This window comes from Crotalus tigris, unplaced genomic scaffold, assembly GCF_016545835.1.
Source record: "Crotalus tigris isolate CLP2741 ecotype Arizona unplaced genomic scaffold, ASM1654583v1 scf7180000017792.2578787, whole genome shotgun sequence".
Classification (NCBI taxonomy): domain Eukaryota; kingdom Metazoa; phylum Chordata; class Lepidosauria; order Squamata; family Viperidae; genus Crotalus; species Crotalus tigris.
This window is the reverse complement of record NW_024096639.1, coordinates 4,416-76,504: the sequence shown is the minus strand read 5'-3', so window position 1 is coordinate 76,504 and position 72,089 is coordinate 4,416. Positions and strand designations below refer to the sequence as shown.

At 36.6% G+C, this 72,089-nt stretch overlaps 1 protein-coding gene across 1 annotated transcript; it reads right to left on the bottom strand.

Moving 5' to 3' along the window:
• Positions 1-23,483: 23,483 nt before the first annotated feature.
• Positions 23,484-67,793, bottom strand: LOC120307591 (calsyntenin-2-like). The gene is made up of 10 exons (XM_039342477.1): positions 67,704-67,793; positions 66,524-66,686; positions 55,139-55,305; positions 48,342-48,490; positions 47,534-47,760; positions 42,280-42,450; positions 41,165-41,310; positions 38,842-38,965; positions 34,009-34,193; positions 23,484-27,724 (listed from the first exon to the last, which is right to left on the bottom strand). Exons 1-10 carry the CDS (start codon positions 67,791-67,793, stop codon positions 27,533-27,535), a joined length of 1,614 nt encoding a protein of 537 aa, XP_039198411.1. The 3' UTR covers positions 23,484-27,532.
• Between the last annotated feature and the right edge of the window lie 4,296 nt (positions 67,794-72,089).

Below are 72,089 nucleotides of genomic sequence, written 5' to 3'. Positions count from 1 at the left end.
CTGCATTCCCCTATTTCTTCTTCTCCCATTCCTAACGCTGTCACACTCTATGTTGATGGCAGCAAGACTTATGGTTCATGTGTATGGAAGGAGGGTGAACAATGGCACACAAAAATTACTCCTCCTCAAACTTCTGCTCAGCATGCTGAACTTGCCGCTACAATCTTAGCTTTACAAACTTTTTCTTCTGAACCTTTTAATCTTATTTTAGATAGTCTTTATGTATATAAAGTTCTCACCTCTCTATCTGACTCATATGTGTCACCCTCATTGGATGACTCTCTCCTTAGTTTATTTCTCACACTCCAATCCCTTCTCCATTCTTGCTCTATTTCTTTTTTTCCTCCTCATATTAGAAGTCACCAACCTTTCCCCGGTATTATCTCCGAAGGCAATGCCAAGGCGGATGCTGCCGCTTCGGCTGCCTCGACTCACCAGGGCGTCTCTGTCCTTGTTTTATCTCCCATAACCCCATGGGACAGTCACTTGTACTTTCATCAAAATAAGAAGGCTTTAATGAAACAATTTTCTTTAACGGCTACGGAGGCTGCGGCTATCATACACCAATGTCCCACCTGCAGCCTCCAAGCACACTCTGTTCCTCAAGGGGTCAACCCAAGAGGGACGCAGAGCTGTCAACTTTGGCAAATGGATGTTACACAATATTTGCCATTTGCCCCCTGGAAATATTTGCATGTTTCTATTGACACCTATTCAGGTTTTATTATGGCCACCCCTCAAAGGGGTGAGTCTGCTAAACATGTTATTAATCATTGTATTCGTACTTTTTCTATCCTGGGCAACCCAAAAGAAATAAAAACAGACAATGGTCCTGCTTATACCAGAACCTCCTTTGCGCAGTTTTGCTCTCGCTGGTCTATTGTTCATAAATTTGGCATTCCATATAACTCCACTGGTCAAGCGATTGTGGAGCGAGCCAATCAGACCGTAAAAAGGGCTCTAGACATGCATGCAAAAAAGAAAGGGGAAAATATCCCCGGCTTGCCTGGGATACAAAACACTCTTAATCTTGTACTTTTTACCTTAAACTTTTTGAATGTTTCTGGCACCCCTGGATCAACCGCTGCCAGCAGGCATTTTTCTGCTTCTCCCACAGATTCTTCATGCCCCCAGGTATACTATCGATGTTTGCCTGATCCCACCTGGAAAGGGCCTGCCTCCCTCATTACCTGGGGTCGAGGATACGCTGCAATAGACGACCATGGCAAGATCATTTGGACTCCAGCTCGTTGTGTTCATCCTTATATGGCTCAACGAACACCACCTCAGCCAGGCATATGAGGATCAGGGACTGTGGGCTTTTAATGCTTTTGTACAGGATGCCAGGCGCACTGCTCTTACACTTAACGTCACGAACTGTTGGATTTGCATGCAAATTCCTGGTGACAGTCATGGTGGCCTTATTTTCCATGCCATCCCGTTCAATGAAACAGGATGGAAGCAGCTGTGGAACATAACGACAGAGACTTTGAATATGACATATGCTGTGGGCGCTCGTATAATGGAACCTGCCAGATTTTGTTTTTATAGCACAGGACTATTCAGTACTGCCACTTATTTGGGAAATTATAGTAATTGTCAACAAGTTATTATATGGAATTCAGCAAAGAAATGCAAATCCATCAAAAGCAACCTTACTAAGATAAACAACACTTATCGAATGGACAAACGTCAGTACCTACATGGCTTGCCTTGACATGGAATCCATAATAACATTTGCTAATGAGTCTTGCCAGGGTTATTATGAGTTATCCGATATGTGGCTATTATGTGGCTGTAGAGCCTATCGCCAGGTGCCTAAGGATTGGAAAGGCACCTGTACACTGGGCCTTTTGACCCCTGCTGTATATGCCTTGCCTCATCTCCCTGATGGATGTCTGTGGAACAAACGTGGTACTGATTCCTCGGATCCACCCCTAACATTGGGTGGTAGTTTAGAGACTCAAATCAGCAGAGGAATATGGCCCAATCTAGGAGTTGACATGAACTATAGGGACCTTCATTTGCTTAACAATTGGGCTGTTCATATGTTTAATGAAACAATTAACAGCATTAAAATGATTAATCAAGAAATGGGGGAAATAAGGGAAGTAGTTTTGCAAAATTGGTATGCTTTAGATATTATTTTAGCAGCAAAAGGTGGTGTATGTGCTTTAATTCATTCTCATTGTTGTATGTATATACATGATTTTCAACCTAATATTTCTGCTACATTAAGAAAAATGGAATCTATGATCCAAAACAATCCCTTACGCAGCGATGGATCAGGCACCGTGGACATATGGGGTGCCCTTTGGTCCAGGCTACCGGATGGATCCTGGTTATGATCTTTGATTTCTATTATAGTAACCATTTTGATATTAATTGTATTGCTATGTTGTTGCATTCAATGTATTCCCTCCCTCCTGCAAATGTGCAAAAATGTTACGCCCTCCACTAGGAAGGACGCCTTAACCAGTGAATCAAGATCCCTTCTGGAACTGGAGGAGAGCAACATTGAAAAAACACAAAAGGGGGAGATGTGGGAGTAATTGCATAGATGTGCTTATAGACTTGCTCCCATAAAGTCCTTCACATACCAATGCAGACCGTTCTAGACATGGAACACATCCATCAGCCATTTGGACAGGCTCTGATAAGAACATGGGGAACAGGATGGATGAATCATCATCCACCTGCACAGCCTTGCATCTGGAAAGTGTGTTATGTGATATATTGTAACCGCCCTAGTAAACGCCTTTTTATTACGCCGTGTGATGTAAAAAACGATAGTAACAATAAAAGGGGGTCTGGGAGTCAGCTCTAGGCTCTCATCCCGAGATACCTACGTGCGTGTCTTATTCTTCATGGGAGACCACCACATTTGCCTTTAGCTCACTTTGCTTTATTATCTTATTATCACTTTGCCTTATTATTAATAACTGGTTCCAATATTATATGTGCTGTTTGTGTGGTTTTCCTTCTGGTCCATCCTAATGCAATATTTCTTTAAATTTAGATGCATTTTTATGTATTTATCTTAGTATTCATCATTTTATATTAACAACCCTAACTATACATACTCAGAGGATTCAAAGTATGTGAACATGAGATACCCCTGTTATAAAATCTTGAAATTGTGAGCTTTAAATCCCTACCGCTTTATTTCTGAGATTGGGTATGTTCTAACCATACAGAATTTTTATAATGTCTGCAGCTTCCATAAATATTAAACTGTAGACAGGATTAATTCTCTAAAAATGAAAACCAGTTTCATTACACATTGTTTTAAATCTATAGTATATCTGTGAAATAGCTTTCAAAGTTGGGCACTGTTTCTTGCAAAGTGGGCAATCTTTATTCTCTGAGTAGTAGTTTTTGTATCTACACATTTTACACCATTTTATTACAAAATGTTTTGTTTTTTTAATTGCAGATATGAATTCTATTAAGGTTTCAGATCTTAAGTTAAATACTGTAGCTTTTGATCAAGACAAAATCAAATTGGCTATTTTTAGAACTGCTTTCCAAATCAAGCTTGATTTTATCTTTTCATCTTCTTTTTCTCTCTTCTTTCTCTCTGACAAAACTTTATTTTAGCCCCAGCACAGATATTTTTGTGCTCATGCCAAGTATGTGCCACACAGTATATCAGCTGCCTCTTTCTGGAATAATTGAAGCTTTTGCATGGTCTGTATTTTATAGGAATTAAGACTTCTTCTCTTGAATTTTTGAATGATCAAAAACTTGGTTTAGTATGTGGTGGTGTTGAAGCCAAACAATTGTTGCTTGTTTACATACCATCTCTAGTCAGATAACTGATGATTCCTACCTCTCCACTTTCATTCCTTACATTTGTAAGTCACAAAACTTGCAATATGGGTAATAGAAATTAAGAATGGTATATGTTAGAATGAAAAAAATGTGAATGAAAAAAAACCAGAGGCAATTTGTTAAAGCATAGTTCACTATGTTGTGGCTGTAGGGAACAAAGGACATTGCAGAGCCCACAATATGTTTGGAAAACTGTCTCAGGACCTTTCCAATCTTTCCCAAAATTTCAAAAGCCTTACAGTGTTTGTATATTTTTTCTTAAAAATCTTACTTGCTGAGTAAATACAAATTCCTTTATAAAATGTGTTTAGAGGGTTTTTGAAGTTTTTCAAGATTTAAAAAATGATAATTATTTTTCTTTTCTTACAATGTAACATGCAGTTCACAACATTTCAATACTATTTCTGATTAAAGTAAAACTAATATTTATGAAGCAGAAGTCTCTAATTTAAGTAGTATGAATCAAAACTATGATAGATAGAATAGGAAATTTTGCAGTTCGATAGCAGTAGAGAAATAATACATTTATATAACATTATGGATAAGTCATGGGATTAAATGAATAAGCATTATTATGAAAAATATGCTAGTAAATTTGTCCGAAAAATAAGGATTTATTGTGCTAGAACAGTGGTTCTCAACCTGTGGGTCGGGACCCCATTTGGGGTCGAATGACCATTTCAAGGGGGTCGCCAAACAACGCAGTCTGCCATTTTCCCCCCCTTTTCCTTAGCTGTGCTACTCCCTTTTATTCTATTGGATTTTGAAAGCCAATAGAATAGACGCTCTTGAATAGAGTCTAATTCTATTGGCTTTCAAAAGCCAATAGGAATTGTCCAGGCTGTCTCTGTCCTGCTGAGCCCGCCAAAAGTCCCATTCTGCAAATGGTGCTGCACCAGTTGAGTAGTCCTCGACTTACGACCAGTTGAGTAGTCCTCAACTTACAACCGGTTGGGGGTCGCGGCATTAAAAAGGTTGAGAACCACTGTGCTAGAATAATAGCAACCTTAAGTCTTTAGGAAATGAGAAACGGCCTTTAATGAATGGTATCAAAGGTATTAATGTAATGAGATGGAGAACTATAACATCTGAAGTAATATACATGGTGTTTTAGCCATTAAGGATCCAATTAATTGCTGAGGTTTACATTAAAACAGATCATAAATCTGTAATGTAGGAACATGTTGAAAATGGATAAAAAATGTCAAAAGGTCCCCAGATAAATAGGTTTTGTTATGGTATGATATGTAGTTAGAATGTAAATAGCACAATATCAAAGGGAAATAAAGAAAATGCAGTTTTTAAAAACTATTGAAAGAAAAAAATATTCATGAAACTCATTTTAAAAATAATATAAACTTTTTATATTTTTTCAAGTTATTTTTGCCTAATATATCTTTTTATAAAGACTAAAGAATGTTGATCTGGGAAACTTCCATTAAAAAGGGATAAAAATAATTAAAATAAATACATTTAATATATGTGGCATAATGATAATGTGGGGGGGACTTGGTTAGATGTTGTTTAATTGATATGTTCAGTTATTAAACATGTCATTAAACTTCTTTGCTATTTGTTATTCTGTTTGTGATAAGTAGTTTTTCTTATTTTCCTAAAATTGCAAGCAGGCTTTTAATTGATTGATTACCTTAACTGGAATAAAATCCATGGAGTAAGAAAATAGGATAGCTCATATGGATGAAAATACGTAAGTTGATTTCCAGTGTAAATTCAGAGAAATATATTCATGTCAAGCATTGTGTATATAGGAGTGAATGCATTGGGAGTGATGACCAAAGCGTTACTCTCGAAGTGATTAATCAAAGTATATTTACTTCAAGTTAATCTAAGGTATAGAGTGTTCACATTTAACCAAATATGCCTTCCACAAAGCCCATTCATTTCAGGGTATGTTTCTTATACAGCCCTATGAGCCCCCAAAACAATTTACCACATTGATATATGGGCTGTTTCCTGACACAATTGATTAACATGCCTCTGACAAGCATACCATTTGGGCTTAAGGTAAAGTTTTTCATCTTACCATCCTGTTTTTATTTGATTTTAGAATTTGTCTGCTCTAATCTAATCCTCAAGATTTGTTTTTAAAAATCACAATAAATCATTCTGCTTTCCAATACATCAATGGGATGTGAATGGAATTATTCTCTAATCCTTTTTAAACCCAAAGGTTTCTGATAAATCTTTTAGGAAATTTGTTTTATAGATTAGCTTCAATGCTAGAAAATGTAAATAGAAAAACTCAGCAGTAGATTTTATTTATACATTCTAAGTTCTTTATCAAATGATCTCATGATAATATTGAAATATATGGATAGTATGCTGAATACATTTCTTCTACTGAAAAACTACAAAAGTGCCATTATAAATTCATATATATTTTGATTCATCAAAATGTAGAAGTCTAGCTTCAGTAGTTCAAAGGATCAGATATTAGAACTCAGTTTAATAGATCAAGTTTATAATAGAAAGATTTATCTATAGAAATCTGGATCCATCCCAATGTAATCTCTTTCTGATAATAGGTGTGGTAGATAATAGCTACTGATTTATTCTTTTTTCATCAATACGTGATATTAATGTAAAATCAGAATTATCCTCTCTTTTAATAGCAAGTGGAAGGGCTGAATTATCAAAATCATATAGCCAAAGTGAGAGACATTGTTATGTTTGGAAGGGGGACATCAAGATCAAGAAGTATGGTGGAAAATGTTTTAATAAAAATAAAAATCTTAAGGATCAAAATACAAACTTCAAAATAAAAAAGTGGGCTGAGGTAATATGGTAGAAAGCTGTGGGGGAGAAGGAATGCAATGGTGCAATTTGAAAAAAAAGGCATGATGGCTGCAATGCTGAATACAAGCAGTTATTGACCACTTTTTCAAAAACTATTCAAAGGTGCAATGGTTCTGAATAAATAGTACTTGTGACTAGTCCTTGAATTTTACTTGTAAAAAAATTAAAACTATTTCTTGTTGAACCTGATTCTTGGTGATTTCAGACATATCCAAATAGCCTTCTGGCTAGAATATGAGAATGGTTTTTATCCCCCCCCCATGTTTTTTCAGTTTTGAAGTTTAGGGCACAGCCCTCATATTCTAACATTACATTACATTTGTCAGGTCCCTTAATTCATTTATAACTTTCTTAAATCATACTTTTATTTACCTTTTTGCTAACATGGATAATTTCCCATCTTCTCTTTAGCTGGAGAGGTTCTGTGGGATTGGTCTACTTGCTGGCCCTTACCTGTGGTTGCTATCTCTGTTTGTTTGAAGGTATTGAAGCTTACCATTCATCCAGGAGTTCTCAGAGCCCTCATATTCTGTGGCAGTATCCCATTCCAATATTAACCATGGATGATTCTGCTTCACTTCCAGATAGGACCAACTACACGCTGCTAAAACTACTGTACATGTATCACTGGATAACAAAGACTTTGCTTCCTGAACACTTTGGGTATATATATTATATATTTTTGGGTGCCAACCAGAAAAATAACTTATAATTTAACCTATCGTGTATTGTTTAAAGAAATCTCTCTCTGGTGTGTATGCATGTATGTATGTAGTGCTTTTTTTGTTAAAAAAAAAAAGGTGCCAGAATTCTCACACGTCATACAGCCTGCCTTGCCTACACTACAAGGTTTATCTTTGTAGTTGAAAAAACAAACCTTCAATTTTTAGTGTATATAAAAGACTAGGATTTTGTTCAAGGTAAGTTAATACTATTAATGTTACCATGGACTGTGTGGCTTTAAATTACAAGAAGGAATTTTATTAATCTTTTGGGACATTTACCATTGGCATACCCATTTAGTTTAATGAGTGGAAATGTCAGCTTTCTATGTGGAATGAAATTGGCTCAATAAAACAAAATTTGGTTGCTTGTAAAAGATTGAATTATTTTTAAGAAGTTGTCAAACAAGGTGGAAAAAATTACATTTGGAGTTTAATATGGATATTGACTTGAAACAAATTAAAGTTGAAACTTTGTCAGTGAACAGATTACTTTTAATTTACCTTTAAATTAAACCCAATTTAATAAATAGATTAAACCTCATACTGTAGGTCTATCTTTACATCTGGCCAATACACAATAAATATATCATATTATTATTATCGATCATCGCACAGTCAGCCAGATGTTCAGACTGGATTTGGCATTTTGTCTACCTATCGAGTCCTTACCCAGGACCTGGGATAGGCAGATGTGGATGTTTGATGGTATTACAGATATCGTCGCAGGATGGAAGCAGTTCCTAATAAGGCTGCCTTTTGCAATTGACTAATAGCGAATTTGTCAATGCCAATGGTGTTCAAGTGGTGCTCCAGTTGTTTTGGGATTGCACCCAAGGAGCCTATGACTATTGGTACTACCCTTGCTTGCTTTTGCCACAGTCTTTCTATTTCTATTTGTAGGTCTTTGTATTTTGTTATCTTCTCCAGTTCTTTCTCTTCTATTCTGCTATCTCCAGGCACTGCCACGTCCACTATCCAGACTTTTTTGTCTTTCTTATCGACAATTGTTAAGTCTGGGGTGTTATGTTGCAGGTGCTTGTCTGTTTGAATTCTGAAGTCCCAGAGCAGTTTAATTTTATCATTTTCTATGACTTTCTCTATTTTATGATCCCACCAGTTTTTGCTTACAGGCAAATGATATTTTTTGCAGATCTTCCAATGCACCATTGTTGCTACTTTGTCATGCCGCTGCTTGTAATCAGTCTGTGCAATCTTCTTGCAACAGCTTACCAAGTGGTCCACTGTTTCTTCAGCTTCTTTGCATAGGCGGCACTTACTGTCTGTTGCTGTCTTCTCAATTTTGACTTTGTATGCATTTGTCCTTAAGGCTTGGTCTTGTGCAGCCAGAATTAGTCCCTCGGTCTCTTTCTTCAATTTTCCTGCTCTTAGCCATTGCCAGGTTTTATTATTATCTGCTTTCCCAGCTATTTTTTTCATGTATCGGCCATGTAGTGCTTTGTCTTCCCATGCCTCTATTCTGTTCTTCATTTGGTCTTTCTTGTAGGCCAGTTTGGTCTCTCCAGTAGTTAGTAAGCCTTCCTGATATACTAATTTCAGTGCATCTTCATCATTGTTCTTCAGATATTCTTCCAAAGCCATTTTTTCTTCTTCAACCATCTGATGTACTTGTAGCATTCCACGCCCACCTATTTGCCTTGGTAGATAAAGTCTATCAATGTCACTGCGTGGATGAAGGGCATGATTCATTGTCATTATTTTTCTGGTCTGCCTATCCATTGCTTTTAGTTCTGCTTGAGTCCAGTCCACTATTCCAGCTGTGTACCTAATGACTGGGATTGCCCAGGTGTTGATTGCCTTTATGGTATTTCCTCCATTGAGTTTGGATTTTAAGATCTTCTTCACTCTCTTGATGTATTCACCTCTAATCTTTTTCTTGACTTCAGTGTGCTTGATGTTGTCAGCTTGAAGGATACCCAAGTATTTGTAGTACTCTTCCTCATCCAGACTCTTAATGTTATTTTCGTGGGGCATCTTGATTCCTTCAGTTTTCATTATTTTTCCTTGTTTGATAGTAAGTGTGGCACATTTGTCCAAGCCAAACTCCATTACAATATCTTGGCTATATATACGGACAGTGTTGAGCAGCGATTCTATTTCAGATGATGTTTTTCCATACAGCTTCAGATCATCCATGTAAAGGAGGTGGGATAGTCTGGCAGATGTTTTTGATGTTTGATAGCCATGTCCTGAGTTATTCAGTATTGTTGACAGAGGAAACAGTGCAATAACAAATAGTAATGGTGATAATGAATCTCCTTGAAATATTCCTCTCTTGATATTAACCTCTCCCAGCCTCTCACCATTGATCTGCAACTGTGTCTTCCATTGTGCCATCGATCTTTGCACAAATTTTCTGATGTTTCTACTGACTCCTGTTATTTCTAGGCACTTTATTATCCAATCATGTGGCAGAGAGTCAAATGCCTTTTTGTAGTCAATCCATGCCACATTCAGGTTGGTCTTCCTTCTCTTGCAGTTTTCCAAGATCATTTTGTCTATTAGGAGTTGATCTTTTGTTCCTCTGCTATTGGGGCGGTTTCCTTTCTGCTCAGGTGGAAAGAGATTGTTTTCAACTAGATGCTGCTGTTGCTGCATCAGCTACTACACCAGTTAGTAATTTGAAAGTTGTTGGTAAGCAGGTAATTGGCCTGTAGTTACCTGGTGTTGCCCCTTTTGCTGGATTTTTCATTATTAGGTAGGTTTTCCCAGTTGTTAGCCACTTTTCAATTTCTCCTCCTTGTAGTATATTGTTGAACTGCTTGGCAATGAGTGGGTGTATAACAGTTAGATGTTTCAACCAAAACCCATGCAGTTCATCTTCACCTGGTGCTGACCAATTTTTGATTTTCTTTGCTCTTTTTTCTACCATTTTTGTTGTTATTACTAGTTCTTTCATTTCAACTTCTGTTTTATTTGCATCCACCTCTTTTAACCAAGCCGCATCCTTGTTGTATTTCTTTGGGTTATCCCATATCTGCTTCCAGAACTGCACTGTTTCTTCCTTGTCAGGTACTGACTGATTCCTTGCAGTTTCTCCATTGATGGATTGGTAGAAACGTTTCTGATTGGATTGAAATTGGAGGTTCTGCCTATAGTTTGCAATTCGAGCTTCATATCTACTGATTTTCCTGGCTATAGCTGTTATTTGTTGCTTTATTATTTCCAGTGCTTCCTTGATCTTCCTTGTTTCTAAGTGGTATTTCTTGATTAGGTATTCTTTGGTCTTCTTGTTCTTCAGCTTCTTTTCTTTCATCTGTTCTAGCTTGCTTGCATGTGATCTTAACTTGCTGATCTTATTTTCTAGTCTAACCTTCCATTTTTCTGGTGCACTGTTTGTTTGTTTTTCTTCTTTGTTGATTTTGCATCCCAGGTATTCTGTTATAACTGCAGCTGTGCTGTACATTAGTTGGTTTGTTTCTTGCAGTGAATTGGTGCTTATACTTGATATTGCATATTTGCATCTTTTAATGCTTGTGCTAGCTGTTTCTTTGGAACAAGCTTCAATGCAGGTAGCCTTATTCTGTTGTTTTTGTGCTGTTCTAGATGCTCAGTTATTCTTTGTTTCAATTCTTTTATTTCTTTAGTTAGAGGGTTTTGTTCTTCCTGAGGTAGAGGTGCCTGGTTTCCAAATGAGAACAGTTGTATATCTCTGCTAGATTCCTTCACTGCCAACTCCCCCTGGTTTGCCTCTACATTCTGAATTACTTCTGGTAAGGCTTTGATTTCTTTGCCCTGGGTAAACCTTTGCAGTTCGTCCAATTCTGTTTCTGTGAATACTTTATTTCGTGTTATAAATCGGCGTTGATCTGCTAGTCTCTGTTCTGTTATTTCTGATTCTGGATGTTGTTCTTTCCAGAACTGGTGCATTCGTTTTAGATATCCTCTTCTTGTTGGACTTGATCTGTAGTAACAGATCATTATTTCTTTGTTTTCCATCACTGTGTATCTGCGACGGGTAAACACCTTTTCTTCCAGTAGTTCTGCAGCTGCTGGCCCTGGTTGCTCAGCCAACAGTCCTGAGTCCTGTAACCCATTTTTCACCAGATATCCAGGAACTCCAATATCTAGTGCGGACCTTGTTAACCCGGGCGACGTCCGAGCCGGTATGGCATTCTGAAATTTACGTCTCACCATATTTTTTATGGGAGAGACACTCTTTGTCTGACTCCTCTGATGAGACCTGTCCAGTATGGTTGAACCTCTGGCATAGCTCTCATCTTCCTCAGAGTACACAAGCCCCACAACCACGTCAAGGTAGTGCCTCACTGGGGGATTATTATTATTATTATTATTATTATTATTATTATTATTATTATTATTATTATTATTATTATTACCTCCAAATCACAATATTCTTATTCTTCCCCTCTGCAGTTTGAATATAAAGTATAAAAGACTAAAAAGAGATTTTCGTAGACATCCCAGCCTTTCAACTACCCAAGGAACTGAAACAGCAAAGTTTTGCTGTAAGGCAAGCTTCCACGCCAGCCGCCTTTCTTTCCTCTCGCTTTGCCTCTTTTTAATCTCACACCCCACCTTCTGTAAAGGAAGGCAAAAGTCTCACTCACTCTCTCATGAAAGATGGCCTCCATGTTTATGTGTCTCTCACCGCCACCATCGTCTTCCACACCACATGGTCCGACCCAGCCAATCAAGCCATGCTCTGGCTGTTGTGCTCCGGCACCTCATGGCTCCTCCTAGAGGAGGCAAACAGCACCGAAGGGACCCCGCTCTCACTATACCACCAGCAGGGCATTTTCAAAAACAAATGAGGATAGGAAAGGAAACAATAGGAAAAGAACTCAACTCTTGAAAATCCATCAAAAAAAAGTGCTGGAACTCTCTTCCGGTGTATTCTATGACAAAAAAAGCCCTGTATGTATGTATGTATATATGTCAGTGTGTGTGTAATATAATTTATAATTAAATAAATTATCATAAAAAGTTAATTTCATATTTCTCAAGATTCCTACATGATTCCTACATGATTTAATAATTCTGAAACTATATTTATGTTTAGTTTGAAGGGGTCTACTATAATAACCAAATTTTTTTTTTCAGAAAGCAAACCTTTTGAAAAAATCTGTTTTCCAGTTTATTCAGTGGAAGCTGAGATTCAGTATAAGTGAAAAGACCCCATGGTTTTATTTTATTTCCCTATTTCTTCACATTTCTTGTTATGCTTCCTCAAAATCTTATTTAGAATTGTTCAACTGATATGTACATTAGTCTGGTCAAGAAATAAATATGACTTAAATACATTTAGTTATTTGGTTATTTTAGTGAACATCAGATTACCTTCAGATTGCCTTTCTATATGTTCCACTTTTATTTAACAATATTATTCATTCAGTTGAAATAGGCAAGTTTGCTTTGGGGATGTGAAAAACAAAGCATTAACAAGGAAGATGATTACATTTTGTCCTCCATCTCATTTTGTATATTTTCATGTTACTTTCTCATGTTATCTCATTCCTACTGTCATGTATTTATTCTCTATCTTATCTTGCCTCCCATACCAATTCATATTTTCACATCCAGCCACATTGGTAGAATAATATCTATACTCACAAGGTAACAGGTCATTATTTTTGTTTGAAATGAAAATATTAACGAAAGAAACTGTTGTTTTTCTTCATAGTGCAAGATTCACACACATTTGGAAAAATAAAGATAATTGAATGTAATTTTTATGTGAAATTCTAAAACCATATTTATTGGCCAATTCACAGAAAGTGCCAGAGTGATCACAAAAAAGGGAATACTTTTAGTACATGTGCAGGCCAAGGATTTAAAAAATAAATTTTGCAAATAATGGTGTAAAACTTAGAACCTTTGACAATCTGAAATTCAGAGGTTATCGTTCAAAATGACAAGGTTTACATCACATAGTTGAGGGTAGAAAGGAGAAGAAAATAAACCAACTTTTTTTCTCTGCATAACAATTTAGTTATTTATGTGATTATTTTAAACTTATCTTTTCTTAAAGTTCTTAAAAATAACATTAAGCAGATCTGTAACATAGTCATATTTTAAAAAGAATTCATATTCCTTCTGAATTGCATATACTCATTGAATTCCTTATCCTGCATATATTATCCACTCTTACATAATTTAACTTAGCAACAAGGCATTTCCAAATATTGTTTCTGTATCTCTCATATACAATAATGTATTAAAATATAATGGTCAAATATAGAAGCAAATGATAAGATTTCTTGGTATCCCATTTGTATTTGTTCTCTAACAGTGATCAGATTATTCACTGCCAGTGACATTGCAACTTTTGGATTAAAAAAAAAATGCCAAGGGTAGAATTATTGCTAAGCAGAATAAAGTAATAAGCTTCTGAGGAAGCAAATCTATCAAATATTGAATGGGAAAAATAACTACATGCTGCATTTTCTAGTGTGGGAAAATAGCATTTTTACTGTCTGGTTAATATAAAATACAATGAAGAATAACTGTTCCAAACAGTCACTACCTAACAAAATGATCTATTTAAAAGCACAGGGTCATGCTAACTTTTCATTGCTGAATTCAGGATTGAATTCAGAGTTCTCTTCTGAAAGTAGGAAGAGACTTTCATACAAAGAAAAACTATCTTAAGGATAGATCTTTGAATGTTTCAGTAATGCAGATATGCCTCCATATGATTAAGGTGTGGCACAGTAACTTCTGATGGCTCTTATAAAACAGTTCACTAGCCAGCCTGTCTGCCGGTAGTGCAGTATTTTACTACTGAAATTTACTACTGCTATTTCCCGTGAAGGTTAAAAAACGTCCATGTATATATTTCTGTATAGGAGATCTGTTTTTAGGCAATCTTCCATCCATATCTCCATACCTTTACTAAATTCATCTCCTTAACTTTACTTTCATTAAAAGCTTTCCAGATTGAGCTCTAAGATCATTTCCTCTTACTTGTCCAGAAACTCTTATTTTTTTAGAGAATTCATATAAGTGGCAAAGTATTTTTCATTTCTGTTTCCTGCTGCCCCTTCTAGCCAAATCATATTACTTATATAAACCTCTATTTTTTCTATGGAAACAAAATCGTTGAGATAACACTTTATTAAAACCAAGTCATCCCATTATCCATATCATACATTCTATCTGCCTAAAACAGTGGGTTTTGATGAAGCTTTTGAGTTGCAAATACAGGACTTGTGCACTCATTTACTCAATGTATTTGCCTTTCTGTCTCTCTTTTTCCCTCACCATTTCTCATTTCCCTTTTTATTTTCCAGCAACCTTGTCTTTTTTTAACAACACAACAACAAACAACAACATGGCATTGGTGATGATTGTGATGATGATAAAAAAGGAAGGAAGATGGCAGTAAAATTTATCTGCAAGTGCTTTTTAGACAATTTATTACATGACTACTAACCAACAGCACTGATCACATGTTTAAGGGATAGACTGCAAAACCATGCTTGGAGAAAATAGATTTCCGTAAGTCATGGCATCAGAAATGTCATTTAGTTAATAAGATCTTTTCTTTTGTAGATTCTAAGATGTTTCTTTTGCAATGAGGCACAGTGTGAAAGTTAGTTTTGAAAAGGAAAAGAAGCAAGCAGACTGAAACCAATATAGTCCATAACCATAACAAGGCATAAAAAGAAAACATTCTCTATACTTGTAGGGTGAAAAGGTTCAAAGGGGTAACAAGTTGAATGCTATAACTGGGGCTTGCATAGTTATAATACAGTTGCAGGAATTCTTGTATCAGCTTGTTTGCTTGTTTAATATCTAGATTGTTTAATAAATAGATTTGCCTCCCTGAATGTTGCTTTCATTACTCTCATTTCTGATGTTTCTCAAAACAAGATAACTATAAATGACTAAGATAACCATAAATCCCAGAAATGTAATTAGAATAGAATAGAATAGAATAGAATAGAATAGAATAGAATAGAATAGAATAGAATAGAATAGAAGTTGGAAGGAACCTTGGAGTTCTTCTAGTCCAGCCCCATGCTCAAGCAGGAGAAACTTTGTTCTCACATACAATACCAAATGATTATATTGAAGGCGTAAATTCATAATACATTGATACATTAATTAGGTAGCGTGTTGTTAAGAACATACAATGCTGAGTTTTGAGTAGTAATTCTTTTAAGTTTAGAAGATGTGATAAGTACATATGGAGTGATCAAGAAGAAAAGAAAAACCATGGATTAGGAATATTTAAAATAGAATAATAAATTATTACTATTTAACATACATGGATTGCATTAGTCAGAGATTCCTTAATCCTGAGACAGAAATTATGACCTACAATTATATTCCTATTTTTAATGCTGAAATATTGATAACTTTGGCAGTATTTTATAGGATATTTATCAGCATTTGTAGTCATTATTTATGGGATAAATCTAAATTTTACTACTCATTAAACAATTACTTTTCAATAGAAATGGGGTAGAAAGTATATTAACTGTCCAGAATCACTGGGAGCTGGGCAGTATATAAATTTGATATATTATTATGTGTGGATAATCTACAGTTAGATACCTATCAAAATTGGTGGAAATTTATTAATAATCCAAGTCCTAGTCAAGGACCTGACACAGATATCCAGATACTTATACATCCAGATACTAAAATATCTGAAAATACTCTATACACTATCATGCTGTCTTCTAAAATGTACGACAAGCTTAACAGTAATATATCTTTCTTTTTGCTCTGATAATAAAACAACCAATAATTATTTCTTAATATTTATGAAACATTACTGTACATCTACAAGATCTTTAACTGGGATATGTATACCTCTCTGCAGAGCAGGTGAGTATTGACATGAAAGATCTTTTCTGTTTTTCTGAATATATCAAATCAAAATTTTAATTTAGTATTGTCAATGCAACAATGTATAGCTTGTTGCGCATTAACTGTAAAACAGAAATTATAGGGTCTTTACATTTCGGAATAGTTATGATATATATTTTTACCAATGTAAAATGGCATGTGGTTTAACACATCTGTATCCATCCATAGAGGAAAATGATTAGTTTCCCACAACCCATCTTGGGTCATATTCTACATGTACAGTAAGTTAGGACATTATGCAACTTACATAATATTTTTCACTTAGAGGTATAAGTACATAAAAATCATACTCATTCATTGAGACAACAAGAATATTAAGAACTAATCAAGGAGAGAAGCAACCTAGAACTAAGGAGAAACTTCCTGACAGTGAGAACAATTAATCAGTGGAACAGCTTGCCTCCAGAAGCAGTAAATGCTCCGACACTGGAAGTTTTTAAGAAGAGACTGGACAGCCACTTGTCCAAAATGGTATAGGGTTTCCTGTCCGAGCAGGAGGTTGGACTAGATGACCTCCAAGGTCCCTTCCAACTTTACTACTACTACTACTAAAGTGATTTACAGATAAAACATAAATTCTTTTTCTGTAATCTTACAATTTACTTCTTTTGAACTATTCCTTAGTTTTGATGCTATGGGTCATCCTTATTTAACACCAATTTTTATAGCTGTGTTCACTTCATCCCATCAATTGATGAAACGTAAGTAAATATTCAAAAGGTACATGTCATGGAAATTATTTTGATTTCTAAAAAGTGTTTTGGAGCACACAGGAATGTAAATATCTGCAATATTTTAAAGTTGCTATACTTTGGCTAGTCTTCATGATAGGAAAACATGCATCTTTAAGGCATTACAAGGAGGTCTTAAGTTCGTGTGCTCAGATGCACCTGCTGGAAATTAAAGTGATAGTGCTTAACAATAATACAATGACAATTTTTCCATTAAACATTCATATGCTAGGAAATATGAACTGTTTATACAGTGGAAAAAGCTTAATATAAAAAATTCAGTAAAGTCATAGATTATGATTTGTGTACCATGTGTTTTACCAATTAACCTGCTGTTTCTGATTAGATTTAGTGTAATTTCTTACTTCCTCTTCACACACTAAATTTTCAATACACATATTTTGTTTTTTTAGTACTAATTAATCTTCAGACTTGTTTCATTCTACAAAACATATCAAAAGGTTTCTGCCAAATTACCAATGTTTCTCATAGATGAGTGTAGTGCATTATATGTAGAACTGCCTCTAAATATTTACAGAAATTAGGAAAATGACAGGAAAATAAATTTCAGTTTGTTGCTTTCTATTTTTCCAATAAGGTCTAATCATTAGTCTATTTCTGGGAACAATCCAAAATACTACTATGATATTAGAAAACTATAATTTTTTTCTCATATGCCTTCATAATTTACAGGGTCTTAATTATAAAGTATATATCATTAGTGCCATTCTATTTTTGGAACATATATTTATAAGTTACCAACATTCGTGTCTATTAAATGATGTTAAAACTGTAATTTGTCTATGCACTTAATATTTGAGGTACCGTATATTCCGGCGTATAGGGCGACCCGGTGTATAAGACGACCCCCTAGTTCGACGCCGGGTCGCAAGATGATCGACGCCGAGTCGCATGCCTAGAAAGTCATCTTATATGCCAGAAACTACTGATATTTCCGGCATATAAGACGATCGACGCCTAGTCACATGCCTAGAAAGTCATCTTATATTCCAGAAACTACCTTATTTCCGGCGTATAAGATGACTCGGAGTATAAGACGACTCCCGAGTTCGGAGGCTGTTTCGACGCTCTCAAAAGTCATCTTATATGCTGGAACATACGGTAGTAGAGTGTTGCTGTTTTAATTTTTGTTTACACTGCTATAATGGTTGTATCCAATGTTATAATTTAAATTCATGTCAGTGTTTTCTATTTTATTATTATAAACCACCAGGTATACCTCACAATGGGAAACTAATCTAGTATACTACTAAATAAAGTATTATTAAAAGCATATAAATAGCATATGAAGCGACTTGTGAAAAATTACCCAGTAGTCACATATTATTATTTTACAACAGTCTGGATCACTATGGTGTTATTACTTTTGTACATCATTTATGTGTATAAATAATATATACTTACATGTACAGATTCAAGCTTTGCTTCTCACCAATGAGAGCACTGGTTTCATCTGCAAAAGGCATTTAATTCACCACAGGAATTCCCCTGATGCCCCACACAAAAACTCTTAGGAACATTGTGGAATGTGTCATTTGGATTTGTGAAACTGGGAGGATGCCTAAACTAGTGGATACAAAATCTGCTGTAACACAGTGTGACTGGTTTTGTAACTTTTAAATTTTGAATGTTTTTTTAAAGAAAAATCCTTTGAAAGAGAAGTATTTTTACTTTTCATAATAGGGTGCCACCAAACTATTTTAACTCATATGTACGTACAGATCAAGTTATGCATCCAGTCAGTAGATTTAAGCTTATCTCACCCAATTCTGTATGAAACTAAAGAAACTGACTTCTATATTGCTGTCTTTAATACTTCTATTGTAGGCTCAAACATACAATAGAAATTAATAGCCATTTAAACAGGACTTGCAAGTGCATGCATAGGATTATGCTACTAATATCAATTAGTTTCCATTCATAAAGTTATCCTAAACAAATTTGGAATAGGCAAAGCAAGTACAATGTAACGAAAAACTATTGAGTTAAGAAACGTAATTGTTATATCATGTACTTGCAGAAAAGGATGGTCTAATTTTTGAGTCATGCATTTCTTTATAACATTTAAAGTACTACCATCATTAAATTCAATCATACCAAAGTATTATATTGCAAAGTTTGGACTGCTAGATGTCTGAAATTCATAAAACATTCAGGCTGTTTTCTATCAAGTTATTGAGAGAGGGGGAAAAATCTAATTACATTTCATATGACATTTTTCAAATGGCTGTAAAACTTTTATTCCTGTCCATAACATCTGTTGTGTATAAGAAGAAGTTGAGCAAGGAATCAGAAAAACATTACATATAATACTGGAGGGAAGAAAAAGCAAGACACAAAGGCAGAGAAAACATTAATCACAAAAGTTGGGGTGTTAATCCTGTGCCAGACTTAAAAATTTACTGCATCTGGTTACTTTCCCTCAGGCAAGACTACTGAAAACTGGCTATATAAAAAAAAAGAATTGACCCATGAGCATTATATGGTTATTTTTAATGAAGAAACAAGTGGCTTTTATGTGTGTGTATATGTATAACATACTATAATATTTAAATCAGCTGCATTGCTTATCTGAAATGATGAAACCAAAAAGCCTCAATTTAAGCAGTTTACTTAAATCAGCAAACAAGCTTATGGAGAAAAAAAACCACCTAATGTTTTGAAGCTGGTTTATTTGAAGACTGTCAGCTTTATCACTTTGTGATTTCTATAGAATGTGTGTGTATGGATAAGTAGCAACTTCTCGATTTGATTGCTTCTGGTGAAAAAAAAAGACTGAAAAAATGATAATAACAAAAACTTGTTTATAACAGTTTATAAATCAAATGTATGATCATGCAATTATGGTCATTTTCTAGTTGATTGTTGATTTCCAAAGCTTTATTTTTTGTTGGATAAAAAAGTAAACATTATACTTTTCAAAAAATCTTACTATTCTCATAAATTGTTATCATGTATCATAAAAGCATATCATTGCAATGAATGGTTTTTTTTTTTTTGAGTATCTTAATAGTTTCCTTCCTGAGGGTAAAAACATAGGTTTAATTGTTACAATCACTTATCACATTCCACATTAATTTGGCATTTAAATACTTATGAACTGAAATAAATGATACTTGTTCATGAAACAATTGATTCATATATCTGGATCTGATAAATAATTAACAGGATTGTAATTTTGGCTTCCAGTCTCACTATTACTGTCCAGGAATTTCACAAAGAAACATCTTACAATATAGGACTTAAGATCCATGCAGAGAAGGATGATAATTATTTTTAATTATATTTAATCACAATTTCAAACCTAAAGATATCACCAAATTGCAATTCTTTTTAGAGAATTGAGTTAAGGCACATTAAGACTTTGAACCCTAGTCTCTTCACACTTAGTTGAAATTAAAAAGAATGACACTATTAGCTTCATTAATTAATGTAGTGTCAGACTATATTTATGTATACAGTGAATTCTGGAGTTAAAGTAGCCTGTAGGCTTTGTGGGAATATGAGCTAATTTTACTTAAATGTAAAGCTACATTGATGGAATCTTCAAGTTCAAAAGAACAATTCTTCCCTCCCTGGCCGTCTCTTATACAGTTATTCCCTAGTTACTTGGACTCACTCTCTTCTGAGTCTATTGCCCTGCCCACTTTCTAGCTAAGGGCTAAGCTGTCTCATACCTGACCTTTCCCTTAGCAACATCTTTTTCCGAGTCTCCACTTTCCCATACACCATTACATACGCAGCCTTTTTAAACGGAGTCCCACAGTGCTCAAATCTTAGCTGTTGTCAGAAATATCCTTCTGAAATCTGGCACCCTTCATAGTCTCATGCCAGCCCAATATTCTGAGAGTTGCAGTCCTAACACAGTTGGAATAACCCTGTTGGAAAATATTGATCTATACAGATTTTCTAGATTTCTGTATAATGCCCTACAATGAATAAATGTGCTGCATTTGTCATGATCTACTGTATTTATACTACAAACCCTGTTTCTTCTATTTGTAAAGTCTTGATTTTTTTTTTTGCTAGTGGTGTTGTTATTTCTATATTTTCCAGCATTTCTACCTTATCTGGCAAACCATGGATTGTTCTCGTGTCTCATTTTGATGACTTAATAATTTAATTGCTTGTATTTGTCAGCCAAATTTTAACAATCTTAGAAATATAGCCATAAATATGCTTTTATACTGAGACGTGTCTTCAATAGCATGCCTTCTGGTTTTATTGCTAAATATGTACAGAGAGTTTAAAGACCTCAAATCAACACTAAATTGTTAGCTAGCTGTCAATGCTGTAACATTGGATGTTCCTGCTCTGACAACTGATAGAAATTGTAGCCATTTTTACTTTGCTTTTAACATGCTTTTTCTTCTGTTTAGAAATTAGATATTGAAGGACGATGGGGTGAATGCTTGAGCTCAGCTAGCCATAATAACGATGCAGCTCCATGGGAAACTCAAGGACACAAACTGATAACATTTTGGCGGGCTGAGGAGCTGAGAAGAGAGCCCGCGCTCCTGGCTAATTGGAGAATGTGATTTATGATTGCTTTGTGGGGGTGGGACTTGCATTCTGTTACTTTGAATCTGGGGGAAGGGAATCTAGTTTTGGGTTCAACTATGTAGTGCCGATACTTTGTTTCCTGAATAAAATGTTCTTTGAAGAATTCTTGCCTTGAAGTTCTTTTGATGGGTTTCATCTATCAGAACCATGACACTGATAGGATAGCACAACTGCATCTGGCTATTGGCCTAGTAAAACAAGTTAGCATGTCCAGAAAAAAGCATTTTAGATAATGTGAAGAAAACATTATTGTCTTAGTGTTTGTATAGATTTAAGGTATTGGACAAAGATTAGCAAATTAGTCCATGTCTATCAACCATATACTTTCAATGGAAAGACTTGGTAAAGAAACAATACATTTCACAAGATTATCATAGGAAGGAACTGGAGGAAAGAGTGCTATATATGTCCCTTTTGCTCCTGGAAAATTGGGCTGAATATAAATGTAATAAATACTTTAAGAAGATTATCTATATAGATGACTATGATTGATTGATTAGTTACATGTCATCAAGTCATTTTCGGGTCTTGGCAGCCACATAGATTCTGCCCCCCCCCCCCGGATGATTTACTTCTAACTTTCTCTTTCAGGTCTTCCATTAGTGACAGTAACTGTAATAATAGTTAACATATTATAGTCATTTGCTCAGTCATCCAGATGTTTAGACTGTATTTGGTATTTTTGTCAACTTATTATTCTCATTATCTGTTTACAATCGTGTGAAGTCACAGCTGCAAATTCTTTAGCTGGTATTAGTTTTCATATGCATCAAGTTCTTTACAAGAACCTTGGATGTTATAATGCATTGGCATAGTATATATGTAGCCAAGATGCAATTGACAAGATGGAAATTTTGTCTAATATTCTGCCATCCAATGGCATCCAATGTGCTGATATCCAATGGTACTACCACAGTCACTTCATGCCATATTCTTTCAATTTTGAATTTTTATTATGATGATTGGCCACACAGTCAGCCAGACATTTAGATTGGATTTTGCATATGTACCAACTTATTGCATTCTTCCTAAGGGCCTAAGATAGGCAGATGTTGATGTTTCGTGGTATTAAAGGCATCATCATAGTATGTAAGCTGTTCCAAGTAAATCTGTCTTTTGCAATTGATGATGGTGATTTTGTCAGTGTTGATAGTGTTCAATGGTGCTCTACTTATTTTGGAATTGCACTCAAGGTGCCTATTACTATTGGTACTACCTTTGCTTTCTTTTGCCAAAGACATTCTATTTCTGTTTGGAGATCTTTGTATTTTATCTCTTCCAGTTCTTTTTCTTCTGTTCTGTTGTCTGCAGACTTTTTTGTCTTTCCTATAGACAATTGTTAAGTCTGTGGCAGATGTCAATTTACATTTCCAGCATTTGGAAGAAACATATAGACCCATTTTAGTCATATGTGGTGGGAGTGCCCACGAGCCCGTGATTTTTGGAATAAGGTTAAAAAATGGCTGGAAGAAATATTAATGCTAGAGTTAAAACCAGAACTTTTTTTACTAGGCATAACCATGCAGAAATACGACAAAGGGGTATTCTATTTGATGTTGCACATTTTCACGGCTGCTAGATTGGTATATGCTCAAAACTGGAGGAATAAAAGAATTCCAACAGAAGAAGAGATTTTATATAAAATTTTATCGTATGCTGAAATGGATAGGCTCACAATGGAAATGAAGGATAAGACAGAATCAGACTACTTTGAAATCTGGGACAAATTTTATTACTGGTGTGAATTAAGGAGAACTGCTCGGGTTTCAAATTAGTGTTAAGGCAGAAATATATATAACTGTATATATAACTGTATTGTATAGAAGAATAAGTTTATATAGAGATTAAGAATGATGTATTAAGTATAATGTATTAAGAGGAACAAATTGTTAGGAGTATTTATTCTGGAATGTCACGTTATGTCCATTTTTGTTTTAACTATTAAATAAAAAACTTTTTAAAAAAAGTCTGTGGCAGATGCCTATCTATTTTTATTCTAAAGTCCAAGAGCACTTTAGCTTCTTCATTTTCTATAACTTTCCCTATTTTGTAATCCCATCAGTTAAACATCTTCCAATGCATCATTGTTTGTCATACTGTTGTTTATAGTCAGTCTGTTTAGTCTTCTTGCAGCAAGTTGCCAAGTAGACCACCTTTTCTTCAATTTTTGGCAAAAGCGACACTTGCTGTCTGTTGCCATCTTCTCTATTCTGACTTTGTATGCATTTGTTTTTAAGGCTTGGTCTTGCCCATCCAGAATTAGCCCCTCTGTCTGTTTCTTCAACTTCCCAACTCTTCGCCACTGCTAGGTCTTGGCATTATCTTCCTCGCCTGCTATTTTATTGATCATGCAATAGTTTGTGTTCTCATGTCTCTTTTCTATGTTTCATTTCATCTTTCTTGTAGGACAGTTTGGTCTTTCAAATACTAAGTAAACCTTCCTGGTATGGTAGCTTCAGTGAAACCTCTTCACTGTCCTTCAGATATTCTTCCAATGCCCTTTTTTCTTCTGCAACCACTTGATATACTTGCAACATTCCATGCAATTCCCATGCAATTCTTGGTAACAACAGTCTGTAACATTTTTGCATGAAGGGCATGATTCATTGTCATTATTTTTCTGGTCTTCATATCCATAGCTTTTAGTTCTGATTAAGTCTAGTCCACTATTCCAGCTATATATCTAATGACTGGAATTGCCCAAGTATTAATTGCCTTGATGGTAATTCTTCCACTGAGTTTGAACTTTAATATCTTCTTCATTCTCTTGATGTATTCACTTCTAACCTATTTCTTGACTTCATTGTGCTTGATGTCATCAGCCTGAAGGATGCCCAGGTATTTGTAGTAATTGTCCTCATACAGACTTTTGATATTTCCACAGGGCATCTTGATTCCTTCAGTTTTCACTATTTCTCACCATTTGATGGTGAGGGTGGAACATTTGTCTTATTATTATTTCACTCAAGCACTTTTATTGGTAGTGGTCAACACAGTAAAAATGTTGGCAGTTTTAAATAAATTTAAAATGAAAATTGACAGTTCAGTACTACATCTACTAAAAGTAAAAAAAAAAAAAAAAAAACCCTTTTAGCCCATCTAAACAGACAGAGATAGAATGCCACTTGTGTTTTCCTAACTCACACAAAATAAGTAAAAATGTAGAAATAGTTTCTGGTATGTTAGGAGTATGGCCATGAAAGCTAAGGAAAATTCCTTAAGATAGCACCCCTACCCTGTGAGGTGGACTCGGCTAAAAGAGTGTGACTGGCCTAAAGTTACCCAGTCAGTTTTTATATCTAAAGTGAGACTAGAACTCAAAATCTTAGGTTACTTTAGGTGTAAAGCCCTTAATATCTGGGATTTGATTTACTTGTTATATTATTTTGCGGAGTAAAACTGCACCCAGATAGAGTACCACATAGTAAATAACCAGTGTGAAGATATAAAACTGAGAGTCAGTTTGAATAATATTTTTCTTAGAAGTCAAACAGATAAAAGCTAATGTGGGAGTTGTAGAGCAGGTGTGTTTTTCAAGTAAAACATAAACATTGTAGAAAAGTTTAATCCAGTTTACATCAAGTAATGTCATCTGATTCAGTAGGTTGTTAAAATAAATAAGCAAAAATAAATAAGCAAAAATAAGCTTTATCATGTATTTTACTTTGAACAGGAAATATTCCTGCATTCTAAAAATTTAAATTATTTAATTTTTAATTTAGGATATGTTCATGGACTATTAGGATTCAGTAGGAGCCACATACATTTAGATAGATAGATAGATAGATAGATAGATAGATAGATAGATAGATAGATAGATAGATAGAAAGATAGATAGATAGATTCATCATCATCACTGTCATCATCATCATCTGTCTGCTTTAATGTATTTCTGATCTCAAAGCACAGTTATGAAAGATCCATATGCATTCAGAGAAAAAATAAAATAATCTAATTTCATTATATTCAAAGCAAGAGAACTACCTTAGATATAGGCAATTGCTCAAAGAGATTTACTTTAGCCCTCCAAGATTCAGAACAATGTAAAATTTTGCACAATAGCAGGACATGGTCCAGTGGTAAAGCAGCTATCTTGCAAACAAAGCCTCTGTCATTTCTAATTAAAAGATCCAATAGGAGAATGTAAGCAGTTGCTGTTAGTTAGTAGGCTGTAATGACAATAGTCTGAACTTGTACAGACAATTTCCTAGATACCCTTTACTAAAAGGTATTCCTAGAAAAAAAGTAATACTTGAATCTCTTTCAAAGCCACAGATAGTACTTATTCTGTTTCAGACGTTGTCATACATTGAGGCATTCTTTACATGAAAGGATGAAATGATACTCATTCAAAGCAATTATAAAAATAAAAAGCAAACATAAAAATCAGCTCTTGTTACTTTTTTGCCTGACAGTGAGTTATGTAATCACAAGAGGGACATCATCACATCCATTCTATATGCAAATTTATTTGCTGTTGGGCTAAAACCTTTTGGAAATGAGATTTTATCAACAGTACATGGGCTAAAAAGGAACAAGAGCCCCAAATCTTTAAGAAAATATGAATACAAAACATTTTTCTTCTTCATCAAATGCTCATGTTTGTATATACTTGGCATTCAAATGTAGAGCCACAAATATTGAGAAAAATATATAAGAAAGCACACAAATTTATCAACATTCAAAATATAGTGGTTAGCTGGAAAAATGCAAACTACTCAATATTATTCTTTAGCAAAAGTTTTCAAATGCTACCAGGCTTTTTTTTTTTTTTTTTACTTTTAAGTTCTGTGTTTAATTGTTATTTTTCAAACAAAACATCTTTGGTGAAGAGAAGGATCCATGACAAAGCAGGTAGGGGGGGGAAGGATTTGAAAGTTAGATGAGATTTTTTTTTCCTATGGCATTACTTGTTTGACTCCTAGAATTTATTTTAATAATCCACAGACTATATCAAACACCTATTCCATCTGTAACAATGCATTCAGAGCTTTATGAGAGTTTAAACATGCAAAAGAGTGGGTTTTCCTGAGATTATAAATATTATTTAAATTCCTACATATACAGTAGAACATGTCTGAATTCCAAGCAAACTCTGTGATGGCATAGAGCTGTCATAAAATTCTGCAATTGGATGATGATTTATAATTAAATTTTCTCAGAAGATACTTTCTTTAAAGATCAAAAGTCTAGGTATTAGCCCAAGTAACACTCTAGTTTTATATTTCACACAAAGGAAAACATTTCTTAATCTCTGTGGCAGTGAAAAACCATCATAGACAAAGATTTCCAGTTATAGGATTTACATGCCTTTTAACTAAGTTTCAGTTGAGGGACTAGAGAAGAATTCTTTTTTGCAAACTTTGGATATTAGCAGTGCATTCTTATACATGCACAGACATATACAATTTAGTATATTTTGAAACTCTCTGCAAAGGCCAAATAGCCACAAGAAAAAAATGAAAAATGAAGATATGTGCAAATGAATTTTGCCCTGTGCACTGAGTAGCATGTACATCTTTCTTTGACAGTAGGATCTTTAACAAGGCAGAGTTAAAGGAATCCCAAAAAGAGTTTATATGTATGTAAACTTTGGAAAAAATTAAAAGCAACCTGGACTATCTTCTTTCTAGTCTGATGAACTGGGTTTGCTTATACACATTTAAAAGAAATAGGGTTTTTCATGGAACTAGAGAAGCAGTAACAAATGTCAGATTGGTGTCCTTTTTACAAGTGACTCTTTAATAGTTAGATGCTGTGTTTTACCAGGTGCTATTACTCACATATTAGGAAAGGAACAACTATTGGGAGCAGTTGTGATACAACTATATCAAATTCAGACAATGCAGTTTTATCAACTGTAGTCAATAGGAAGTTAAACTGTCAATTAATTCATAGATCCAAGATACGGTTGAATCAGTAGGATTGACTCAAAATACACAGTATTGGCTTATACAAAAAAGAGAAAGAAAACTAAAAATTCTAGTAGGGTAATGTAGAATCATCCCATTCCAGCTGATCTTGCCTGGTTGTATTTTGTTGGTCTCCTTTATTCCCAATGGCTTCTTCCTCTTCTTCCTCTTCAGTCTCATCTGACTCTGTACTGGTTGTATCATCTTCATCTTCAATTTCTTCCTCATCACTTTCTTCTTCTCCACAAGGTTCTTCATATTTCTATGTATGATAAGGAAACATAAAGTGGTGCTGCTGATAAGAAGAAAAAAAAACTTTCTGAAGTTTATTTGTAAATCTTTAAATGAGAATGTGTGTTTGATATGTGTGTAGATGTACCAAAACGAAAAAGAAATTAGCCTTCAAATGTATGGTCATATTTGGCAGAGCTAACTACCAGGTGAGAAAATTATAGAGTAACAAATTTACAGAGAGATAAATGAAAGTGACCTCCCTGAGTAAAACTCAGAAAGCTAAAGGATTAAACAAAATACCAAAAACAGTTATATCATATGACTTGACATCTTTTCTATAAGATCATATTAAATAATTAATCAGGTAAAACAATACAACTTGAATGTCATCCATCTATTCTTGATTAAGCAAGCACTTCTACTCATTTTTTTTCCAGTCTAGCTTTGATACAAAGATATTCATCAATAATACATTATTAGATTCAGCATGAGAAAAAAGGCCAAGCTACAAGTACAAAAAAAATGTAATATGACCTTTCTGAATGACTTAACAAGGGCACTTTCCTTAAAATTTATGCAAAGTAATTTTCATAACACAAATATATTATTGATACTAATAGTATTTACATCCTTCTAGGTTAACCAAATGTACTTCAATGAAATATGATATAGTAATTCCATGAAACATAGAATCCTGAACATCCTATCTGTTGAGTCCGTGGCGGGAAGCAGACACGAGAAGCAGTTGAAGTTCTCAGTTTTCTTTATTCTGCGTTCAGCTTACAAGTAGATGGCTTCAGCAGCTCCCAAAACCTCCCAACTTCTTATATAGACATTTCCCGGGTAAATGCGATACTTTTCCCGCGCCAGCACCCGCGCATGCGCACGGCGCTGGCGACAGCCTGTCTGGTCCCGGGCAGCTTTGCACCTGCCAGGGACTGCCTGCAAACGCCCGAGCCATTTGCAAGGCTCGGGACATAACACCCCTTTCCCCCGGGCTAAAACTACTACCAACATATAATCATTTATTTTATGCAGTGTTCTGCTTCTCAGTGCTCCTATCGTTACCTGGCTTTTGTTTAGCCAGCAATGTTATGTAATCCTCTAAGTATTTAGGAGACTTCTTTGCTCTCTGTGACCTTCTCAGCTCTGGGTTACTAGCATGAGTTCCCTGACTGGAGGGAGATGTGAGCCTGTTCTCCTTATTTTGCCTTGGTGCCTTCCAAGGACTGTGCCCCCATGCCTGGCCTGCTTGCTTGCCCACCGGGCTCGTCAGGCCAGGGCTTCTGTCACTTTGTGACCTGGTTGACCTGCCTAGCTGTAGACCCTCGGGCCCCTTGAAGTGATAGCCACTGCTGGGCATCTCTGTTGAACCTCCTAGGTCCATCCAAGACCTGTCAGGAGGCTGTCCATTCCCTGAACCCCGTTCTGTGTCCGGGCTTGTGTGGGTTTCTGTACTTTCCTAAAACTCAGTTACTCCCTGATTTGGGCTAGAGGTGTTGTAGTCGGGACTTGGTTCCTCGACCACCTCCCTGTATGTTTGACCCCCTGTAGGATTTGGGGTAAGGTCAGGCCAACCTTGGGGATTGTGTGCCAGCTCTCTTGCGGGGAATGATTTGTTGGGATGCCCCCGGGTATCCTCCGTGACTGGAGTGCTGTGTGATGTGTGTGGAAAGTGAGTATGCCCCCGGGGTGACTCCCTGGCTGGAGTAGGCGTGGATGCCTGGTAATTAGGTAGGCTCATAGAATTCTTGTTCGGAGCTCTCGCGGAACCCTGGGATGGGCCGTTTGTAGCTCCATCAGTGGAGATGGGCAGCAGCTCGTGCCCTTCCCTTTGCTCCAAAGGGTCCCCCTCCCCCCTGGAAAAGACCCAGGAGTCTCATCTGAAAAGTCCCGCTGAGGGCGGAGTTGGTCGATGTGCCGACGCAGGACACGACCGTTTCCAGGGCTACCTCGTAGGAGAGAGGACCTGTGACCCTGGAAATAGAAGCGGGGACCCATGTATGACCAGGCCCGTAATTGCGAGCCCAAACCAGGGCACCCACAAGTAGTTGTCTAGGTGCCCTAGGATGTGAGGTAGATGAAGGCAATCTGTCCGGATGCAACCGGTCAAGTTTAGTAGTAAGTTGACGCCCCCAACGAAGTTCAGCTGGGCTTCTCCCTGTAGAAGTGGACGGTGTGGTACGATAAGAAAGGAGAAAGTCAGCCAACCTGTGATGCCAGTCCCCGTAGGTGAGTCTTTTCAATGTGTCCTTTGTGATGCGCACCATATGTTCAGCCATACCGTTGGTGGACGGGTGGAAGGGTGCAGACGTGGCATGACGAATCATGTTTGCCTGTAAAAAAGCTTGGAATTCGGAGGAAGTGAATTGAGGGCCGTTGTCGGACACAATGACATCTGGCAGCCCGTGTGCAGCAAAAATCCCCCTCAGTACCTGAATAGTCTTTGCAGTGGTGGTGGATGAGACAGGCACAACCTCAAGCCATTTTGAATGGCTGTCAACAAGGACCAAGAAGAACTGGCCCTGAAAGGGCCCAGCGTAGTCCATGTGCACCCTAGACCATGGGGACTGTGTTTCCTCCCATCTATGCATGGGAGCTTGGGGCATCTCTGGGAGAGATCGTTGGCACAGGTGGCATGCATGCACCTTAGCCTCAATATCTTTATCTAAACCAGGCCACCACAAGTGGCTGCGCGCAAGAGCCTTCATACGAACAATGCCAGGATGACCCTCGTGGAGTGATTCTAAGACCCTAGTCCTCATTGAGGTGGGAATGACAACTCTGTTTCCCCAAAGCAGACAACCCTGAGAAAGGGACAGCTCGTTCCTTTTGGACCAGACACTCTGAAACTCAGGACTAGGGCAGTGCTCAGGCCAACCAGACAAAACCCAGGAACGGACACGTGAAAGTGTGTGATCTGTACCTGTTTCAGCGGCAACATCCCTGGCACAAAGAGGGAGCTCGGGCAAGGCTTGGATTGATAGAATGTTGACAGCTGGCGCAGGGTCAGCTTCTCCTACTGGCAGAGGCAATCTACTGAGGCCATCAGCATGGCCCATTTCTTTCCCAGGCTTGTGGAGTAAGGAAAAATCATATGCAGACAAAAAGATAGACCACCTAAGCATTCTAGGGGAAATGATTTGGGGAGTCTGCTTACGTGTGGTAAACAGTCCCAGCAGAGGCTTATGGTCAGTGAAGACCGTGAAGTGCCTGCCATATAGAAAGTCATGGATTTTTTTAATTCCAGCAACAACAGCCAGAGCCTCCCTGTCTATCTGAGCGTAGTTGCGCTCAGCAGAAGACAATGTTCTGGAGTAATATGCAACAGGAACCTGAGTTCCATCAGACCTGAGGTGGCTCAGGACAGCTCCAACCCCGTAAGGGGACGCATCACAAGCGATGCACACAGGAAGGGACTCATTGAAATGTGCAAGTACACTGTTAGAAGTGAGCAAAGCCTTGACTTTGTTAAAACAACCCTCATGCGTTTGTGACCACTGCCACACTGCTTGTTTGTCTAGTAGCCTGTGAAGAGGCTCAGCTACACTAGCTTTTTGTGGAAGAAAAGAATTGTAGAAATTCAGGAGGCCCAGGAAGGCCTGAAGTTCGGCCTTGGACTTTGGCCTAGGTGCTTCTAAAATAGCAATCAGTTTGGATTCAGCAGGGTGAATCCCAGCAGCATCAATTTTGAACCCCAGAAATTCAGTAGAAGGCACCCCAATCATGCATTTGTCTTTTTTGAGCTTGAGGCCTGATTTCCTGAATCTTAACAGAACAGCTCTTAGCCTTTCAGCTAGAAGGTGTGTGGAGTCTCCTGCAATTAAGACATCATCAAAGTAGGGGCAAACCCCCGGTATGCCCCGCAGTGTGTTTTCCATTACGCTTTGGAAAATCCCAGGAGCGACATTCACTCCAAACTGCAGCCTTTTTACCTTAAAGGCCCCCCTGTGGGTCACAATAGTCTGAGCTATAGCAGCATCATCATCAACAGGCAGCTGTTGATACGCTTGAGCTAGGTCAAGCTTTGCAAAAACTCGCCCCCCCCTTGAGGGAGGCCAGAATATGACTGACCACAGGAACAGGATAGGCATGTTGCTGCAATGCCTTATTCAGAGTGCATTTGTAGTCAGCACAAATGCGAATGTCCCCATTTGCCTTTAGAGGCGTGACAATGGGGGTCTCCCAAGGACTGGAATCAACCGGTTCTAGGATTCCCTGTTGAATCAGTTTGTCTAACTCAGTGTCAATTTTACTCTTTAAAGCAAAAGGGACCCTTCTTGCTTTAATTCTAACGGGAGTGACAGTGGGGTCTAGCTTTAAGGACACAGGGGGTCCTTTGAATGTGCCTAGCTGGGGGCTGAAAACATCTGCAAATTCTTTGCAGACTTCCTGTAGGTCGAGTGTTTGTAAACTGTTGAGTCCTGTGACGTGTATCCCCAGGGCCTCAAACCAATCGAGTCCGATGAGACTCGTTCGTTCACCCCCTACTACTAATAAGTCTAGTGGACCTTCAAAACTCTTGTATTGCACGTTAAGGGTGGCCTCCCCCTTAACACACACTCTTGAATTTTGAAAATCTGTTAACACAATGTCAGAAGGCCTTAACTTGGCCTGAGTTCCACTACCAGAACAAATCTTCCTAAATGTATGCAAGGAGATAATTGAAAAGGCAGACCCTGTGTCTAGTTCCATAGATAATGGAACCCCTTGTAGCTTCACCTTGAGTGACAGCTTTTTCTTAATGGGCTTGTGTGTGCCTGTCCTAAGGATGCTTCTTCGCGAAGCGCAAAACCCTACCCTATTCTGGCTGGGGAATCTGGTACCTTTTAGGCGCAGTTCTTCCTGAGGTTGTACCTTTCGTCGGCCGAGACACACAGCTGCAATGTGTCCTTGTTTGCCGCATGCCCGGCAGGTAGCGGAGCGGAACTTGCAGTCGGTTCTCCGGTGGCGACCTCCACAGCCGATGCACTTGAGCAGAGCTGAAGAGCTTCCCTTCTGTTTTTCTTCCGTCGTGGGGTGGAGACGGTCGACTTCCTCGTCCGGATCCTCCTCGGAGTTCCTTTGGGCGTCTTCCTGGTGCACGGATGCAAACTCTGGACTGTTTCTGATCGGCCGCATGTTCTTGATAGCGCCGCCTGCTGCTTCTTCTGCGGTGACTTCCCTTAAGGCATCTTGGTAGGACAATTCTTCTTTAGCGAAAAGTCTCTGTTGTAGATCTCGATGCCTTAACCCGCACACGAATCGGTCCCTCAGTCGTTCTTCGAGGTCTTTGAACTCGCAGTGCTTGGCAGCCTTCCGTAATGCGGCGATGAATTCTTTGGCCGACTCACCGGGCCGTTGATCCCTCTGCTCGAAGGTGTGGCGCCATGCGATGACGGACATCTTGGGGTGGAAGTTCTCCTTCAGTAGCTTCTTCAGATCTGCGTAGCTTACAGACTCTACTGGAACAGGTGCTGCAAGGTTTTCTGCGATGTCGAAGGCGTCTTGGCTGCAAACACAAAGCAGGGTGGCAGCCTTCAAGCTCTCTTCCCTCACTTGGTTTGCCTTGAAGTAGTTCTCCACCCTGGCTACGTATGACTCCCACCGCTCTGGATGTGAGACGTCGAATTCCGAAAGCCTTCCAATTTTTGCCATCTTCAGGAGACGGGTCTATCAGCCAGCCTACCCCCGAATGCGCACTGGATTGGCGGGTAGCTGCCGAGTCGACGCCGTTCCGCCGCTCAGGACTCACTTGGGTAAGCTTACACTTCTTCCTTTCCAGGCGGTGTAAGGCAATCCCACCTTTGTTGCCAGTATTGAGTCCGTGGCGGGAAGCAGACACGAGAAGTAGTTGAAGTTCTCAGTTTTCTTTATTCTGCGTTCAGCTTACAAGTAGATGGCTTCAGCAGCTCCCAAAACTTCCCAACTTCTTATATAGACATTTCCTGGGTAAATGCGATACTTTTCCCGCGCCAGCACCCGCGCATGCGCACGGCGCTGGCGACAGCCTGTCTGGTCCCGGGCAGCTTTGCACCTGCCCGGGACTGCCTGCAAACGCCCGAGCCGTTTGCAAGGCTCGGGACATAACACTATCCATGTGTATCTGGGGATATCTTTAGATATACTAGAGACCTTTTTCAGATCTACTACACATACTAACATCAAAAATAAGGCCAATCTAAAAGTAGAAAGGATGCTTTTCTTTTCACCCACTATGTGTAATAATGTCAGGGGGCTGGCAGAAGATGATTTTTGAAAAAAGACTCTTGCTCATAAATGAAAAATAGAAGTGATAGCAAGAATATAGGATAATAGGGTTTTTCTACTTACTTCCATGGGATTGATTGTGATAGTCAGAGCTGAATCATCCCAGTCCATTTCATTTTCTTTATTAGTTTCATGTTCCTTTGAAGTATGATGGCAAGTTGAATGAATTCTGTATACCCCCAGAGCTATGATGAAGACTAAAACACTGACACAGATTACAATGATGATGGTAGCCATACTTGGAAGTACTGAAATGAAATAAAATGGGGCAATTTAACATATTCTTCCAATGCCACTTAGGTATATTTAGTGTTTTTAGTGTTTTCTTAATTAATAAAGCTATTATGCTTATTGTTATACTTATAGCAATTTTCAGCATTCATAATGATACCTAAATGTAACTGCAGTTACATTTGTTTTGTTGTTGAACTTAAAAGAAACCATTACAAAATGATAACAATACAATTCTTAAAAAAATAAAATAAAACAATAGCAATTTCATCCATAGGTGATTATCACATTTAAACTGTCTTTTGTGTATAGAATCTCTTACTTTTATTATATAATGCCAGCTCTTGTATTCCAGAAACTACTCACATAGTCAATGAATATGTAAATGAGGAATATGTCTTCCATTAGAATCATATACACAATATCATCATTAGTAAGGAGGGGCCCTTAATGCACAAAACTATTCATGCAAAAACATCCTCCTTGCACATTCACTTTGTATGCATGGATACTAGGAGATGCAACACATGTAAAATTTAGGGAAGAGTTTATTTGGTGCCACCATGGTCTTTCTTCAGGCCGAGCTTACTGAGCAAAGAAAAAGGAAGAGGTAAGAAGAAGCTGGCAAGAGAGTTTAAGGAGGCCCCACACTATATCTTCATAAGTCATGTGTTTGCACTCGGTTAACCCAAAGGTTTGAGAAAGGAAGAAATATGAATAAAAACCCTCTAATGATGCTTTAAGAAATAAAAGCAACAATGAATGGGCATCAGTTTATGATTTCCACCTGCAATGCCAATGGCAAGTTTGTTTTCCTGGCATATATTTGCCACTAATGCAAGGACATAATAACATTGAAGAAAAGTCTAGGGACAGGAGCAGCAAATAGCGGCATTTAAGCTGATAAGAAAATACAGTGATTTATCAGAAGAAAGAAAGCAGATGTCACAACAGAAACTGATAGTGGGAACAACTCTATATATGGATGGAAAAACAGAGGAGCAAGTCAGTGAATAGAAAGATGCCAAAGATATTCTGTACCACTGGAAGAGTAAAACTTAGGGAGGAAAAAAAAAGATACTTCAGAATTAGAGACTAGAATGCTCCAGTCCTGAATGGCAGAGAGAATTCAGCTGTTAAGACAAAGAAAAAGAATTGGGGGAATTGGTTATTCATTAATATGAAGAACGGCAACAAGCATATGCTGATCAGACTCAATGGCTTGTAAACTCTCCTTGTGCCACTAGCATAGATCAGGAATATAACAGAACAGCTTTCATCTCTAATTAAGTCTAGCAAAAAATAATCCTTCCTGCTAGGGAACATGTTGACATATAATACTTCAAGAAGCAGCTATAAGTACACAGATTTTGCCACAATTTTGAAAATCTTGGAAGAAAGCTTAAGGACCTGAAGGTATAAGCATTGTTCTAATGGAATAGGACAGGAAAAGGAAAGAAACATACTGCAATTACTAGCTACACAAATGGTGTTGATGGGAAATGTAGTGTTTCTTGGATCATAAATTAAGTTGTGTTGATGATAAACTGTTTATAACAGAAGGGATATATCTCACAAGATGTGTTTAGACAAAGAATGGTCTGTTTGATTGGGACTGAATTCCTCAGCAATGCAGGGAGGACAGTCTGGTTGGGCTGTAATATGAACGATATGAAGATTCTAAACAGGATTGCTCCAAATGACCTCTCCCTCTCTCTGTCAAGTGACAATTCATTATGATATTGGTGAAACTGGAACACTGAATGTGACCAGATGCATATGTAAGCTCAAATATGTGCTTACATCAAGATCATATTGATGATGAAATGTCAGTACTTTTTCACACTTAGAGCATTCATGGAATGTAGCACTTTTTACAGTGATTTGGACCTTGGTAGGGAAGGATGGGCCAAAAGAATCATTAATGGGTTGCTATGTGCATAAAATAATGCATGTGTGCTTTGAATTGGAAGTTGGATGCATAAATCTGATCAGCTGATAGAGGTGACATCTGGAAATGTTATCCAGGAGATTTTTGAGCCTGTAGATCTCAATGAAGAAACAGGATTCTTGGGCTTGGTCCCTATTCTGCCTGCCTAGTAAAAGCTGCTTTTCCTCAGCTTTTTAATATTTTTATTAATAATTTAGATAAAGAGATGAAAGAAGTGCATATTAAATTTACCAATGAAACAAACTTATCTTCTGCCTCCAGATAGTCTTTCACCAGTATCATAGTTTCTGTAATTAGCCTTGTCAAACCAGCCAATCTTAAAATCCAAACAATCAAATCTTATATAGTTCTTATCTTTATATATGGTTTTTACAATCCAATGTGTTTCCAATTGTCAAAGCACCACTAGAAGCAGTATTTTGTAACAGTTCTTCTCTTCAGGGGCCTTACAATTGTCATCCAGCCAAAATTTCGGTCCAGAATGTTTAACCGCTTAAGAGCTTTCCAGTAAACTCCCCCCTAGAAGGCTAGCCAAAAGTCAAGGTTTTTCTTTCTCTGAAAACAATTCTTGAGCTTAGAAATCACAGCTCAGTAAGTATTTATAATCCCAGTAGGTCAACAGTTTTTAAAACAAATGTAGTTCTCACTCTATAGTAGATAGCCCAGTGTATTTTCTTACCTTTGTTCCCAGCTGGTCTCTATTTAGGTAGAAATCACTGAGGTTCAAAGGAACAGGTTGTTTTTTATTTCTGGGCATCTTGCCAATTTCTGAGTCAATGCAACTGTAGTTTTATGCTCTAATCCTCCACTAGATGTCAGTAGCTATTCATTTTCCAACTTTTAAGATGAAGAATGATTTTTTTATAATTTCATCAATACTCTTTCAGATGTGAAATCTTAATGATTTTCATAATTTTCAGATTTATTCAGACTATAGTATTACTAATTTCATTTCAATATATTTCTGTCCCCCATAAAAATTAAATTGCTAGTTCCATCTCTGGAAGGGTAAGGGTGGGATCCCCTGCCTTCTCACTTTCGGAGGATTTTTTGCTTCTTGGGGATCTTTTCCAGGAAATCAGTTACAAGATAGAAAAAATCAATATTCTCATCCGGTTCCAAGCATGCTGTTCACAGTTGTTCTAGTTAGTGCTTTTGGACTTCAGCTGCTGGTAGCTTGGGCTAGTCACTGATGTGCAGCAAGCTTCTCTCCTGTTGGGTTTGAGGACTTCCCCTGGATCAAATGGATCGACCGCAGTCTTTCGGTGATCCACAGGGGGCCCTCCTTCTTCGTTGCCTCTCAGGGGCGGCTTAGACCCATTTAGGGTCCCCTGGCAGGGCAAAACCAGGGGTGCAGAGCTTCACATTCCCTCAGCCATGTGCTACTGTGCAAAACCGGAAGACTCTATGCTATTCAAAATGTTATCAATAACATGAATGAAAAGTTTGAAGGGATGATTTTCAAATTTACAGGTTACACAAAATTAAAGCTAACAATCAGAAAGAGATGATTTAAAAGATTTAGACAGGCTTGAACACTGGAACAAAATGAATTAAATGGTGTTTAATATGGAAAAATATAAACTCCTGAATCAGAAGAATAATATGAAAGGCACAAGTATAGGTGCAAGAAAGAGATCTGGCTTGGTAGTAATTCATATGAAAAGAATCTGGGTGTTCTACTGGTTCAGAGGCTGCATATGAGCAAATAATGTGATGCAGCTGAGAAAAAAAGCAAATGCTATTTTGGGATGTATTAAAACTAGCCGAGAGTCCAAGGGAGGGGAAAATTGGCCAGCTATTCTACTATATTCTCCCTTGTTTAGAGCCCACTGGAAAAATATGTTTAGTTCTGGGTATTGCAGTCTAAAAAAAGATTAAAAGGATATTTATTTTAGTCTGGGCTATCTGATTTTAGATTTTTAGCTGTTTTTATATTTTTTCTCATTTCACTGGAGATGAGCAGCCAATAAATTGCTAAGAGAAAAGAACAACAGCAAGGAAATATGCACCATTGTGGGGGGATTGGTAAACTTTAATTTTATGAGAAATGATTAAGGAAACAGGTGCTGCATGGTTAGCTTGCATAGCCTTAAAGGAAGATATGATATCAATCTTCATATAAATGAGCAGGAAGGAGAAAGAAGACGTGTTTCATTTCACCAAAGATATTCAAACTATAATAGCATATAAGAAAGACTTTGGGAGAATGGGCCAAGAAATTCTGTTTAGGGAATGATCAGAAAAGAGCCTAGCCCGCAACTAGATAAGAGAGCGGGCAACTAAATTTCATTTTTGATGTGTGCCGTTGTGCCCACAGTAAAAAAATGACAATAAAAGTTATCTTATCTTATAATGGGTGGGACAAGAAGCTCAGAAGAGGCTCTCAATTTCCCAGGCTGTAAATCAGAGGACAGGAGAATTGTACTTTCAGACTGGCAAGACTGCAGTCAGTTTTACCACATTGACCAGACAGGAAACATAACCAGATGAGCTAAATCTACTTTATTGTAAGCTACATTAACAGAGTCTTGCTAGTACAATTATCCTGTCATATTAAGTTATAGGAATTCAGATTCCAATTGAATTTAGAACTTTTCTAACAATAAGGAATGGTGGATTTCCTTTCATTAGATGTACTTCTACATAAACAGAATGTAAGGTTAGGTCAATTTTTGTTCAATCCATTCTTATCTACTTAATTCATGTAATACCTGAGCCTTGAATATTGTTTGTGCTTTCTTCTGGGTGATGGACAGATTGGAGAAATTGTGGCTCTTTTATTATAAGATTTGCATACTCCATGGAATTAGAGTTGGAATTATGTAGAATATTAACCTAGAAGAAAACAAAAACTAATATTACAAATATCGAAGTATTCATAATAATACTAATCAAATTTTGCATAATAGTCAAGCGGAGAAGTTATATTCAGAAGTATTAATAGATCACAATTTGCATTTGCTCTATATGAGAGCACTTAATCTGGAGGGTGATATTCCGAATTTACCAACTAAATCAAATAATTATGAAAAAAAAGAGACTCTCATAAAGTTTCAGGGATGAAAAAGAACTATGAGATTAGTTGATCTGTTTCACAACTATATCTTGTTGCAGCAATATTCCCTAAAAACTCCCAAGTCACAAAACTCCAAAGTTTAATGATTAAGTAGAAACAACAAATGGCAGTCAGTTGTCTGTAGGTTCCATAAGACAAATCTGGAGTAAGCAGTCCAAGTGCAAGTTCATTTGTCTTTTGCTAGCATTGATCCAGGTGACTCTTCTCAAACCTTGCTAAATTTAGACACTCTACTATTAAGCTGCCTGCCAGATTATTAGGACATTCCCCATGGAATTCCACAAGCACCAGGTGGATATATAAGGTGCTTGTGGCAGTAATGAATCTATCCTGCTACAGAAGTCAGTAGTAGCTGAAAACTCCACAGAGATCTGATTGTAACAGTCAACATTTATGTTCTCCAATGTCAGATCACATGCTAGCTGTTCTCAGGTGAAAACCTGATGTAGTGTGTGGCCCTCAGTGTAAATCAGAGCTCTAATCATCTGGGACAAGCACATGATTGTCATAGCAAGTATTTAAAGACTGTTCTCAACTCTATCCCAAAGTATTAGTTTTAAAAATGTGTTTACTGCACAAAGTTCTATATTTCACACATAAGAGAACAAGAATGCTGACTATCATTTAAAAGAAACAATATTTGTGAGGGAAAATGTGTTCTTTATAAATAAAGAATAACCTCATTTCAATCTCTGGTTTAAAAATGTACTGGTGAAAAATTATTAATTAAATGACTCCTGAGAAAGTATCTGTCAGTCTTTCTAGGTAAGCCAGATAGGAAACATGAGTACTTTATTATAACAATATATTAACAGAATCTTGCAAATCTGAAAGGACACTTCCAGCCACCACTTTTAATTGCTTGATCCATTAAGGCAGTCCTTTCTAAGTATCTTTCTCTATGTGTTGGCTTCTATGTGATGGCTTCCCTGGATAATTCCCCAGATGCCTCTTTGGAGTCAGTTCAGATGAGGAAGAGCCAGTTCTAGGCATATTGAAGGGGGATGTGGAGGAACATCCAGAGGTTGTCAGAGGCTCTGAGTCAGAAGTGGTGAGGCCAAGCACTGCAGAACCATCACAAGAGCAGAGACTGGAGAGTGGCTGTCTGAGCTAGGGGCAGGAGAGGCACAGCTGCAATTGGGAAGTCCAGAGGTTTCAGAAGGACAAGACATGTAATTTCAGCTGTTCAGCAGAGATGTGGAAGAACTGCCTCTTCATCCTGATACAAGAGTGTGTAGGGTTGCAGGCACAACAAAGGTCAGTCAGGCTACTTGTGAAGTGGGAGCCTCACTCCTCTTGATGATCTGTACTGAGGAGTGGCTATTAGCTCAGCAAGTGGAATGAAACAATGCTGGGAATGTGTCCATTTTCTTGCCTTGCATTTGTCAATGTCTGTGCCTCTGACTCAGACTATGTATCTTGCACCCTGGCTCGTGCCTTGACTTCTGGACTCGCTTCACAGGTTTTGCCTGTGCCTTATGGATTTGTTTTTGCCTCATGAACTTGCCTTAGTCTTGTGGACTTGTATTGCCTTGCAGATTCATGGGTTTGTTCCTGGACTGAAATGTGAATTCTTGGGAGGTTGCGTGGTTGTTGAACTGGGGATTTCTGGGAAAAAATATTTGATGTGGAAAGCCTCAAATAAAACCTTTACCCCACCTGTGATGCATGTGTGTGAGAGCAGGATCAGGACACTCTGACTGTTAAGTTACTGAGTATTCTGCCTCATTTGCCTGATTGTTTCCTAGCCAGTATCTCTTCCATCCTTTCTCCAATATTATTCCCACATTCTATTACAGTATCTTAATTTATTGCCTGGGTTTATGTCTGCACTGGTACTTAATAACATATTGAGAAATTATCTGAAAATTATGTTATATTAATAAATATCAAACATTGCCTGTGCCTTTTATTTTCTAATATGAAAATAATTGTTAATTTTTTAAAATGCTACTTACTTCTAAATTGAATTCATTGCTGGTATAGCGCCCATTCAATTCTGAACATTTGATTCTAAACTTTCTATCAGAAAAGGAAGATGTGTCCCAATTACGATAGCGAATTTGCCGTAAAACTTTTTCATAGTTTTTCATAGTATCCACACCTGAACCAGTAAAAACAATATAAAACATATTAAATGTCAGGAAAAGGAAAAAAAAACTGTGAAAACTGTACCAGAAGTGAATACATATTATCACTAATATTAATTCAGTGAAAATATTTCTACAGGCAGTTTCACAATCATTTGCAAATAATATGAAGACTACAATTTCTATATATCTCAATAATCTAGATATATTTTGCTTTACTAAAGCAAAATATAAACTAAACATGCACTTCCTAGTGCAGTGGTGGTGAACCTATGGCACGTGTGCCAGAGGCAGCACTCAGAGACCTCTCTGTGGGTACGCGCACCATTGCCCCAGCCCCGCTTCCCCCTGAGGCTGCCTCCTCACCAGCAGCCCCCCTGGAGGAAAGTTGCCCATGGGTGCGGCCCACGCAGAGCAGCACAGCCAAGGACATGTTGTCCAGGCAGCAGGGACAAGACTCCACCCTCGCGCCCCATTGCACACAGATGATGCTGCAGGTTGTGGGTGGAGGGTGTGGCTGCCGTGATGCCGCAGGGCTGCCTGGGCGATTTGCTGCGACGGGCCTTGGAGATGGTACGTGGCCCTGTGGGCAGGCGGGATGGAGTGGGTGGGGCGGGGCAGTTTTTGGGCACTCGGTATCTAAAAGGTTCATCATCACTCTCCTAGTGTTTTAGCTTGGTCAATGGTAATGAATGCTAGGAAATGTAGTTCAATGTAGTACAAGTTCTTTGATCTACTTTCTGTAATTAGTAATATCCACTTCATTTTCACTCAGATAAAGATTAGGATGAATCATCTTGTTTGATAGGATAAACAGTCAGTGGATTTGGAATTTCTCATACTGAACTGCTTTCTAACTTCTGCCATGCTGATGTATTTTATTCTTTAAAAACACAGGTACAACATAGCCATATTAATTTAAGATAAACACATTAAATATTAGGTTAGGATAAGATACAGAAATGAAAAAACAATACTCAAACCATATATTGAATATCCTGCTGTAGAGTTAGTAGCTTCTATATGTTTCCCTTGAAGATCTTTCTTGTCCAATTCCAAACATTCTTGCTTGGGATCCAATTCTGATCCAATTACCAAAATATCACAAAAATCCAGATTGTGATCTATTTTTTCTAACAGAACTGGTTTATGGGCTGTAAATAACAATAAAAATGTCAAATAATATATTAAAAAAATAAAATGTTGCTTTTCAAAATTTAATTTATTTACAGGGCTTACAGGGCATTATACTCAGCTGATCCTAAGTACTGTATAATTCCCAAATAATAGTCCATGACTGAAAAGAACAAAAAACAATAAATTATGCAAAATTGCCTTTGAAAAGTGCAGGATTGAATTGTTAGCTTGGAAAGAGATATTAAAAAATAAAGATTCCTTTCCTTGGGTAAAGCTTGATTCTTGGTGACAGCATCCAAATGATTTTCTTGGCAATATTATAGAAGTCTTGTACCATTGCCTTTTTCAAAGTATTTTGTTTGACTTCCCATATTTGTCAATTCCCTGGAAATCTCAGGACTCCCATCCAAGTACTAACTGGAGCATACCCTGCCTGTTTAATTTTGCAGATGAATCAAGATTGACTAGTACTGTCCCATTCTGAGACAAAACATAATTACATATCGATAATTATGCTGATTTTAGTGAATGTGTATTAATATTAACTCAATAGTCATAAATCCTTCTATAAATGCATTTAGATAAACAGAGATACACATCCACATCCACACAGAAATGGAAATAACTACAACATCAATCGCTACTACCAACAAAGAGGCAGTAGTTGTATAATATTTTTTTTTAAAAAAATCCTACATACCTTATAGCAATTAAAATAAGCTAAATATATAAATGAACTTGTCAAGCCCTGGGCTTGACACGAACAGGAGATCTTGGACTCCCGAGCCCGCCACGGATGGGTCCAATATCTGGTCCAGTGGAAGGGGTACCCCCTCTCAAAGGCATCATGGGTGAGGAGGGAGGACTTCCATGCTCCACGACTAGTATGGGCATTCCATCGCCAACACCCTGGGAGGCCAGGGAACAGGTCTGCAGAAGGGTCTGGCAGGGTTGTCATATACTCACCCACGTCTTTTTGCTTTTCAGGTGAGGCCCTGGTAGTGGGGGGCGCCTGTCAAGCCCTGGGCTTGAAATGAACCAGTGGGGGAAGGAATGGAGCAGCCAGCAGCCAGCTGACAGCTAACCCCCGTGTCCCGCCCGACATCGTGGCCACCCAGCCTGGCGTCGGAGAGGCCACCCAACACCGCGGCCACCCAGCAGGGCAATGGAAAGGCCACCCAATGTCGCGGCTGCCCAGGTGGGTGTCGTAGAGGCCGCCCAACACCGTGGCTGCCTCCCACTCATTACTGGGCACTGGGGGGTTCCAAACGCCAGCTGGGCATCAGAGACAAGCTGGCTGGGCTCTTGGAGAGGCTGCCTCTCACCACGGCCACCTCTCCCATGTTGCCAGCCACCGGGGAGGAGGCCGGCTATGGCGCCTACCTGCTGGGCCTGGGGAACATCACCTGACACCGTCGGATGCACTGCCGGAAGCCAGGGAGGATGCCGGCTGCAGCGCAAAGCTACCGATCCCCAGAGGGACTGCCTGACGCCTTCACATGCTGCGAAGCCACACCGGTAGCAGGAGGAAGAAGTTGGATGGTGACTGGTGGCCGGAGGCCAGGTGGCTGCGCTGATGCAGCCAGAGGGGGGTCGGAAATTGAGCTGCGGCTTTTACCTGCATGGACTGGATGCTGGCTTACTGATTGGGGTGGGGTTGAAGGGCGGGGCACATCTATGTAAGGCACTGGGAGCAAGCCACTCCCAGTGCTGATTTTCATTTTGCATGCATTAAAATCTTGTTCCTGTGTTCCTGGCATTTGTTTTCAAATGACAAAACTAAATATCTAAATAACTAAACAAATGGAGAAAAAGAACTAATAAAATATCCACAAAATATTTTACTACTTCCATCCTTTAGCTTGTCATTAAATATATATAATGAATAAACATATTGGTTCTTTTTGTCATTTTTAGAAAATTAAGACTTTTCAAAAATGGATGACTCATATCTTTAATTCTTTTCTTAATATCAAGAGGATATGTTTCTATCCATAAATGTCAGCTTATTCCATTTGCCAAATTCCAGGTAGCAACAGAAATCTTCATAAATGAATAAATTTAGGAATATAATTTAGTACCATATTTATATTTCTTATTATTATTAACCCAAGAAGTTTGGTATCACTCATAACTTGCATGAACACAATGGCATCACTAAGAACGGTTTATATTTTCTGATCAACTTTGCATCTAATAAAGAAAAAAAAACTAATTTTATCCTTAATGGAAGAACAAGGAAGAAAGAAGAAAGAAGGAGATGATGAAGATGAAGATGGAGGAGGAGGAGGAGTTGCTGTGGCAACATATGTATTTCTAGAATTATTAAATTCACAGTTTTATTTATAGATTATTGAAAAGCCTTTTCCCAAATAGATAGATAACTTTTATTGTCATTTTTTACTGTGGGCACAATGGCACACATTAAAAATGAAATTTAGTTTCTTGCTCTCAAAGTGTACATATACACAACACACATTTAAACATACTATATACAATATATGTATAGACCTACACCCTTACATATAAGTAATATATAAATATTAATCATTGTCCACCTTGAATACATAATGGAAGGAGGAAGCTTTAGAGTTCACAAGGTTAATAGTGTATGGAACGAAACTGTGAATGAATTTGGATGTTCTGTTTTGGATACCATGAAACCTCATCCCAGAAGGTAACAAAGAAAATAGGTTGTGAAGAGAATGTGTAGTGTCCCAGACAATCTTGTGGACCCTGTTCAAACAACGCTTATATGCTATGTCCTGGATGGAAGGGAGGGAACTGCCAATAATCTTTTCAGCCATCCTCACCACTTTCTGTACCACCTTCCTGTCTGAAGCAGTGATGCTCTCGATCGTCCCTCTGTAGAAAGTGGTCAGGACAGGGGAAGGAAGATGTGCTTTTCTCATGTGACACAGAAAATGCAGGCGCCACTGTGTCCGCTTCTCCAGTGTCTCCAGTGCCAGCCTGCTTGTTAACTGCACACCCAGGAATTTGATGCTGGAAATCATCTCCAAAGGTGAATCATTAATGCACAGAGGAGTGTGGCTGTGCCTGCCTTTTCTGAAATTGACAATGATCTCTTTGGTTTTTCCAAAACCAAAGTTTTGGTTTAAAACTAGGCTGTTTTCCTTACACCAGTTCAATAAAATCTCAACCTCTTTGCAGTAAGCACCCTCATTGTCATCTTGAATAAGGCCCACTACTGTTGTATCATCCACAAACTTCACAATGTGGTTGGTGGCAAACCATATATAAACCATATATAAACAAATAGTTTATATACATAAACAAATAGTTTATATACTCTGGGCCTATTTAAAAGTTTACAATGAACTGAATGCTATGCCTGCATGTCCACTGTAAATCTATTATGTTATGTTAATAACATAACACAGAGAAGCTCAGCACTATTATTAAATGACATGTTTATTTGTAATACAAAGCAGAAGGCTGTGGACAAGTGGGTACAATATTGGTATCATGAATTATTCGTACTAGCACTACAAGGAACACCGTTTAGGCAACTAAGAACAAAAAGTTTAGAAAAACAAAACTGTGTGTTATTAAAGATTTCCTATTCCTCAAGGTTTTAAAATAATAATGTTGGAAATAACCAATAATCCAAAGATTTTCCAACACTAATTCACCAACTGGTCATAAAATGTATTTATGAAAAAATAACTTTTTGTACATCATTCTAAATCAAAATGCAATTTTGTTGAGCATGGCTGAGATGTGTGAATCCAACTAAAATGTCTTATGCGTGCCATCAGTTAAATGAATTATCTTTTATGATGAAGGCGAAGGCTATCCATTTCTGTCACTTTGGACAAATGACATCTCTTTCTCTCTCTGTTAATATGCAATAGATCAAGGTTAAATTGATCACTTTATTTATTTGCCTATCCTCTTGTTGCATACAAAGAAAATATTTAGGTTTTATCATTTCTCCATCAATAATAATTAGGCCATAATGTTTACAATAAATAAAATTATTGGGGGTATAGGACTGGCACTAACTATTGCTTCTAGACCTAATATACTCTGAGAAATCAGTTCACTTAAGCCTTCTTTCACTAGTCTGATGTACCAAAGAGCTTACTGACATTCTTTAGCTCCCTTTTCTGTTTTCTACCTGTCCTGAGCCACCTATTTAATTAAAACAAATTAACACAACTGGAGGAAATGCAGCTGTTCAGCAGACATAACTATGCAATATACAGTTAATTAGTTAATTCTAAAATTTCTATTTCTAACAGATAACTACTTAATTTTACTTTGCTCTATAGCTCTTTGCTATTTGAAGAGCTCCTCTTGAAAGTGATTCAGAGACTGCTGTGCTTAGTTAGCTCATTATGGTATTCTTACGGTGCATATATAGCAACTTTATTATTGGTGATAATAAACAGTGCAGGATAAGTTCATTTAAGAAACTGCTAACTTCCTTATAGACTTTTCCAATTTTTATAGTTTGATGTGGCTATTAGCTTTTAATTAGTTGTGAGTTTCAATATTTATATTTTTACTGCCCATTTTTTAATATTTATCATAACCAATCACTATTTTTTAAATGGAAATTAATATGTAATATTATAAATAAATTAAACAACCAAGGGTGATCTTCTCAAGTTGTTATTACCCATGGTATGAAGGTACAGGAAACTTTAATCATAGCATTTTAATTATAGTATTTATAAATGTTGCACAAGACAACATTGTCAAAGCTATCTCCTTAACCCTCCAAAGTTTACAAAAGACAAAGCAAAAAGGAATAGCTGTTCTTTTTTTAAAAAAAGTTGTTTTTTCTCTCCCTAAATCAGTGCTTACCTGATGTACATTTTGTTGGCTGGAGTATACCAAGCAGGGGAAGGCTGAAATAAAATAAGCTACTGCTTCTCCGATGTATTATGCACTTTACTGAAGGACAATAATATTTAAGAGGCATAGAACATATTACCTTGCCTGAAACAATCTTCTTTCAAGGTTACAACCATCTTAGCAAAGCCTGTTACTATGTTATTCATTTATATTTGATATTAAGTTCTACTTAAGTCACGGAAATCATAAACTTAAAAAAAAAAGTAACCAACAAACCTCTAGTCACTGTTTCCTTCAGGTCAGAGGGATGTTCCATTTTAGAAAGCGTGCTGACAATTCTGACATCCTGTAAAAGAATGACCCCTCTTTCATGTTCAAATTGTGTGGCAGGCCTTGCAAAGTGATCCATTCCAGTTATTGTAATCTTGGGCTCCTTGGCTTGTAACACCATTACATAGGCATCTATATCTGGAATACTAATGCAGGTATCTTCACCAAAACATCTGAAAAATATACCATTTAACTTCATGGAAGATTAAGAATTCATTCTTTTTTCTTAAGAAACACACAGTTGAAAAAGAATATTTATCCACACTTAGTCTTTAATGCCTACTCATTGACCAACTTCGGAATTACTTAGTCCCATGTGAGCATATTTCTCAAATTATTTATGAACAGTGGAGCATGCTATTGACAGGTATGATCTTTACAAAGGTCACTGCACCCATCCAACTTAGACTTATAAATAACACAACAAACAGTCAATGGTTAAATCTGATTATTATTTTTAATTACATACCCAAACTGATACTTAACAGGCTTGATAAAGCTATCTTGTTAAATGTGCATTGAGAACCTAATTTTATACTGAATGCATCAGAAGGCCATTTTCCACACATTTGAGAACTTCATCTGAAGTCTGTGGGAAGGCACAAATAGTAGAAATCATAGTAATTGTAACAATTAAGCTGCTGGAAAATTTATTAGAAGATTAATGTTGCTAATAAAACTCTTTCACTTGTCCTAAAATTAAAGTTCTCAACATGGGTTGCTTCTATTATCAAGCTTAGTGAATTTAACTTACTGGACTTTGGATGACACTTTAAGGCGACGAATACCTGAAGTTGGAAACTGTCTTGAGTTGATATAGGAGACTTTTTGGAGAGCTTGATTTATATTCTCAATGTCATCTCCTTCTATAACAAGGACTGACTGGGAAGGATTGAAGTGATACTGCAGAGGTGGTGAAAGGATATAATTAGTTTTTTAAGAAAATGATATGAAGCAACTCATTGTAACACCTAAAATAAGAAGCTTCTGAAGCCTGTTTCTTAGGTAAGATCATATCTTTAACAAAAGAAAGAAAATATATCATTTTATTAGCTAACACTTATTTCATCCATAAAAACCTCTGAAGAATAAGCATTCACAATCAGTCTCTACCACAAAGTTAGTAATTATTGTGCCTATAGTTAACTTCAATTAAAAGCCAAAACAAATACTTTCAATCAAAATAAATTTTTCTACAATTCAGATTTAACCAGGACAATCTGCCATTTCTATACATTTGTGTATACTTAGAAACAATTGTTAACACAAATGTTCTTGAAAGCTAGATACAAACTTGCATCAAGGCATGTCACTGTCAGGCCAACTCAAAAACACTGCATGAGACTTGCCCCTGACAGCTTGTTTCGTTTTTGCCACCTGCGGTCCAACTAGGCTCTGAAAATGACTGAAAAGGTGAAAATGAATGAAGAAACTTGCACCATGCCAGCTTCTAGATCAGAGACTAAAAATGTTTTGAAACTGAAACATTAAACTTTTGGATTCTTTTTCCCAATACACAGTTCGATCACAGAGACAACTGCTTGTCAATACCAGATAGCTGCTGGAGGCAAAATGAAAAAAAAAAAGCCATTTTGAAATCTCTAGCAGATTTCAAATAAAATCAGCCTCAAACAGGACAAACAAAGAGGTTGGGGCAAGTGGTGAACATGGATTAGATGCTGGGATGAAAGTAGTAAGGGTGGATGTCGAAGTGTAACATCCCCAAGCATGATTATTTTTTTTAAACACTTGTTCAGACTGCTTATAAAAATCTCTGCAGCAGCTAGAATTGAAGAACTGCACGTGCTTCAGGAGGCCAAAAATATTACTAATACATAACAAACACACCATCTTCACTCTTTTGTTACAGTAATATAATTTCATCAAGCAAGAAGAAACTTTCCAAAGAATGATTTCTGGGTTCGACTGGTAGCTATACAAGATTTAGGGCAATTTCCTTCAGCAACTCTTGAAGGCAAAAACAATGTTTGGTGTAATCTTCAACTAATTCTAGTTCAGAAGCATCAATTCCAAACTGTTTTGAAAATGATGCTTCTGGTTGCCAACTCATTCTGAGAATAATGTATTCTCAATTGATCAATATGACATTGCCATACTAGACCATCTGAACATTGAACTTGTATGCTACTAGTGCTTTGATATCAATGACAGTTGAGCAATCCAACTGCTTCTCGCTCCATAGAACCTTTCCAAAGACCTTTTCATTTAACAAACAGTAAATGAATACAGAATAGGAATAAAGCAGTTTTCCAGTTCTTGCTTATTTTGTAAATATTGCAAAGGATGAAAAGTCAAGGCTAGTTTATATTCATTGCCCCATATATAATTCACCAGAACTGATTCATGTTTTGAACAAGGAATAGTATGTTATACAGGAAGGAGCTGACCCAGTATCTTCCAACAATTTGCTTCAGTTAATCCAAGATTATCTGTACCATCTCCTCACCCTAGCCATTTGGTTGAAGATTATTTCAGTGGGCTAAGGAGACTGTGAAAGCTTGAAAAGGGGTACTGTTAATAAAATGCTTAAACTTCTTTGATAAACGCACATATGTTATCTAAGATGTTAATATCAAGCAATCTATGGTTTCCAAATAAGTGGAGCAATGCTGTTATTGTTGCACACTGCTTTGAATAAAAGTATACCATCATTAGTTCTTTTTCTGAAATAGTCTCACAAAATCAATAGAAAGTTGTCCTGAAGTGTTTTGATTACTTCCAAGGGGAATACCATTTTTTTCACTTCCCAGATCAGTCCCTAGCCAATAAACGTAACTTCTTGCCAAAACATCCTAATGTTTCAGAATGTATAACAGTTTGATGACCTCTTACACTACAGTAACACAATTTCCCTGCTAGAAAAAAACTTTATGGTGAGATGTCTCAAGTTGATGGTTTTGAATGGTTTAAATGCCAGTAGCCTGTGAACTGACCAACCTTTATACAGCCAATTTAACACATGAGTTACTTTGGGGTCTCAAGCAGGCAATCTTGTAATTTGATCAGCCTGAAATAGTGGGTGTGGGAAGGCCTTCAGCATTAAGACTGCAGTGTGGCAGTTTAAAATCTGGTATTTTATATGCCATGTGAGTCAGAATATTACCTCTGGCTATTGTTATTCCTGGCAACAGATAAGTGAGTTATCATTGGCATTAATCAAGAAACTGCAATGTTGCATACAAATATTAAGAGTATTTATAGGCTTTATATTAGAAAAGTTTCTCAAAGGAGATTTGAAATCAGTATAAATTTCAAAAGTATGGCCACAGAGAGAGCTGTGGAACTTTTTGACTCCTGGAATAAAACTGGGGCCTCTTTTTCCATTTGAACATAGTTCCTTTCAGAAGAAGACAAAGTCCTAGAATAATATCAAACTGGCACTCTGTGTTGTTTGGCATTGTGACGAAACATAGTTCCAATATTGTAAGGAAAAGTGTATGTAAGCAGCAGCTATTTTTTTTCATAATGAAGCAAATAAGTTTTTTTTTTTAAATTTCTAGAAAGCATACACATGCTGTTAAGATCAAAATCAAGTGAAGTGTTAATACCAATTTACAATGCCTTGGTAAGGCCACACTTGGAATACTGCATCTAGTTTTGGTCACCGCAATGTAAAAAAGATGTTGAGACTCTAGAAAGAGTATGGAGAAGAGCAACAAAGATGATTAGGGGACTGGAGGCTAAAACATATAAGGAACGTTGCTGGAATTGGGTATGTCTAGTTTAACGAAGAGAAGGACGAGGGGGGACATGATAGCAGTATTCCAATATCTCAGGGGCTGCCATAAAGAAGAGGGAGTCAAACTATTCTCCAAAGCACCTGAAGGCAAGACAAGCAACGGATGGAAACTAACCAATGAGAGAAGCAACCTAGAACTAGGGAGAAATTTCCTGACAGTTAGAACAATTAATCAGTGGAACAACCTGCCTCCAGAAGCTGTGAATGCTCCAGCACTGAAAGTTTTTAAGAAGAGACTGGACAGCCACTTGTCTGAAATGGTATAGGGTTTCCTGCCTGAGCACGGGATTGGACTAGATTGGACTCCAAGGTCCCTCCCATCATCATCATCAATCATCATCATCATCATCATCATCATCATCATCATCATCATCATCATCGCACAGTCAGCCAGATGTTCAGACTGGATTTGGCATTTTGTCTACCTATCGAGTCTTTACCCAGAACCTGGGATAGGCAGATGTGGATGTTTGATGGTATTACAGATATCGTCGCAGGATGGAAGCAGTTCCCAGTAAGGCCGCCTTTTGCAATTGACTAATGGCAAATTTGTCAATGCCAATGGTGTTCAAGTGGTGCTCCAGTTGTTTTGGGATTGCACCCAAGGCACCTATTACTATTGGTACTACCCTTGCTTGCTTTTGCCACAGTCTTTCTATTTCTATTTGTAGGTCTTTGTATTTTGTTATCTTCTCCTGGTCCACTTTCTTATTAAAAATTAAATATGCATGTCAACCATACATTAAATCCCACCCTTCAAGAACAAGAATATCCTTATTTGTTAAATTAAGCCAATCACTTATCCAAGTTAAGGCAGCTGCATCATAGTATAATTTCAAGTTAGATGCTTTAAGTCCTCCTCTTTCTCGGGCATCTTGCAAAATCTTAAACTTAACCCTTGGTTTTTTCCCAGCCCAAATGAATTTATTGATACCCTTCTGCCATTCCTCCAAATTTACATCTTTTTTTAAAATAGGTATCATCTGAAACAAGAAAAGAAACTTTGGTAGAACATTCATTTTTACAGCTGAAATTCTCCCCAACAGTGACAATTGCAGTTTTTTCCAGTCATTTAAATCCTTTTGCACTTTTGCCCATAGTAATTCATAATTATTTTTATACAATTTTCCATTTGAGGCAGTTAAATATACTCCCAGATATTTAACCTTTTTCACCATCTGAAAACCTGTGGCTTTAACCAAACTTTCCTTGTCATTGGCTAACATATTCTTAGATAATATCTTAGTCTTATGGTTATTGACTTTAAAACCAGAAACTTTTCCATACTGTGTTATAAGTTCTAATAGACAATCAACCGCTCTAATCGGTTGTTCCAAAATCAAAACCAAATCATCCTCAAAAGCTCGTAATTTATACTCATTTTTTCTTATCTTTATGCCCTTGATTACCGTTGATTCTCGAATCTGGATCAACAAAATCTCCAATGTTAAAACCTGAGCAGCTCTTCTCTTCCCTTTCTCCCAGGGAGGAGATTCAAGCCGTGGGACAGCTGATTGTCAAAGTCCCGCAGCTTTTACACAACCCAGGAACGGGCTGCTTTGTGAAAAGCAGCCATCGTAGCTGCTTGATCCACCGGAAGCCCTTTAACTAAACATCTTTGACTGGATAAATATACAAAGCAACAATATGGAAGCTATGGAATGCCCTGTAATACTGAAAGTTCTGACTTCACATTCTCTTTTTAATTGAAGTTACAATTTGTCAAATTGCTACACAATTTCCTGAAGTATACTAGCAAGTTATTCAACTTTTGATTTCATAATTAGGATTTAATCAAAGCACAGCATTACATCCAAGATTCCCAAAAGCAGAATCTCTGAAATGATGGAATATCCCAGACAGTACGGAAATTCTGGAAAGGGCAGATTCCAAACTTGAATTGTAGAGCAGATAATTTCCTATGTTGGCTAATGGCAGTTAGTCATCTGCTACAGTATCAGCAACAGCTAGTTGTACATTTTTAGTCTCTATTCATGCCTTCTCCAATTTTTATTGACTGCTCCCTATCCCCATTCCAAGAACAGCTGGCAGTACACTGCAAGCAATATTAATGTTGTATAAATGCCTTATTTACAGTGTATTCATAATCTGTATGAAGTCTATTTTTTATATTACATTTAATACTGGCCTGGAGCATTTATGGGGATGACAGTGAAATCAAAGACCTACCCCTTTTATGCATGTATTAATGTCATGCATTTACCAAGGAGTATGCTTTTAATCAGGCAGCTGTAACTATCATGTTGGCTTTTTGTAACAGAATGTTTGAATGAACCTGGGGGAATGAAGGGAAGAGATGCAGTGGTAGGATTCAAATACGTGAACAACTGGTTCTCTGTGTGGATGCCACTTCAGGACATCCATTCTGGGCCTGGGCAACCAAAAAATAGCTACCATACTGGTTTTGCTGAACTGGCTGAATCCCACCACTGAAGAGATGTTACCTAGGAAACAATCGGACAAGAGATGGAGCTCAATGATCAGATAAAAAAGCTTAGGATGGAGCCACCATGACTAATTAGGAGGTTAAAATTGGAGGTGGGAAGTTTGTATCTTCAGACTTGTAAGATTCTGTTAATGCAGAATTACAATAAAGTAGGATTAGCTCATCTAGTCATGTTTCCTGACTGGTTTACTTGGAAGTAATATTTTTTATGTTTTTTGAATAGACACAATTATTATTCAATATTTCATTGCATTCTCTTTGTTATTTATATCATACAGCCTTTCATTAATTAGGTATTATGCAACCTAATGGGTGAGTACATTGATATGAATTGACAAACGCTCAAATGCACAGGAGTTATTTACAAAATGTCACAAACTGAATTTAAAGTCAGAAAAAATTATAATGTAATACAATGCAATACATTTTTGTAGAACTTATTTTCAAACTTTTCAGAATTTGAGAGTGTTGATTTGCTGTAGCTAACACAGTGAAGAGGTTTCTGGAACCTTTAATGACAAACAAAATGAATATTCTGTTTTCAATATGAGTATTCTAATTTGTTTTTTAAAAGAATAAAAATTATGGAAAGTATAGGACTCAGTGATTCTGATAGATTGAATGTATCTGTAAAATGTTTGTGCCACTATTTTTTCAATGCTTATCTACTGTGGTTTACCCCCATTGGTGGGGCTGTCATAAGGTTCGTATGCATAATGTGTTGCAGTTTGTGAAATCTGCACTAGCAGCTTGATTTTTTAAAAAGTTCAGATGAATTGTTCTTAGAATAAAAAATAAAAAAGTAATTTGTGTCTGTTAGTGCTCAAGTCCTCAAAGGTGCAATCTGTGCTAGAACCTTTTTGATCATACTAATATGTTATGGCCTCTGCAAACAATAACAAAACTGGATCTATCTGCTGCAGACAATTCTAATTATGAAATTTTAATCTCATACTTTCACAACTTGCAGAGGTTTTGGGGGTTGTGTGTGAAGACTTTTACAAGTTTTACATCCCTATTAATATGGATGTGTTTGTGTGTTGCATTTCATGGGAAACTAACTTGCTTCTACACAGAATCATTTCACTGACAGAATGAAATGGAAATCCTGAATGGTTGTGAAACACTTATACCATCTGATTTCTATAGGTCTACACTAGAAAGAACACAGTTGGTGTCCCAATGTTCCACTTCTACTTTGTCTTTGTGTGACTTTATGGCAAATTAGATTGCTTCTTGGAGTGCTTTTGCGTTCTATCTTGTGCTCTACATCTCATAAATCAGTTTTAAATGTTAGTAAAGATTATATCAGTTCACACCTTACCTTTATTCCTTGGCCAAGACTCTCCAGGGAATTAATATCCAAACCTTCCTTGCAAGCCTGCAAGCAGGAAATCACTTTCTGACTCTTAATTTTGCCTGGTCGTATGGTAAGACTGGCAAGACTGCCATGGAAATACTGAGCAAATCTGGGCTTTGTGACTTCTCCTCCTATTGAAAATGAACCACAAATTGTCATGTCATTCATACATGCAAATTTATTTAGGAATATCAATATTCTCAGCACTGTCATATACTGTATGTTTTAAACAATTTACGTTAACTGGGCTGCTATTCTTATCAACAAAGATGTAAGAAAAAAATGGCTTACACACTATTATTTTGGAGTAAATAATTCTAATTACAATTCTATCATCATAATTGCACATATTTTAGGTGTGAAAATATATCCTAGCCTGAAATATAGCATTAAAAATTCATTTTTGTAACATATGATGGAAAAACTGTTCAGTGTAGAAACAGAATAAATTCAGCATCTCATTATGTTAAATATATAGAGAGATTCATGTTCAATATAGTAAAACAAAAAGCTGAAAATAGCATGCCAGATTTAAAAATAACATATCAGCCAAATCTAAACCAGGAATAGTAATCTCTCTGAAAGCAGAAATAGTTATGCTAAATTAACAAAATGTCCACCTATAAAATTTGCTTAGCTACAACACTAATTTACATAATACTTCTATGCTTCTCTGTAATATTCTTGAAATATAGATAAGGAAAAAATAAATAACCAGTTTCAATAATATTGGTGTGAAAAAAGTATACATTTACAGGAACAGATTGGAAAGATTTTTATGAATGTGCATGATTTCCACTCTCTTTTAACCTTCTGGGAAAGTGAATTCTTATAGAGATTTTCAAAGGATCAAGATAACGATCAAAGACCAATGAGCAGAGCAGTGATGGTGCAGTGGTTAAAATGCAATATTGTGGGCTGACTTTGCCTATTGCCAGGAGTTTGATCCTGACTTGCTCAAGGTTGACTCAGCCTTCCATCCTTCCAAGATCAGTAAAATGAGAACCCATATTGTTGGGGGCAATGTGCTGGCATTGTAAACTGCTCAGAGAGTGCTGTAAGGCACTATGAAGTGATATATATGTCTAATGCTAAGCACTATTGCTAAGTGTATGCGGGAGGAAAGATATAGCGGATATTTATGAAAGATAATAGTGGCAAAAAGTATTAATCTAAAATATGTTAAAATCAGTCACTTAGTAGTAATTCTATGAGCTATAATTACATCTATGGTACAGTTCTGCTCCATACTGAAATATTCCAGCAAAATAAATTCTGAAATTTATCAGAAGTTTCCAGAAATTATATACTGAATTTTGTGGATTTTTAAACATTAAAATACTGTGACATGTATTATGTATATATAAATATTAACAGTGAAATAGTTTTGCTTTGGAGAAAGAGATCAAGTTCCAAAGAAACAGAATTCAGAATATCATGGCATCAGTTATTATAATTGACAACATTTGCTTAAGATGATATTGGTTTATACAGCAAGAAAAATGAATGAGCAACAGATATTTTTCTGGATCTTGTTTCACAAATTGATGTAAATATGAGTATTTTTATATTAAAATGTTTCACCGTTATAAATAACTATTAGGAATAAACAGGTTAGCATCATTTGTATGAAAACATTCCAAATCTTTCCTGGGAAAGAAAGCAAGCAAAGTCTACAGCACTGATAAATGAATGGGAATCCTTATGGTTCAAGATATCATTCAGCTGAACAATCATATCTTTCAGTGCCAAACATCAGCCAGACAACAAAATTAAATAAAAGAGACAGTTCAGGTGAAACGTATTCATACATCCAGGGAAAAAAAAGAAAAAAAAGACTGAAACCACCTGCATCATAAAATTAATGATAAATCTTACTGCCACTGTAACCATCTGAGCCCAGCCAAATGTAGCCAAGCTTCAGAAGCATTTAGTTACTTACTTGTAACAATCAATAATACAATTATGTTTGCAAACTTGAAATGGCTTTTCTGTATCTAAATATGCCATGATAAAATTAACTATTTAAGTAGTTATGACAAACATTTACTCTTGTCAGTGGAGAGTCAAACACTGATACAGATACTGTAGATATCTTCATCTTAGATACACATCTCTAAGCTTCCCTCACACTTTAGTAGAATCAAAAATTTAAAAGGGATTATTTTGGCTTTCAATATCAGTCCATTGTTCAGTACATGGTATCCCATTTAAAATCTTCCTAATAGCTACTGGTTTAACTTCTTGTTTTAACACATCCAGTAAAAAGAAGCTCAGTATTTCGCTCAATAATTAATTCAGCTATTATGAAGCTGATTTTACTATCATTGTTAAAATTCATCTGATTAACTGTAACTTAATGCCATTGTCTTTTGTTATAATTTGGAAAGACAGTTGTTTAGCTTCCAGGTATGAATTGATCTCATTGTTTAAAAAAGAGGAAAATGTAAAGAAAATAAGGAGTATCTTGGGGGTAGATGCCAAGAAAGACAGGCAGAGAATTTAGATACTCCATGGATAGATTGTAACTCCATGGATAAATTCTGCACCTATGTTTTAATTAAATAATTAATGCTACTACATGCAGTTCTTAGGATGGACATTGAAAACCTTATGATTTTCACCTTTAACTCATGGGATACAAGGCAAATTGAATTCTAGCTAATTTTCTTTGCAGACCTTGATACAGAAAGATTACTTATAACTTTAAAAAAGGAACCAGTTAAATCTTGGCTTTATGGAAGATGTTTTCTTTTTATAGATAAATAATACTGCCATGTAATGATATATTTTAAAAGAAAAAAGACACATTACTAAAGTATTATTGAGGTAACTGTTTAGATGTTCAAAAAAGAACTGCAAAAAGTAAAAATAGGACAAATTATTATTTTTATTCACCAGCACTATTTTTATTCATCACTTTGAAACTTTTATTCCAATAGCATACTTGAGAGAATTTCCTAAAAAAAAAATACAAGTTTAATTGCATGCTAATAAACTGAATAATAGGAAAAATTGTGCAGATAAATGATATACATGGGGGAAAGACTACATAGAAAAATCCATGTATTTCTGGAAAAATTAATAATCTATATAAAATATATAAAGTATCACGTATTGGTTTCCTGGCACTATTTTTTTAAATCATTCTGTTTGATATTTAATAGAATGAAATAATGCACAAGTAGCTACAATATGCATATGTATCTAATTTAGACTGATTAAGTACATCCAGACTTATGGGACTGTGAACTATAATCTAACGTTATATTTTATATTTTATATTTTATATATATATATATATATATATATATATATATATATATATATATATATATTTAGCATATTTGATCTGTTCTCTTATTCATGCATTAGCCAATAATAACCATGGGGCAATTGAGAATGCTCATGCCATGTCTGTCTTCCCTGTGCAGGTGGCTAAAATGACTGCTGAGTTTTTCAAACAAGTTACTCTGAATATAGTCACAATCACTGATTGATTTAGCTTCATTAACTATAGCCAACCACAATTAAATATATTTTATATTACTATATCAATAAGGAGAATTTGGAGAAAAAGAGGGCATAGAAAGATTTTTTTTTCCTGTTTTATATCAGCAATAGGGATTACTTGTATGTTATGTGTTGAAAAAAATCATTGCAAATTATTTTTATTATCATAGCATTTTTCTACCCCTTTGGCCTTCAATCTCAATAAAAGTGATACAATCCATCATTAAAAGCCTAAAGAGTAATAAAGCCCCAGGTGAGGATTTTTTGCCAGCAGAATTATTTAAGAAATTCCTCGACTGGTCGGATCCAGTACTGGCAAGTCTTTTTACACCTGCCATATATCAGATGGATGGAAGATGGCAATAGTTGTCTTTATATATAAAAAAGGAAATAAAAAAGATCCTAGTAATTATAGGTCCATTAGTCTTATTGACCTTGTAGAAAAAATATATGCTAGGTTCCTTTTGTATAAAATTGAAATTATCATTATCATTATTATATCCTTGCAGAAGAACAAGCAGGTTTTAGACAAAACCGATCTATCATTGATAACTGCTTTGTTCTGAACCATCTAATTGCCAAATATGCCTATAAGAGGAGACCCCTGTTTGCTGCTTTTATAGACCTTACAGTAGCATTTGATACTGTAACCAGAGAAGTATTATGGAGTAAATTGACATCTCTTAAAATAGAACCTAGACTGCTAGCTTTGATTAAAGCCCTTTACGCAAGTACCTGTTTGAAGGTGTGGCATGGGGTTAATGGGGCCCTGACTAACAGAATTCACACAAATAAAGGGGTAAGACAAGGGGTATATCCTAGCCCCATTATTATTTAATCTATACATTAATGACCTGCCAGGGTTAATGAAGGATCCCATGGTACATATGCCAATGATCCTAAACATATACTGTAACAGCTTGCTCTAGGTCGATGATATGATCCTATTATCATATTCACAAGTAGGATTATTCAGGCTATTAAGAAGGTTTAACTCCTATTGCCAGGACATCTCCCTAACCATCAGTAAATCTAAATAAAAAATCATGGTGTTGAAAAACATCATGAGAGACATAGATAGTAATTAGATGGTGAACCAATTGAACAGGTTAACACCTTTGTATACTTAGGCATAACGTTTTCCAAGTCTGGATCTTGGGCTTGCCATCTTCAATGGAGCACACTCAGAGCAAAGGCTTGTTTGAATCTACTGCTTAAATTAAAGAATCATAGTTATCCAGGGTCCCAAGTCCCATTAATCAGAGTATATAAGGCTAAGGTTACTTCTCTGCTCTTGTATGGAGCAGAAGTTTGAGGTATATACTCAATTACAAGACTATAACAAATGCAATCCCAGCACCTGAGATCTATTTTGGGCATAGATGTAAGAACATCTACTGCAGCAGTTAGAGCTAAACTGGGAATCTATACAATTCAAGCTCTATCCAAAATTAGAACATATAATTACTGGCATAAAATTAATGAAATGGAGAGTGATAGACTCCCTATGTTATGCCTACTAGAGCAGATAAAATTACAACCACAAACTTCCTGGTTCGCTAAATTTTGTAAGAAGGTAGATTGTAGGAGTGATCGTGAAATATAATTTGATCATATTTTATCTATCTACATATTATATTGCTGTATTTGATACTAATTTCATTTTTAAAATGTATTTTATCTCAATTTCATTTTAAACTGTATTTTATTTCTATTTTATTTTAAATTGTATTTTAACCAATTCCATTTTAAATTGTTTTTACTGCATTTTAGTATAACGTGTGTTTGGAACTCTGCACCTTTATGTGGCCCATGGGCTAATCAATAAAGTAATTAATTAATAGCATTTTCAAATATAATAGGAAAAAAGCCTGTATTAAAAGGTAATTGCTTTATATTGATCAACAGCAATTTCTTTCTAAATTCTGCTCTAAATACAGCTAATGCAATGTAGTGGATGTGGATTGGCTGGGATTCAGATATCTAATTCAGATTGCCTTGACCAAGTCTTTATTTGTTATGTCATAGGATGAATAAATAACTTAATGTACTAAGTGAGTAGCTGACAAAATTGTTGCTTGAGAAGGAGAAATTTGGAAAAGACTGTTTTGACATATGACATCTTCCTGAAAAGCTCTTTTATGATGTGTGATAACTCTTTAGTTTGTAGTACATTTTTCAGTGCAGTAGAAAACAAGCACAAGTTTTAGAAATCTTTAATCAATGTGTTTCATACAAAATATAATTTGGGCACTACTTGTATTTCATCTGAATGGCAAAAGAAATGGCTATGTTCAAATGCAAAAAACTAATTGGTTAGAGATGACTGTCTTCTATTCTCCATTCAATCTTATTCATAGAGAGAGAAGATGATAGGCAGATGGACAGACATCCAGATATCTGAATGACAGAATAGTAGGTGGCACTAATAATGTCTTCTCTTATAATATGGAACACTATCAAAAATAAACTGAAATTGTATGAAACTCATGTTTTCTAGCCAATAAATGAAATGTCTGAAAATATGTAATTTTATGTTGAAATTGATTTTATATGTGTATAGTAATCAATAGCACCCGAACTTGCTTAATTGTGGTCTGCTAGATTTGGCTTTCTCTTATGTTTAGGATAGATTTACTTTTTATTACCTAAATAAAAAGCCAGTTTGATCTAGACCAGGGGTGTCAAACTGCCGGCCTGTAGGCCAGTTTCATCATACCCAAGTTGCACCCACCCTATTGCCGGCAATAGAAAAAGAGTCGCGATACATCGCAACACGTCACGTGACGTGGTGAGTTTGTCACCCATGGTCTAGAATAGGGGTATCAAACTGCCGGCCTGCAGGATGGACGCATCACCAGGAAACCGCGCCTACCCCATTGCCAGCAATGGGGAAAAAGCTCTGATACGTCACGTGACATCACATGACGTTGCGAGTTTGATATGTTTGGTCTAGAGGTTAAGGAATAAGGCTAGAAACAGAAAGAGTGTGAATTCTATTTCCACCTTAGACATGAAAGCCAATTGGGCCAATTATTCTGTCTCAGCCAACTCACCAATTATTTTTTTGCATTTGAATTAATAGGAGGAAGAAGAAACTTTAGGAAAGAAGAAGCATTAGGAGGAAGAAGGAGCACTGCTGCTTTGAGTTATTTATAAAAATAATAAAGGCAGAATGGATGGGTGGGTGGATGAATGAATGAATGAGTGCCAGTTTGATGTTGTGGTTAAAAGGCAGGCTAGAAATTGGGAGACCATGAATTCTAGTCTTGTCTCAGGCATATATCTAGCTCGGTAAGGCATAAGAAGGAGGCAATGGTAAAACATTTCCAAGTTTTTCCAAGAAAGCTGCAGGACTTGTTCTGGTAGTTACAGGAGTCAACAAGGATTCAAAGGCAAAACAAAAGCAAAGCTACTCACATTTAAGTGAGGTTCTTTATTTTCAAAATTCCTTTTAGTTAAACTTTTCGTTTTGTTCTTACCTCTAGGAAATTATTTTAATTCTTTTATGCTAATCTTTATGCCTGTAATTATATTTGCTTTGTGTTGATTAATGGCAACAATTCATCTGATTTGAGTTTGGAAGGCAGTTTTATTTAATACAATAAAGATGTTTTGTTTTTTGTTTTTATAGTACTATTGATAATCTTTTCCCTCTAAAACATACATTTTAGTGATGTATTTTTTTTTAAAAAATCTCTAAATTTTTCCTTCAGAAATGGCAAACCATGAAACTGTTTTCTGTTTATCTATTTTATTTCTGTTGTTATTGTTGTATTTTTTGACGTTCTAAAAAGTGGCAATCAATGGACCCAGAAATATATTTCAGGAAACAACCAACCAAGAAGAAAAGAATGAAGACAGGACTTCAAGTGAGGGATTAAGTTTTTAATGTGATCTGCAGGGGCATGTAGAAAAAAAAAGGAAGAAGGGAATAAAACACTAATAACTAAAGAAACATTTCATGTTCAGTAAAATGTTGTACATTATTCAGAATTCAACATTTTGGCTGGCGAATTCTTGAATTAAATATCAAGTTGAATATTATGCTTTGATTCAGTTTTCTTCCATTATTTTCTTATAGTTTGCCAAGTCCTCTTTATGTATAGGTGAAATCTCTTAGCAGAGAGTTCTATTCATTTAGGGTATGAACTGATATTATGAAATAATCATAATAACCAGAGTTTAACAAAGAATACCACATGAACTACACATAGTATTCCACCTATTCCACATGGTCAAGTGTCTTTGCATAGAATCAAATGCAATATGTAGAGAAAATCATTTGGTTTTGTATTCCTTTTGGGTTTGAATGTGTCTTTCTCAATCTCAGGTCTTCTGCAAGAGGTCTGGGAACACACAGTTTGTTAGTTGTTCCTAGCACTGTACTCTTGTGGACAGAAAGCTCTGATGTTCTTCTTGTTATCACCACTGGGACAATGTTGGCTTTTACTTTCTATATCATTTCAGGTTCCTTCTTCAGGTCTGCTACTTCTCCAGTTTCTCATATTCCTTCTTCTCCTGATACTGCTATCACTTGGCACCACTACATCTCTTACCATAGTTGTCTTCTGCTTCTTGTCTATCATCATGATATCTGGTTGATTGGTTAGTACCTGCCTGTCTGTCTGAATTTGGAAGTCCCACGGGTTCTTAGCACTTCTATTCTCCAAGATTTTTTGAAGAATCTCCCATCTGGACTTGAGAGGATCTATTGCATACATTGTACAAAGGTTCCTGTACACAATGCCAGCTACTTGGTTGTATCATTCAATATATGCTGTTCCTGCCTGCATCTTACATCCTGCTACTATGTGTTGGACTCTCTCTGTTCTGCCTGTACCGTAGGTCCTGTCTAGAGTGGTAAACCCCTGCTTCTTTGGATCTTGTGCTTAGTGCCTGATAGGATTTCTCACTGTCTGCCTATTCAACTATCTGTACATATCGTGTACATCTGTACATCTCATTCTTCTGTTTGATCATCTTCCCATGTCTGCTGCTGCTATCTCAGGCATTCTCTTAGCAGCACATCTTTGGATGCCAACTTACTGATGTGCCCTTGAATATTCTGGGCTTCATCTTGGACAGTAACTTTGACATTCAGTAGACCCCAGCTGTCCCCCCTCCTTTTTCTTTTTTGCTGGTGTACAATTTCTGGGTGTTGAACATCAGGTAGAAACCTCCATATATTGTGAAGAAATTCTGGGTCAATCCATTAGCAGTCTCTATGCCTTCCTTTGTTTAGCTAACAATACCATAAAGATATATGTTTTGATGGCATGGATCTTATTATTCCCTTGAGCTGAGTTTTCAGGGCCTGTCTGTCAGCCCTCCTGGGTAACTGGGTAGAAACAACACCAGATGAGCTAAATCTATTTCACTATATTAACAGAATCTTGTAAGTCTGAGGTACAACTTCCTGCCCTCAACTTTTTACTACTAGATCCATTAGGGAGGTCCTTTTCTAGTTTCTTTGTTTGACTGTAAATTGACCACAGATTCATACCTTTCTTAGCTGGTAGGCAGCACCTCCTTTCTCTTTTCCTCAAGTTTATCCATGCATTTCATTCCATTGTCTTATCCTTTGGTGGTAGTTGGTTCTTGCTGTCTTTCTTGTCTCCTTATTATGGTTCCTATCTTTCTGTGGGATACCAAGGTACTGTAGCTGGTCTGTATGCCTGCTATGTGGTTTGCTGGTAGTTCCACTGCATCAGTCTTAACTACTTTCCCTCTCTTTACTACCATCAAGCTACACTTCTCGAATCATCTGGTAGTGGTACTATCTATTCCACATTGTTTTATCTGACCAAAGTAGGCTGTGATCCAGCTATATCCACAGTATTTTGCTTGTCTAATAATTTAATCACTTTATTAAAGTAATCATTAAGGTTTATCTGGCATGTTCTGTTTCTAACAAACCCATGCTGGCTTCTAGTGATTGCTATGTTCATTTTTAGGCACTCAGAAATATGCTGCTTGATTATCCTTTCTAGGATTTTCCCAAGTATTGATGTGAACCTAACTGATCTATAGTTTCCTGGATCCATTTTTTCTTCCCTTTTTGAAGATTATAATCACATCAACTCTCTTCCAGTTCCAGATAAGTCTTAGGAGCTAGGGCTAGGAATTCCAATTTTCAATCAGGTTTGAGATATCAACTCCCTCAACTCCCTTAACTCCTTTTTTGTGTGCAGTGGGTCAAGAGAGTTTTTATTACTTAAGAATATTTCACAGCTCAGTCAAGATAACACTTTCCTATGGTTCAGATGGAAGAGCATAGATTGATTCACAATGTTTCCACTTGTCCTCAGCCTCCTGAAGATGGCAGGAGTGGGGATAATTACATGAAAATTCAAAAATCTTTCCTTCTATCCAGATACATTCTTCCTTGCATATGCTTGACCAGAAGTGCAAAGCTGGAAGTGATATCATTTCAGATCCAAGGTGGCGCAGCAGTTAGAGTGCAGTACTGTAGGCCACTTTAGCTGACTGTGTTCAGCAGGTCAGCGGTTCAAATCTCACCGGCTCAAGGTTGACTCAGCCATCCATCCTTCCGAGGTAGGTAAAATGAGGACCCAGATTGTTGGGGGCAATGTAAATATATATATATATATACATTGCTTACTGGTGTACACCGCTTACAGAGTGCTTGCATTTAAAGCGGTATATAAGTCTCATAAATAAATAAATAAAATTTCAAAATAAATAACAGCTATGAGACTAACTAAGACTTTACAACTTATTAACTATAGCACATGATTGTCCAGCACTTAATTTCTAATTAGCTGACTATTTGAAACATGAGAGAAAAATGGAAAGAATATAATACTATAGTCATAAACCAAATATAATCAACATCACCACCACCATCATATAATGAATAGGAATTAATAATGTTTTGATAGCTTTTTGTAATATAGTATTCTTCATGTGATTTAGGATTGCCAGAACTCATTAAATCACCCTCCCCAAAAAGTGATTGAAAATTAAGCTGGATAGAAATTCTGGACATTTCAACTCCAATACATATACAGAGTCAGATTGTGGAAGGTGCACATTAGGGTATACTTTATTACATTAAGAACAATTATCTTTACTTCCATAGTAAAATGCTATATGTATATAAATAAAATTCAACATAAAACAAGCTACATTAGAGCCCCACACTTTAGGAAGTACAGTACATGATTTCACAGTTCATATATATCTTCTTGAATTCAAACTGTTAAGTCATACTAAGCTAACACCAAACAAATCACAGTACATGAATTAAGTGAAAGAAAGTAATGAAAGAGAATCATCAAGCTATTTAATTAATGATGTAATGGTAGTAAAAGAAAAGTACAGAAAATGAATCAAAATAAAACATAACTACTTAATTAATTATTTGGAATGGAATAGGGCAACATTTTTTAGTCAGGTAATTTTTAACAATTTGCAAGACAGCACAGTGTATAATAAATGAAACATAATTTCTAATTCCAGATTTCTATTTCTAAAATAGAAAAGGTCTGGGATTTTGCAGATTATTGGAAGAATAGATCTGAAAGACTAGACACATACACACACACAAATTTCAAAGTACTATTTTCTTGTTGCATTGAGAATATCTAAATTGTTCAATAAATGCTTGTTTTCTAAAAATAAAATTATATTACTTTTTTTGCATGTGCAGGGCCTGCATTTCTACATCAAACTTTACAAAGGTCTAAATGTAGAGAGAGAACTTTCCTCAGCTGGCATTTAAACTATGATTTCATTAAATACAACCCTCTATTTAATAGAAATATCAATACAGTGAAATTTCAATTTAAGCATTCAAATTAATATAATTACCTTGCCAACAGGCACCCACAGTGAGTTGCATTGCTATGTGTGAGGGATGAATAGGCCAGTCATTAGTTACAAGATATGGTTCATATGTTGTACCATCCATATACAAAGTAGCTACTGGGAACTCAATGTTGACAACATAGTAGTGCCATTCTTTATCACAAATCTAAAGAATAGAAGAAGAGGAAAGAAAATATTACCTAGCTTCATGAACAAAGTTTGGGAGATGATCAATCAAAACAAATGAATTTTGCTCTACTTTAAACTGGAGAGGACTTTCATGGTCCTGTTACACTTTTATGTATATAGCATACAATATTTATTTCAGAATTCCTTTTTGCATAAAAAGTGTAAATACATACACAATTTGATCAAATGCTGTATGATTTAGCCACATATGCATGTTTATTTTTTCCCCAAGTATATGCTGTTATAAAATATAGTGCAGCAATTGGAAGAAATAACTAAGTAGATTTGTTCCTAGGGATTTTATTAGGATTCACTTCCTATGCAGAACGAACACCAATAGGAAAGAATAAAGGCTCCATCTCTTTCTCCTCTTCTCAAATATTCATCCATAAATATTAGAACAGTTTTCTCAGAGGTAATAATATCTGTATTAAAGGGAAGGTATAATTTCAATCTACAAACTAGGGATAAATAACAGTACAATCACCATTTCTCTAATACAACATGAAAGCTCACTATAATTTTCTTCACAATTTGGCAACAGCTGGTTACCTAAAGAATCTATTCAGATGGATTTGTTTAGTTATAATTCATGATATCTATTTGTTTAAAATGCTATAAAATTGCAAGCAGAAGGATAATTAAAAACATAGCTGTCATCTGTAAATTAATAGCTATAATCTATTAATTATTACTGTAGCTATGACTCTACTTGATCAATTACATTTCTTTAAATTCTTTTGCTGTCAGGCTGTATTTAGATACTGGGTCCAGTTCTGGGCACTGCATTTTAGGAAGGACTTTATCACATTTGAGAATATCCAGAGGAAAACAACTAATATCATAAGAGCTTGGAAGGGAGAAATTACAAGGAGCTGGGTGTGTATAGAGACATAACTTTCTTCAAGCTGTCATGTAGAATGTGGGGTAGAATAACTTAGAGTTGTTTCAGCTGACAAGACAAGGTAGAAGGATTATAAAATGTCTAACATACAGATTTCAGTTGGACATCAGGAACAATTCTTAACAGCAAGATCTGCTCAGAAATAGAACAGACCGTCTCAGCTAGTGGTAGATTCTTCATTACTAAATTATTTAAACAGATGCCAGATTTGTCAGGGATAATATAGTTGTGGTTTCCTGCATCAGGTCGGAAATTGGACTCAAGGATCTCTGAAGCCCTTTGCAAACTATATATTCTATGATTTTTTTAAAAAAATAGCAGCTCATTTCACAAGATCATACAGTTTTCATCAAAGATCAGTCACCTTAGATAAAACAACTTTATGCAACATCTAGCTCAGGGGTTCTTTTTTGTTTTTTACTTATATTGTATGTTGCTAGAGTTGTGTGTAGTTGATTTTCTCCACTGAAATGGTTATCACAGAAGCATTTAAATGTATGACCATATTACGGTATTTTTATCACCATCACTCTATTCATTTGTTGACATTTTTGTTCTAGATTTTAGGCAATCTGATTTAGTATATAATAAACATGTAAAGGAAGACAATGAGTGAAGCCTGAAACATCTGCTATCCCTTGGTGACCTTCTTTGTTCCCACCCACACATGGTTTGAGGCAGACACTAAGTCTATAGGGCACTTCAATTCCAAAAATTTGATTCACACTCTTTTGAAGTAAATCATTACAGATAGTCCTGAGGTTAAGACAACAATTAGGACTGGAATTTCTGTCACTAAGTGATGCAATTGTAAAGAACAATGTCACGTTACCAGTTAGCATTCCTGGCTGCTGTCTTAACCAGATGCTTGGGTCATTGACCAAAGACCTCATGTGACAATGATATGAGAAGAAGTAGAGTTTCAGGTCAACAAGTGAGAGCTGTTGGTGAGAGCTATGGGCAGATACGTGCTATAGGCACATGTTATGGAGCAAAGGCAGGTATGTGGGTCATTACAGCATGTGCTATGGAGCATGGGCAGGTGTGCAGAAACCAATGGCAAGAACAATGGTGCATGGATGGTTGCTGAATGAGTTGTCATAACCCAAGAACTATTTGTAAACTGAACAAGTGTTTCCTGCTAAAGTATCAAGTTGGAACAGCAATTTGGATCTCTCTGATCCAAATACTGAAAAGGGACTCTGACCACTGAATTAAAGAGTCTGCCCAAATTAAATCAGCCTGCATTAACATTATAATTCAAGGCACAGGGAAGTAGAAGTAAATATGAGCACTAGAATAATTTATGTTGAGGCAATGCCAGTGGCAATGCCAAAACATGTATAAAAGCCTAAAATGGACTATTTGTAAGCTGTCTCACATGTTTCAGAAATTGGGCAATCATTATTTTAGAAAGTCTGCCTTGACACTAAGGTTATTAGCACCAACATTGAAGTATAAGCAAATAGAAGTCACTCTTTTTTCTACAATATCAATATCTACACCCTCTTCATGCTACGCTTCAATTTCCAAAATTATACCATTAGTTTCAGACATCTGAATGTCATTAAGGAAATCACCTTGTGTATTTATTATCTCAAAGACTTTTCATGAAAAATCTCAGGCAGATTGATAGTTTTACCCTACCTGCAAACAATTATTGCTTGTCTCTGGCAAATTAAGAAAGCTTTGAATCATTACACTGATGATGTTACTTAGTTGGGCAATGAAACATCTGTAAGTAAATAACAAAGCTAAGAGAGCACTAAGCAATACAGTTCAACCTTGAACTACATATATGTTCTTCTATTAAAATTCTGGATAGTTGAAAGGACTAAGACTGGAGCACAGAAACAATTATTATTCATGATAGTAGACAGAGAAATATTTTGTCTTGCTCTCTCACTCACACATCAATGCATATACAGAAAGAGAACTAAGTGCAATGGTTGATGTGTTGGCAGTGGTGGGATTCAAATATGTGAACAACCGTTTCTTTGTGTGGATGCCACTTCCAGAAGTCCATTCTGGCCTTGGGCAACAAAAAATTAGCTACCGGTTCTGCAAAGTGGTGCGAACTGGCTGAATCCCACCACTGTGTGTTGGGCTACAAACAGGAAAGTGTGGGTTTCAGTTTTCTCTAAGGCAGAGGTCTTCAAACTTGGCCCTTTTGTGAGTTGTGGACTTCAACTCCCACATTCCTCGGCCAGTGATGCTGGCTGAGGAATTCTGGGAATTGAAGTCCACAAGTCATAAAAGGGCCAAGTTTGAAGACTCCTGCTCTAAGGCATGGAAGCTAGCTGGGTGACTTTGAGGCAGTCACTTTTTTTTCAGCCCAACCAAGTTAACAGGTGATTTCTGTAGGAAAATAAGAGGAGGGACCATTATAGACATTGTCATTAGTTGTACAAAATATATAAATCAGATGTACGCATATATACATACAGATACACACACATACTCACACACACCAACTGGCAGGTCTGTTTTAGAGAGTTTAATGCTGGTATGGAAAGAACAATCAGTGGGTGAGGTTAGTTAGATTTGCCATTTGTTCTTACCTATTCTTTTACAATGATTGTATTCTATTTTCATTTTATTGGTATTATTGTACATTGTCCAGAGTCAGCTGGAGCCTGGACAGTAAATATTAGAGTAATCTCTATAAAATTAAATTAAACTGCTTTATCGGAACAAGGTTTTGGAAGGATGTAGTTAGGCTGCTGAATTATTGAAGAATGAAGGTTCACTAATGGGGTGAGAATGTGTGAATGGTATACATAGAACTAAAAGATGAGAGCAGCATTGAAGAAGCATTGAGAATGAAAGAAAGGAATTCCTGATAGGAATCAAAGATTTGAGATGAGATTGGCAGTGAATCTGACTGTCAGTGAAGGAATAAAAGCTAGCATTTGGCAGGCCAATGGTACTAGTAGTGAAGAGAGTGAAGAGGCAAAGGTTGCTCTGTCACCTTCATTGCTATAACTAATGCTACTTTTGTTGCTGCCACTGTAACTGGATTGGGTGACTGTGGAAGGCCAGAACAAGTAGAAGTAGCATTGGTTATTCACTCTGTTCACTCAAGGCCAGCAGAGAATGGTGCATACTAATGCTAAATTGTCATTTCTGAAATGCCGTGGATGCTATGGAAACTGGAGACAAGCGACTAGAATCAAGCTATTTGTCTCTAGCTCAACTGACATACATTATCATAAGCTGGATCTGTTTTTTATCTTGGAGCAATGGTAATGAAATATATTGTCATCTGCCCTTTGCCATGTTAGCTTACTTCCTAGATTACATTTGCTTTGTCAATATCCTGGACCTCTGCAAAGGTGACAGTGTGATTAAAATAATCTGCCCCAGTCACCTAATGGATCTTGTTGATTTTCAGTGAGCACTTGAGATTTATTTCAGTGATCTGGCAAGCAATTTCTTCCTGTGCTTTGTGGAACTCAGGAGATTGAATGGCCTTGCTTTGTGTGCTGATTTCTGATGATACTAATTAATATAGGAAAGGACACTTTTCATTCATTATTCCCCTTTTTCAAAATTTATGCAGTTAATATTTTAGCTCAAAAAGTACATCAAAAGTGAGTAAATGTGAACAGTCTCAAAAATGTAACTAGGCTATATGAATGTTCATGTAGTGTTTTTTTTAAAGAAAAATCACAAATTGATACAGAAAGGGAATTGATAGTAACTGACAGATTAATTCATCTACTGGAACAAGGATGCTGATCCTTTATTCCCCTCTTTGTATGTTTCCTACAGGTTTAATGAGAATGCACTGAGATGCTGTTATTTTTCACATATTTCCCTTCTTTATTTACTGGAAAATTTGCTAGTCATGGGTCCTGAAAAACTCCTGTGATGCTGCTGTAGCCTTGTGAAGTTTTAATCTTCTGACAGGCAAGTTCAACATCAAGGATTTAAATAATTAGAGGTTACATGGGGAAAAATAAAGGTATAGATGCAGAATATACCATACAGTATCTAGGAAAGGAAATGACTTGCTTTGTTGGCAGGACAAGTTGATAGGGTGCTGAAAAGAGGTAGCATTCAGGGGCAGTTCTGTCTTTCTGTATCAATTCTGTATAAATCTGGAGTAGTAAGAGTGCTAAGGAAGGAATGTTGAAAGCAAATAACTGATACAGTGAGTATGAATGACAAAAGCATTTGCTAAAAGAAAACATTTGAATGTAGCTATGTAGTTCTATTGCTTGTCAAGCACTGGATATGCTTTTCAAAATATAAACTCTCAGGTAAAATGCAAAATGCACAGGAAAAACATTTTCTGAAGGGAATAAATAGATATAGCAATTCTAAATGTTATGTCCCGAGCCTTGCAAACGGCTCGGGCGTTTGCAGGCAGTCCCGGGCAGGTGCAAAGCTGCCCGGGACCAGACAGGCTGTCGCCAGCGCCGTGCGCATGCGCGGGTGCTGGCGCGGGAAAAGTAACCCATTTACCCGGGA

What these genes read in the sequence shown, in the direction of transcription:
- LOC120307591 (XM_039342477.1), bottom strand. Translation starts at nt 67,793, where the DNA reads ATGAAGAATCTACCACTAGCTGAGACGGTCTGTTCTATTTCTGAGCAG. An exon ending in AAAGTGTCATCCAAAGTCCA is followed by an intron (nt 47,761 to 48,341) that starts GTAAGTTAAATT and finishes TATATTTTTCAG; the next exon opens with ATGTTTTGGTGAAGATACCT. An exon ending in GAAGGAAACAGTGACTAGAG is followed by an intron (nt 42,451 to 47,533) that starts GTTTGTTGGTTA and finishes TGTTATTTACAG; the next exon opens with CCCATAAACCAGTTCTGTTA.